General features: G+C 35.4%; 3 protein-coding genes across 3 annotated transcripts; 2 read left to right on the forward strand and 1 right to left on the reverse strand.

Annotated features, from left to right (window-relative positions):
* Nucleotides 1-2,577: 2,577 nt before the first annotated feature.
* On the forward strand, nucleotides 2,578-10,228 carry LOC123560637 (sarcoplasmic calcium-binding protein-like). The gene is made up of 4 exons (XM_045352806.2): nucleotides 2,578-2,648; nucleotides 5,899-5,933; nucleotides 8,627-8,724; nucleotides 9,549-10,228. Exons 1-4 carry the CDS (start codon nucleotides 2,594-2,596, stop codon nucleotides 9,985-9,987), a joined length of 627 nt encoding a protein of 208 aa, XP_045208741.2. The 5' UTR covers nucleotides 2,578-2,593; the 3' UTR covers nucleotides 9,988-10,228.
* Nucleotides 10,229-15,372: 5,144 nt separating this feature from the next.
* Nucleotides 15,373-48,307, forward strand: LOC123550540 (sarcoplasmic calcium-binding protein-like). The gene is made up of 4 exons (XM_053524849.1): nucleotides 15,373-15,437; nucleotides 16,704-16,738; nucleotides 46,064-46,161; nucleotides 47,248-48,307. Exons 1-4 carry the CDS (start codon nucleotides 15,389-15,391, stop codon nucleotides 47,642-47,644), a joined length of 579 nt encoding a protein of 192 aa, XP_053380824.1. The 5' UTR covers nucleotides 15,373-15,388; the 3' UTR covers nucleotides 47,645-48,307.
* On the reverse strand, nucleotides 22,873-28,859 carry LOC123550451 (uncharacterized). The gene is made up of 10 exons (XM_053524845.1): nucleotides 27,763-28,859; nucleotides 27,479-27,567; nucleotides 26,638-26,847; nucleotides 25,889-25,999; nucleotides 25,453-25,608; nucleotides 24,921-25,046; nucleotides 24,348-24,499; nucleotides 23,923-24,094; nucleotides 23,171-23,282; nucleotides 22,873-22,979 (listed from the first exon to the last, which is right to left on the reverse strand). The coding sequence occupies exons 1-9, from the start codon at nucleotides 27,779-27,781 to the stop codon at nucleotides 23,256-23,258; spliced, it is 1,062 nt and encodes a 353-aa protein (XP_053380820.1). The 5' UTR covers nucleotides 27,782-28,859; the 3' UTR covers nucleotides 22,873-22,979; nucleotides 23,171-23,255.
* Nucleotides 48,308-72,089: the final 23,782 nt, after the last annotated feature.

Raw genomic sequence — 72,089 nt, forward strand, 5'->3', positions numbered from 1 at the left:
TAGGGGGTTATGGACCGGACACGAAATTGCGGACGGACAGACAGACGTAATGACAGAATGCCGGACGGAAAAGCGCATTCCTATAGTCCCCGAAACTGGTTTTCAACCAGTAGGGACTAATAACTTCTAAGACATGCAGTAAGTTAGTACCAAGGCCGGTGGCATGCAATTAGTCAGTTAGAATACCTGGGCCGGTGAAATGCAATTAGTCAGTTAGAGTACCTGGGCCGATGGCATGCAATTAGTCAGTTAGAGTACTTGAGCCGATGCCAAGCAATTAGTCAGTTAAGAGTACCTGGGCCGTTGGGCCGGTGGCATGCCGTTAGTCAGTTTGAATACCAGGGCCGGTGGCATACAATTAGTCAGTTAGAGTACCTGGGCCGGTGGCATGCAATTAGTCAGTTAGAGTACTTGAGCCGATGCCAAGCAATTAGTCAGTTAAGAGTACCTGGGCCGTTGGGCCGGTGGCATGCAGTTTTCGGCATACAATTAGTCAGTTAGAATACCAGGGCCGGTGGCATACAATTAGTCAGTTAGAGTACCTGGGCCGGTGGCATGCAGTTAGTCATACCTGAGCCAGTGGCATGCTATTAGTCAGAGTACCTGGGCCGGTGGCATGCAATTAGTCAGTTAGAGTACCTGGGCCGGTGGCATGCAATTAGTCAGTTAGAGTACCTGAGCCGGTGGCATGCAATAAATTAGTTAGAAAACCGAGGCCAATGGCATGCAATTAGTCAGATAGAATACCTGGGCCGGTGGCATGCAATAAGTCAGTCAGAATACCTGGGCGGGTGGCATGCAATTAGTCAGAAAGAGTGCCTGGGCCGGTGACATGCAATTAGTCAGTTAGAGTACCTGGGCATGTGGCATGCAATTAGTCAGTTAGAGTACCTGGGCCGGTGGCATGCAATTAGTTATAGTACCTTTGCCGGTGGCATGCAATAAGTTAGTTAGAATACCGAGGCCGGTGTCATGCAATTAGTCAGTTAGAATACCTGGGGCGGTGGCATGCAATTAGACAGAGTACCTGGACCGGTGGCATGCAATTAGTCAGTTAGAATACCGAGCCCGATGTCATGTAATTAGCCATTTAGATTACCTGGGCTGGTGGCATGCAATAAGTTATAGTACCTCGGCCGGTGGCATGCAATAAGTTAGTTAGAATACCAAGGCCAGTGTCATGCATTCAGTCAGTTAGAGTACCTGGGCCGATGTCATGCAATTAGTTAGAATACCGAGACCGGTGTCATGCAAATAGTCGGTTAGAGTACCTGGGCCAGTGGCATGCAATTAATCAGTTAGAATACCTGGGGCGGTGGCATGCAATTAGTCAGTTAGAGTACCTGGGCCAGTGGCATGCAATTAGTCAGTTAGAACACCTGGGGCGGTGTCATGCAATTAGTCAGTTAGAATACCTGGGGCGGTGGCATGCAATTAGTCAGACTGCCTGGGCATGTGGCATGCAATTAGTTAAGAGTATCTGGGCCGGTGGCATGCAATTTATCAGTTAGAATACCGAGGCCGATGTCATGTAATTAGCCATTTAGATTACCTGGGCCGGTGGCATGCAATAAGTTATGGTACCTTGGCGGTGGCATGCAATAAATTAGTTAGAATACCGAGGCCAGTGTCATGCAATCAGTCAGTTAGGGTGCCTGGGCCGGAGTCATGCAATTAGTTAGTTTGAATACCGAGACCGGTGTCATGCAATTAGTCAGTTAGAGTACCTGGGCCAGTGGCATGCAATAAGTTAGTTAGAATACCGCGGCCGGTGGCATGCATTTAGACAGTTAGAGTATCGGAGCCAGTGGAAGTGTTATGAACTGTCAATTCGTTCCTTTATCCCAGGTTCAGTCTCTAGCCAAACGACAACATCTATATAGTCTTATTGATAAACCTAAAGCAAACTCTATAAACATGACTTCAGACTCTAAATAATGGTTACCCTTGGGCAATTTTACATACTTTTCCGTATCACACTGGCAGTATAGAAATACACTTGCATTGTAGAAAATTAGTTACATATATAAGTAAACTTAAAAGCAGTATGGTAATATTAATTTACTGAATACAAAACACGAAACACAATTTCGTTTTAATCGAAATAAACATCGCAGAATTGAAATTGAAAATTTATGAGAATGTTTTTATTTAATTAAAATCTGTATATACTCACGAACTGTTTAAGTTCGTAGCTCACCCAAGTCAAAAGCACAATATGTAAATTATGTCAATAATCTATTTTACACAGCTAGCTAACAAACTCTTAATTGATTGAATCTAATTATATTGTGTGTGTTCTCAGCAAGCGTATCATTTCGTATCATCAATATAGTTATAATGTTTTAATCCGTAGCCATCTTAAGTCAATTCTGTTATCCTAAGGGTACAGAGGTTTAAAAAGCCTTGTAAAAATAGTTCAATTACTTTCAACGTAAAAATTTGTAAGTGTAGCAGTTCTTCATAGTTTCATCTATAGGTGAGCGACTGTATTCCATTTAGGCCTCTTTTAATTAATTAACAGTTATATTTTCTGCCAGCAACGGATGCCACAGAATCTAAGTATATTCATTTACTATCAAACTTTCGCAAGATGAAAATGTATTTGGCATATCCTATATCACCGGTATTGGCTTTGTCGTACTACGGTAAGTGATATAAACGTCTTAATATTTAATATTATTATATATTAGATATAGATCTATATTGTTTATCAATTAATAAATACGTTTGTGTGGTTTATCGTCTGATATAACCGAGTTCAGATGCGCAGGATTTTAACACTGAGTGGTAATATCAAAGTATTTCGACGATGAACCGTAGGATATCAGAGGATGAACTTCAAGGTAACCTTGATCAGTTCTATATTAACAATATGCTCATCTTTTCTGAAGCTGACGTCATGTGGAAAAGTTAACGTCATAATGATGTCACAGTCATTGTTTTTTCCTTCAGTACACAGACATTTACTACAAGCAAATCGCATCTTGTTATAATTTTCTTTAAATGTGAATAACGCCGTAATTTTATTTTAAAAAATAAAACAACAGGTAAACAAATTTTAATTAAAAAGCAATCTTAATTTACTTAATTAACATTTTAATACAGAACCCGATTCATCGGGCAAATTCTCTAAAATTTGCAGTTTTGTGCGAGCGATCAACATCTTATCTCGTGCGCACGATATCTTATCTTGAGCGATCAACATCTTATCTCGTGCGATCAACATCTTATCTTGTGCGCACGACATCTTATCTTGAGCGATCAACATCTTATCTCGTGCGCACGACATCTTATCTTGAGCGATCAACATCCTGTCTCGAGCGATCAACATCTTATCTCGTGCGCACGACATCTTATCTTGAGCGATCAACATCTTATCTCGTGCGCACGACATCTTATCTTGAGCGATCAACATCTTATCTCGTGCGCACGATATCTTATCTCGAGCGATCAACATCTTATCTCGAGCGATCAACATCTTATCTCGTGCGCACGACATCTTAGGTCATCAGTAAAACATACGGACAAGTTGATAATTAGGGTCCCGCCTATTCCGACGTTATTTAAACTTCCCACAAGTTTATCACATCATTTTGGAGAGCAGTGCACATAATGGAAAACAAAGAAATTCTTTAATAAATGGACGAAGCTTATATACTTTCTTTTTTTGTCAAGGACTTAAATTTATTTCTTTGCGTCATCACTGAATTTTTGCTGCCTTTTTTTAATTAGTTTGCGTATTTAAATTATAAACCTGCAAACACGTGAAACGGTCATAAGTATAATCGAAACAAAAGCAAAAACCGGTGGCAGTCGTATGTTTTTACTGATGATCTGAATTCACACAAAGAGCCATAATATATATTGATAAGATGTCGTGCGCTCGAGATAAGATGTTGATCGCTCGAGATAAGATGTCGTGCGCACGAGATAAGATGTTTGCTCGAGATAAGATGTCGTGCTCACGAGATAAGATGTTGTTCGCTCGAGATAAAATGTCGATCGCTCGAAACAAGATGTCGTGCGCACGAGATAAGATGTTGATGGCTCGAGATAAGATGTCGTGCGCACGAGATAAGATGTTGATCGCTCGAGATAAGATGTCGTCGTGCGCACGAGATAAGATGTTGTTCGCATAAGATTAGATGTCGTGCGCTCGAGATAAGATGTAGTGCGCACGAGATAATTTAATTATAAAAAAATGCATGACCTAAACTTACCACCGTACATTTACGGTATCGTGCAAAATTATCACAATCTTTACCACGTATACAAATTGTAAATTTTGATTTTAAAACATTCTAGTTGTTACCATGGCATCTTAATTACCTGACCGCCCGTTATTTTATGCTATTAACATAGTTCGATTTGTTTGTCAGTTAGACATCTAAGGATGTAAATCAATGTACGTATATTTTGCATTCTAACATGATTTGATTTGTCGTCTTGCTAAACAAAATAGGAGAGCAATAGTGATTAAATCTGAATAAACAATGGTTGCCACACGGACCAGTGAGAGAGCATTACGAACGCTAATAATGACGTCAGAAGTTCGCATAACGCCCGATGGAGCCGTACTGTTCGTCGAACATGTTAGAATAAAAATATACACTGCATTGTTGCGGTTCATCGCATGATTTCGCTCAGATACTTGGATATTTAACTTCTTCACAACAGTGTATACATGACATGCACACATGCACCTTGGCTCGCACAAAATCATAGACAAAACAAAACAAAAAAGACAAACATCAAGTACGAACCGAACAATTAAAGGAACACAGTTGGCATGCCTCGGAACGGTCAGTGGCAAAATCAACGCTTAGGAGCTTAAACCGGATTGTGATTCGCTCCCAACCCCACTCTTCACCACCACCACCAGGCTTTGATTATCTGTTAGGTAAACGACTATGGTATGCGGACCGCATAACGTTCAATTTATTACTTCTCGGATGAATAAAATGCGGAATAAATTCAATTTGTTATTATTATTCAATGAAAATGAAAGAATGAAAATAAAGATGATTTTCATATGGGTATGTTTGGATATTTAACCACTCTGGCTAACGCCCTCGTGGTTCAGTTCCTGCGCATCTGAACGCTGAACTTTGGTTTATTGGCCAATTTATGCAAAAGTTATGGTTATCGGACTACTCACTCACCAGACAGTGTTGAACAAGACTGCAAAGTTTAAAAGCACAAAAGGAAACTGAAAACGTCGTCTCTTAATGCAAGTGGTCTCTAAATAGACGTGGTTTTTCCAGCAGGTTTTTCTACATTATTTGTTGAGTAAGAAGGCCGGGAACAACAGTCCTTGTATGCAGTTTGACAGCATTAAGACCCCTTTTGTACTTAGAAAATTTGAATGTCTTGGTTATTTAATGTTCATGTCCATTTTACTTAAATACACTTAAACTTTGTACACCTTGCCATTATCATAAAGTAAGTAAGTAAGTAGTATAAGAACCATAACACTGATTTGCATTTTGTCTGAACTGCAGTCATGTATGTACTTAGGAAAATAAAACTTTGTCCATGTCCTTTTTTTCTTGAATACTATAAGGGCTATAGCTTTGAAAATTGGTACACTTGTTTATTATCAATAGATTAGTAATTAGGTCAAGAACAACTGAATATCCCTTTCATGTTTTTCATGATTTCACTTAAAAAATAGCATTGCTTGATTACTTCTGTAGTTTATGTACACTATTCTTGAATACTACAGGCTTAAAACTTTATATATGTGTTCATCATCAATAGCGAGTAAGAAGGCCAGGAACCATAAATCCTTGTCAGGCACTTACAAGCATTTGCACCCACAAGCAGTGATCTTGTTTATAACATTACATTATATATAGTTATGAATATGCACATTATATCTTTTTTCATGTTCAGCTGCTGCATTGACTGTTCCAAGAGAGCTGACACAGGTATATCTATTTTTATTGTTTTCATTACCATCGTAAATTGATCAATTTAAGTTTTTTTCTTCATGACAACACATGATGTTCAAAAGGAAACAAAAGAAACAGCAAAAACGATAAGCTTATAAAATGATGTTGATAGTTTTGAGCAGAGGGGATTGACAGACACATTGAACTGTTGAGATGCCTTGATTTTAATATTAAATTTTGCGGATTCTGGAGTTGCGAGCATCATTCAAAATTTCATTACATGACTTGTGTTTGGAGCTTCTCTTTTATTATTGTACATGTTTGTAGTTTCTTTAAAAAAGAATGCATTTAAAATAAAATGGTATAGCGTGAGTAGAATTTATAAATTCCCCATTAATTTTATGATGTCAATTTAAACTGTAATAAATAGCTATTAATATAAGTAAGTTGGGATAAAACCTCTGCCATCTAGCCCATAAAATCTCTTCTTTGCATTTAAACTCGATGATCATATGAATTTATTTATTATACTCTTTACAATAAATAGTAACCCCAAAACGAAATCATAATGTGCGGCCGTGCATCACGGGCATTAATCATTATGGACCCGGGTAACAGGAACGTCCGCGCGTTCTAACGTAGACGTCATCCAGCAACGCAAATATAACAGCCAAGATGGTGCTAAATCGTTACAGAGATTGGCGGTACTGTAGTTTAAAAAAAAATTTATACATCCTAACTCTATCTTTTATAAAACAATAACAAGTACTGTTTAACGGTATACGAGACACATGAGTTTTTAAGGTATGTTTTATATCGCCATCTTTGGCAACGTCGGTTGTAAGGCATCTCCCAGATACACGTTGCGTATTGGCTTCAGTAGTAACTTAGTTTAAGATTGGATGATAATTTCGCTTAAATCTAAATATGTTACTGGCATGTATCTAAAATGTAATATGGACAAGCTGAGGTTGTACCCTTCGAGATATTTATCTTAGAACCGTCTCTGTAAATACATGTCTTGCTTTTTTAATGACCTGATCTGGATTGAACTTAATATCGTAACAAGATAAGTTCTCGCAAGTCAAAAATATCGCTAGTAACTTCATACTTAGCACTGTGTTTGCATGACTTCCAAGTTAAGAACTTCTTTCTTTTCTATTGAAGGTAAAGCCATGCCTTTTGCAGAATTCAGCAAAAAACAAAACACAATGTTTCTGTCCAATGCATTAGGTCTTACAGGTCGTTATACAATGTGTCCATTTTATGCCGTGTTATGCTTTACGTTGTACGACTTTGATTTCGGCGAGTAACTGTGTGAAGTACATAGCGACATAAATAGGTAGCGCTGGCTTTGAACGTCTTAGAGTCACAGTCTCTTTTAAACTGAGCAAATAAACGTTTATACTTTGTGGCAGCATTGTTTGCTGTCATATGCTCCTATATAGGCTTCATATAGTTCTTTTTAGCGTGTTTTACAAACCTATATCTTTCATAATTAGGGAATTATAAAATAATGTTGAAACAATAACAACTTGAGTTATTTTTGTTTTGTTTTCTCACTTATAATATGTTCACAAGAAGCCTCTACACGTCTGTCAGCATTGATGTCTAATTAACAAATAATCAAGGTCTTCGAGTTGTTTATCGTCTGATTTACCACGGTTCAGAGTTCAGATGCGTAGGAATTAAACCACGAGGGCGTTAGCCCGAGTGGTTAAATACTGAAGCATCTGAACGATGAACCGTGGTAAATTAGACGATAAATAACAAGAAGGCCTTGGTTGTTTTCATTCTGACATGCACATTGATATATTTTAATAGATATTATACTGGACTTAGTTTACGCGAGGAGTTATGTATCGAACATTATGCGGCAATATGACGTCATAATTGACGTCATAATGCTCTCTTACCGGTCCGCGCGTCAACCGTTGTTTATCGCAGAATATATAGAGCTTGATTTTCTTCTTTGTTTAACTGGAAATCAAATCGAGCCATGTTAGAATGCTCATTCAAAGATGTTTGCAATTTCTGGTCTGCAACAGCTCTGACTTAGGATGAATCCATGTTGAGTTGAGTTGGTGACTCGCTTGGCTGAATTCTCTTTATATTTACATCTTATTATAACCCTAATCACTCCAGCACACAAAACCGGTTTTATCTGAAAAAAAAAACCAAGAAAAAGGTACTGTGCTATACGATGTAACTACAAGTACCAGAAAGTATATGTCTGAGAAAAATATGAAAACTGAACGTTTCAAGATAAATAAGGCGAAGATATATAATTAAAATGTCAATAAACGGCGGTTTCGTGCATTCTTGCCATAATGGCACATTTTCTGCTATAATTTCCTTCGAGCTAAACGGGTAACACTAGATGTGTCAATATGGCAAGAAGTATGTTATCAACTTATTATGCAGAATATGTGAGAATTGCCGTTATTCGTTGTAAAGCTTTTTTTTGTAGTTTTTCATTTTTGAGTTCACGTGATCACTTTAATATTTGAAAACACTTACCGACTGGCCAACAGCAAGTATTTGAATGTAGGGCATTATGCTATATACCATTCAGCAAAGTGTGGAATAATGTTCGAAATACAACAAGGTGTAATTATTAACATGACTCTAGATGGATGATAAGTGCGAGTTTCTCTCTTGTTAAACATTACCCTTGATAATTATACAAACTGTTACAAATAATGAGATGTGGTTCTGTAATTTCACAGGCAAGCAGTTACCTGACTGGAAAATGGGAGGAGTGGTACATCGCAAATGACCTCAATCAAGATGGCGTGCTTTCGTTAGATGATCTTGAGACATTTGAGTGAGTATAATTGTTTGTAGGAGAATCTTATCATGAAAAAGGTCGTTTTGATTCATTTTTAATCAGACAATGCACTAAAAATGTTTTCTAAATAAAAGTATTTGACAGCTTTTCCATTGGCTATGTTAAAAGAAATTTGTTTCAGAGCAGTTTTGTTGTCAATAATGATTAGAATTTAGGCGTGTTGTGGAATTTTTAGAAATGTCTTTTTACAAAATGCTGCATTTGGAGTATGTGAAATATACAGAAAAGATAGCTACTGCGTGAGTCACGCAGCATATGGTGTTATTCGGAATAAATATGTTCCAGAAATACTCTTTGTCTTACGACTTTTAAATGTTTCATTGAATTTGTTGTATATAAATAAAAGTTTTGTTATTGTGGCGTTTTCTGGCTATATGTCCTTTTATTGATTAAAAAAAAGTCAGTTAAAAATGACGATAGGTCATCGTTTATAGTGTATTAGTAGAGCAGATGCACATTTATACTAGATGCTAACGGCAAAATAATTTGAATTACATGCAAATTATTAATATGCACACTGAACACTATCGTACTTTGATAGATAGATATTGGAACAACAATAAGGATTCGAAGAATCCTTTGGTCATTTTAAGACTTTATTAGAAAAGTGGACAAATAATAAGAATATCATCATATTATATTGTCTGAGTGAACACCTAAATACACATTTGGTGGCCATAAACAAGAACAGTCAAATGTTGTCAAACATTTAAAAGGTTTTAATAAATGTCGGTAAGAAACTGAAATTAATGTCATTTTATCTTTAACACTAATTGCAATAAATGTTTATTATTTTACAGAGAATTTTACACCAAAATTGATTTTCTTGAAGATGAGCAACGTAACCATACAATCGCGACAATAGACCGATTATGGAGAAACGCTCTCTTGGGTGGTCGGTCAGAAGTCTCAAAAGATGAATTTGTAGAAATGTTGAAAACAAGTTATGAATCAAACAAAACCAACTTCGTTGAAACAATGAGAGAATTAGACAGGGAATTTTTGGAAGTAATTGACTTGAACGGGGACAATTCCTTGTCGAAAGAGGAATACATGATGGATCTGATGGCAGCAAAACATATGGATACGTTTAAAGATGAAGAATTCTTCAATTCCCACAAACTTGTAAATGGCCTTATCCCTATTGAGGAGGCAGTAGATGTGTGGCTACGCTTCCAAACCGAGGATGATATGACAAAAACAGACATTTTAGAAAACGCTCTCAAATCTGGTCTCTAAGACTTGAACAGATCATTACGCACACTCCTAAATAGGTTAAGTGAGAATAATCGTGAAAGTATTAGACTCCTTGCATTAACTTATTTGATCTATAGTTTTTTTCACACTGCTAATCCTTGTAGTAATTATGCATGTTTTTTATGGCTAGAGGTAAAGTATGGTTTACATGAGGTACTAGGTCAATAGTCACGTAAGCCTGCAATAAAGTCTTAGCGGAAATGTCTCCATTTTTTCCAAATAATTTGCCCAGGAACTTTTTTTCAGGTCAAATAACCCATTTTCAGAAACTGATATCTTAACAATTTTTTCAGACTGTGTAATTTGGTGTAGTTAGCTACACATATATCTAAAATAGGTAGTGCCTACTTGAAGTTTGTATGTTTAGTTCCACTGCCAAGTTCACTGAGTATCTGTCTTCGATGTATCTCTTAAGAATAAAGTACTTGAATGTACGCTCTGTTTTTTTCTTTAGTGTACTACACGTGATACAAAATTTAAACTAAGGCGTCCTTGGACATTTATTTGGAATTAAGTCGAGTGGGATCACGTACCTCTGATCTCGTTTTGCGTGTTATTAATTTATTCAAGCGATGATTTTACAATGTTATGTTTTAAATATAGATTAACGTTGGTTCCTTCCGCAATTGATTATATGTACTATAAAAATGCCATTTCCTGAATATTTATGATACCAAAATGCTTTTAGTACTTATGTTTGCATGCATTTATTTGCCACCTCATTATTAAAAGAATTGTGGAATTGCTATGTTGTTAAATGTTGCCATTGTACATGTATTTATTTGTAACTTTTACAAAACAAGAGGGTCATAATGACCCTGAATCGCTCACCTGAGTAATATGAGCTACATGTATCAAATGTCAAACGGATGCTAAAATATTAAGAAAGTAGGTCAGTAGGTCATATTCATGGTCATTGAAAGTCAGTTTTAAGATCAATGTGCAAAACTGTACATGTCACCCAAATTCCAAGGCTGTGTCTTAAAAAACAAGAAAGTAGGTCGGGGCTGGCCTTTCTTTACCCCAGGGGCATAATTCAAACAATATTGTTAGAAATCAAGTAGGCAATGATACATACCAAATATCAAATGCCTAGGTCTTGAACTTTCAGACAAGAAGATTTTTTTCCCCTATATAAGTCTATGTAAAACTTGGGACATCCTGGGTAATAATTTGAACAATCTTGGTAGAGGATCATAAGGCAATGCTACATGCAAAATATCAAAGAGCTAGGTCTTGTGGTTTCAGACAAGAAGATTTTAAAGTTTTTTCCTATACAAGACTATTTAAACCATGTGACCCGGGCCTGGGCGGGGCAATATTTGACCCTAGGGGGATAAATTGAACAAACTTGGTAAAGGAGCAATAGATGATGCTACATACTAAATATCAAAGCCCTAGGCCGTGTGGTTTTGGACAAGAAGATTTTCAAAATTTTTCGTATATAAGTCTATGTAAACCTTATGACCCCCAGGGCAGGGCCATATTTGACTCTAGGGGGATAATTTGAACTAACTTGGTAGAGGACCATTAGATGATACCAAATATCAAAGCCCTAGCTACTATATAAACCATGTGAACACCGGGGCGGGCCATATTTAACCCTAGGGGATAATTTGAACAATCTCAGTAGAGGACCACTAGACGAAGTTACATAAAAAATATCAAAGCCCTAAGCCCTGTTGTTTTGGACAAGAAGATTTTCAGTTTTTTCTATATAAGTTTATGTAAACCATATGACCCCAGGGCGGGGCAATATTTGACCCTAGTGGGGATAATTTCGGTTGCCATGGCAACCAGTGTTCTGCATGGATTTCAATTCTTTTGCAGTTTTGATAGTGGGGACCCAAGGATCATTTCTGTGAAGTTTAGTGTAAATCTGCAAAGTGGATTTGTAGAAGAAGATTTTTGAAATTTACAATATAGCCATACAGGGAAAATAAGCCCCGCCCCCGGCGGCCATGTTTTTTACCGATTTGGAAACAGAATGGCTTCGGCAATTTTAGTAGAGTGACACCTAGAGATCATTTCTATATAATATTTTTGAAATCCGGCTAACAGTTTCTCAAAGTTTTTCCTTTCAGTTGCCATGGCAACCAGAGTTATAAATGGAATTAAATTCTTTGGGCAATTTTGAAAGGCGGCGACCGAAGGATCATTCCTATGAAGTTTGGTGTAAATCTGTCCAATGGTTCTGAAGGAATAGATTTTTTTTACAAATTGTTGACACACGACGCACGACGGACATCGAGCGGTCACAAAAGCTCACCTTGTTACTACTGTCAGTACGTGACAGGTGAGCTAAAATCCAGCGAATGATAATTTAAGAAATTTATCAGTTGTTTTTTTTTTTTTCTCATTATTTGAAACTCTAATGGTTCTTAGAGCATTTAATATACGCCGCGGAAACGCCGCACATACCGTCTCATTTAGCTGTAAATCAAAGAGATATGACTATTCATTATTCGCCATTTTTCTACCTCCGATACGTGACACGCCAAGAGATGCGTGACATTTAATCTGTTCGCCGTTACATAACTGAAGTGCTGTTGGAAACGGCGTTAAATCCAAAACAGACAAACAAATAATATTTACAATTCAGCGAAGTATTGACCGTAACAAGGTGGTGAGTGAGTGAGTGAGTGAGTGAGTTGGGTTTTACGGTGAATCGACACAAAATGGTCATATATCGCCGAGAAGAAGTCATATTGCAAACGCCAACTGTAAAGCATAAACATTGATGTAAAAATGTAAAGCATACCTAAAAACATCCATGTAAAAATGTAAAGAACACTATGAATAATGTAAAACATATCTAAAAGCATCCATGTAATAATGTAAAGCATATCTAAAAACAGTAATGTAAAAATGTATGTACGTGTGTGTAAAAATATCAGCTGCAAACATCATAATATTGCATATGTAAATAAAAATAAGAAGTGTTAGATCTTTTGATATATTCCTATCTGCTTTAAAAACGATAAACTATTTCCGACTGAAACGTTTTCAAATAACTCTTTCAAAGATTGAACGTCATAATATGCACTGCGTTGTGTAGCAAAGTCCACACAGTCGATTAAAATGTGTTGATCAGTGCATGGGATGCGTGGTCCTGTTTTCATGTACATTTCAAGTATTTGCCATAATTTCGATGGGTCTGGTACTGGTTACACAAACTTTGTGTGTAAAACACTTATTGACAGGAAAGTTGTTCATTATGTGATTTATTCCTTCAGGTAAGACATAGATTATGCCAGTTCAGTCTTTAGCCCTGCAAAATTTAGTTTTGAACTGTTCGATGGCACAAGCTAAGGAGTTAAAGGTCCGGCAATTTTTATATTAAATAGATCTAGTCATGTAAGAAATCATCATCATTCAAATGCGCATTGCGTTGCGCAGTGTGCATTTTCTGCCGTCCAGTATTAAAGGTCAAAGTCTGACACTTCTCACATCCTATTTAGATTATATCATTAACCTGATATATAATCAAATTATTGCAATGTTTTAACTAACACGTCAGTCAGTAGAGGTCGATTTCCTTTTTTGATGCATAACAATTGAAAATTACACATGTATCTATTCCTGAAAGCAATTTGGAAATTGCGTGTACGGGAAGTATTCCTTACACTTTAGTCAACAAACAATAATATACTATAATCTGTTGCCTAAGGTCCAAAGTTTACTATTGACCGACAAACTACATAGTAGTCCTGTAATAAAGACTCCAAGTATTAAACATGGAAAAGAAAAGCTTTCTTTCAACACATAGTAAGGGTAGAGGACCATTCTGCAATTTTGAAAGAATTATATATAGGTATAGGTCCACAACGTTTTTTGAGCCTAGGAACATATATGTAATACATAAAGCGGTATTGTGGAGGAAATGTAGGTAGGTTTTACTTCTGCCCCAAGATTATTTTTGAATGAAGTGAGCAAAATTTAAAACAGTACCACAGGACTCGACCATATTTTTTTAATGTTGGAGTTAGAATTCTCTCTCATTAAATTCGTTTACTTGAGGCACCCTAGAAAAATTATATTGGCAGTTTTATTTTGTGTTTTATTATTGTTTACCAATAGTTTGTTGTTTCTTTTATTAAAATTAATGGTAAATTGAAATCTCTGCAAACGTTTTGGACAGTGGCCATCACTTTGCAATTTGTCTCTACTTGAGTTTGAGAAAATACCATAAATTATACAAAATTTATATAAAAAACGGCCAAATAAAAGTTGTTTAAAATTTGCAAAACAATGTAAAACACAGTCAACTTTAAAAATATAACTAGCAAATACCTTTTTTAAACATTACTATTAGGGGTCCAATACCTTAAATAACACAAGAAAGTTATAAAATAACGACTTTTTCATGAAAACTTTTAATATTTCTGAATGCTTAAGTAAGACATTTTACCATACTACAAACTATACAAGCAAGTTATAAGAAGCAACTAAAGAGGAATATGGTTTTAATACCATAAACTTTCAATATGTTTTTAATAATTTCTGATGATGAAATTATATTCTTGACAATTTCTTACATTTTACAAGAATCATATGGACAACAATTATTTTTAAAATTAAGTATTCAACATGCTGTATCTTTAATGAACTGAATACAAAACACGAAACGTTTAATGATTGCGTTTTAATTGAAAATGGAAACATTGCAGATGTCTAAAATTTGATTCAAGTTGAAAATTTATGAAAATGTTTTTATTTAATTAAAACCAGTATATACACACGTAATGTTTCAGTTCGTAGCTCACCTAAGTCAAAAAGAGAATATTTTATACATCTCCTGGTTATTAGTTCCAGTTATAATGTTTTAAATCTCTAACCATCTTAGGTCAAAGTCTCATTGTTCCACATCTGCTATCCTTAGGGCTTCGCGTGTATCGGTGCTATACACCGGGCATGTTAAAGAACCAGACTGTCCATTCGCAAAGAGCTAGGCTAAGTTAGCCGGACATGTCTGTATGTAAAAAAAGATTTCTCTCTATCTGTTCTGGGGGCTTTCTCTCACTCTGTCCCTCTGGTCAGATCGCTCTGTGTCTGTACTAGTAGAGGATGAATTTCGCGCCCTGTGTGGCTGCGGTTGGTATATGTAAAGCGCCTTTGAACGTGTTTATCATGAAAAGGGCGCTATATAAATCTGGTATAATAATAAATAATAAGAGTACAGAGGTTTAGAAAGCTCTGTAAAAATAGTTCAGTTACTTTCAACGTAAAAGTTCTGAAGTGTAGTAGTTCTCTATAATTTCATCTAAAGGTGAGCGACTCTATTCTGTTAAGGCCTCTTTTAATTAATTAACAGTTATATTTTCTGCCAGCAACGGACGCCATAAAATCTACGTATATTCATTTATTATCAAACTTTCGCAAGATGAAGATGTTTTTGGCGTATCTTATATTACTGGCGTTGTCTTACTACGGTAAGTGAAATACACTTCTTAATATTTAATATTATATTAGATATATATTGTTTATCAATTAATAAAGACTTTTGTGTGGTTTATCGTCCGATATAACCGAGTTCAGATGCGTAGGATTTTCACACTGATTGGTAATATCAAAGTATCTTGACAATGAGCCATAGATTATCAGAGTTGGAACTTCAAGCTAGCTGATCAGTTTTATACTAACAATATGCTCATCTAGATTAATGCATTATTCTGAACCTGATGTCATGTGGGAAAGTTAACGTCATAATAGTCTCTAACCGGACTGCGCGTCAAAATCGTTGTTATAATTTTCCTTTAAGGTGACTAACGGCGTAATTTTATTTAAAAAAAAATAGGTAATCATATTTTAATTAAAAGCATTTTTTATATAATTAATTTAAAATTGATTAACATTTTAAATCATCGAGCAAAATCTCTAAAAGTTGCAGTTTCGTGCATTTACGATAAGGTGCAAATAATTGTAAATTCTGATTTTAAAACCGTTCAAGTTTTAACCATGGCATCTACATGACCGCCCGTTAATGTTATCTGAAATATATCATTCTGTTAAGATAGTTCGCATGCATGTAGGCGCGCACAGACACATGGACATAACCAAACAAAATCATCAAGGACGAAACGCAAAATTAAAGAAACACAACGGGCACCGCCACCGTACGGTCCGTAGCAAAACCACAGCTTGGGAGCTTAACCCGGATTGTAATGCACACCTTCCTCACTAAGCCTTGATGATCTTATAAACAACAATGGCACGCGGTCCGGTGAGAGAACATTATTAAGTCAATTATAACGTCAAATTACCGCGTAACGTTCATTTTATAACTTCTAGAAAGCATTAAACGCAGAATGAATTTTTACTATAATTATTTCAATGAACATGTACGAATGAAAATAAAAATGGTCTTTGTGTTACGACAAAGATGGTCTTCGTTTTAGGAAACTATGTCCAGGTCCATTCTTCTTGAATACTATAAGTGTTATAGCTTTGAAACTTGGTACACTTGTTTAATATCAATAGATTAGTAAGATAAGAAGGTTAAGACCAATTAATATCCCTTTCATTATTTCATGGTTTAACTTTTAAAAAAAAGCATTTCTTGGTTATTCTGTTTATCTCTGTGTGCCACATGTCAAATACTTACAGACAAGCGTTGGTACCCACAGGCAGTGATCTTGTTTATAACATTACATTATATATTGTTATAAATATGGATACTATATCTTTTTCATGTTCAGCTGCAGCATTGACTGATTCAAGAGAGCTGACACAGGTATATCTATTATTATTCTTTTAATTTCCATCGTAAATTGATCAATTTAAGTTTTTTCGTGATAAAACATGAAGTTCAAAAGGAAAACAAAAACAGCCAAAAACAAACAAGCTTATAAAAATAATGTTAATAGTTTTGAGTAGATGGACTGTTGAGATGCCTTAATTTTAATCTTAAATTTTGCAGATTTGCGAGCATCATTCAAAGTTTCATTACATGACTTATGTATTGAACTTTTCTTTTATTATGGTACATGTTTGTAGTTTGTTTAAAACAAAAAGAATACATTTAAATCAAAATGGTATAGCATGAGTGAAACTTTGATTTTTTTAGCATTTCATCTTTACCCAGGGTGCATGTACCACGTGACGTTTTCACTAATCTGGGGTGCCAAAAACATGGCGGATTCGTCGATAAAGGTAACATTTTCTTAAATATCTTTTCACCAACTTGTTCAAATAAAAAGAAACATTGATAAGTGCCGTCTCATATGAAAATCCAACACTCGGCTACAAGTTTTTGTTTCAAAGTCCGCTCGTTTTCTCTAAAAGTGCAACCGCGCATCTGAAGTGAACAAATTTGAGGATGTTAAGACGGGGGACATTTCGCAAATTCAATAGATAAACCCTATTAAAGGCCGTAAAAGACTACTTTGCGACAAGGATATTTGTAAGAGTATTTTCTGGATATATACACTTTAAGAAATTACAAATTAAGGGCCTTCAATAGCTTCCGAGTCCAGATTTATCAAATTGCTAAGCAGGGGTCCGTTTTTCTTGATGCTAAGACGGGGGAGTGATTAAAAGATATGTTATTGGAAGTCTTGTATTTCATTAACCTGCTTCATTTAAGTCATTTCCATGTTTATACTACTTACTGTAAGAAAAATCTAAATTTCAAATGGTTATGACAAATGAAAGCTTTTCGCCGACTGTAAACTGTGAAATTTTACCTAAGGTGACCTACTTAGTACTTCATTTGACTGATTTAATCGAAAATGCATCAACCTTCACTTTATGTACTACATTTCTAACGCGATTAAAGTGTCATGTCTAGATAATTTTGTAACCTTTGTAAAGAATACTGTTAAGTTTTTGAAAAAGCGTCAGTTTATATTCAATTCTGCTTCAGTCGCGTTAACTTTAATTTTTTTTTAGGCTGAATAAAATACATTTGCGCATCTGACATTAGTGTCAGTAAGTTCTCAAAAGAAATCGAAATGTATATGTTATTTCCAGATATCTTATTTTAAGACATTTTGTTCGGAAAGTCCTTTCTGGTTTAAAAAAATATGAATTATTAAAAAGTGGGCTATTTTACGCTGAAAATCTTCAGTGGGCTATTTTACGAGGAATTTGGGCTATTTTACGAATCCAAATGGGCTGTTTTGCGAGTAGCCTATACAGTAATTTCTAGGGTTATTTTGATGTTAAAAGCGTGATTACCAACCCCTAAATAGTAAAAAAAAGCAAAATTAGGGTACCTATGAGTGATAAAAAAAAATTATACCATGATGAAAATCGGTCAAAATTAAGCTATTGTCCCTATTTTGGATTTTTATATCTCGCGATCCTTTTAAGATACTGATTTGAAATTTTGAGTACTAATGATGATTATAGAATACATTGAGAAACTATTAACATGGTATTATAAGAGGATCAGGGATTAGACAGGGTGGTTTTCAATATAGGGTTCCGTCCTATTTCAGTGTCAAATTATGATGTTGGGCAAAGTTTGGGATGATGAATCACTTTAACTCTTAGATGTATTGACTGGGAATTTTAATTGTCTTTGAATAATATGGGACTCTTTCCATATATGTTTATTGTTGGATTATACTGGAATAAAGGGTCCAAAAAGACGGGTTCAAATACAGGGGGTCTTTCTACTTTATCTAGAATGAAAAAGATGTTATAATTGAGCTACTATCATTTGATAAGAAATTAAAATAGTCATTAAAATACATTTTATGCCAAATACGTCACGTACAATCGTTTCATTTATATCAGAAGTTCGAGAAAAACTACTATTTAAGTACCTGCGTAAAACAGCCCATTTTTTAGGGTGCCCACCCAACCCTAGTTTTCATAGAAAGGGTTAAAATATCCCTAAATGAATATCAGAATCGTGTTTAGAATGAAAGTTAACCCATAAAAACAAAGTTTAAAGGGTTTAAGAGAGAAAAAATATTTTTACCCGAATTCCGGCAAGGGTACCCCTTGCAAGAATTTTGGGTAAAAACACTTTTAGTCTTTAAAACATATCATACTTTGTTTCTAAAGGTTATTTTGGATGCTAAACACGAATTTAAAATCGTTTTATTGATATCTTATCTCCTTCTAACTGAAATTGGGTGGTGTGGGCTGATTTTAGGGTTCAAGTCGTGATTTGGCGAAGTTTGGGGAAGTGTTTCTCTAAAAGCATGTAAGGTACTGATATGAAATTTTCAGAACTTATCTATATGGTGGCTGTCTCTGAAAAACTGAGAGTACAAGGTTGGTTTAGAAACAGTTTAGGTTATAGGGGTAGGTGAACTTTGGGGTATATTATCATTTCACTAAAAATCACAAAATATTTTTTTCTTAAAATTACTTCATACTTTGTCTCTAAGGGCTATTTTGGACGCAAAACACAAATCTAAAATCCTTTTTACATTATCTCTTGTCCTCCTATCAGAATTAGGGTAGGGTGGGCTGTTTTATGGGTTCAATTAATATTTTGATAGCCCTGAAATCTATGGTCAACGCAGGTCCTCTAATTCGGTACCGTTGAAAAGTTCTCACCAAGATGCGACTGAGAGCACTGAATTTTCTGAATCATCGGACTTACTTTTTTCCAAGAGGTCGGAAAACCGTGCAAAAATTCTATTTCCAATATTTCACCTCCTTCTATCAGAACTTGGGTAGGTCGGACTGTTTTTAGTGATCAAGTTGTAATTTAGGCAAAGTTTGGGCAAGTGTTCCTCTAAAAGCTTATGATATACTGATTTGAAACTTTCAGAACTTATTTACAGGGTAGTTGTCTTTACAAAGCTGAGCTTGCGGGTTGCTTTCGAATCAGTAAAGGTACAGGGAAGACGGCTGAACTTAGGGGCTCGCATTATATCAACGTAAGCAGAAAAGTGGCAATAACTGAACTCCTATCCTCTAATATATATCAGAAAAATTGTCATTATGATGCGTTTATACCAAAAAGATAACATACAATCGGTTTCTGGAATAAAAACACGGAAAAACCACTACTTAAATACTGGGCGTAAAATAGCCCAATTTTTAGGGGTGCCCACCCCACCCTAGTTCTCATAGAAGGGGTCAATATATCCAAAAATGAATATCAGAATCGTGTTTAGAATGAAATATAACCCATAAAAACAAAATATGGAGGGTTTTTGAGGAAAAAAATATTCTACCCAAAATTTCAGGTTATATATATATATACCCTTACAAGAATTTTGGGTAAAAAACACTTTTTCTCTCGAAAATTGTTCATACTTTATTTATGGGTTATTTGGGATGGAGAGCACGAATCTGATACTCTTTCATCGTTATCTTGTCTCCTTCTTTGAAAACTTGGGTTGGGTGGGCTGTTATCAAGGTTCAATCGTAATTTTAGCAAAGTTTGGGGGAGTGTTTCTTTAAAAGCCTTTCAGATACGGATATGAAATTTTCTGAACTGATTTACAGGGTGGTTGTCTTCAAAAAGAATAAAGTATGGGGTTGGTTTCGACTCTGGTAGAGTACAGGGGCGGGTCTGAACCTTGGGGAATTTTAACTTTTCACCCAATTTTTCACAAAATCATTTTTTTTTTCTTCAAAATAGTTCATACTTTGTTTCTAGGGGTACTTTTATATGTTGAACACGAATCTGAAATCAGTTTATTGATATCTAGTCTCCTTTTATCATAACTATGGTGGGGTGGGCTGTCCTTAGGCTTCAATTGATAATTCTGATACTCCTGGCACCAATGGGGAGCACTGTGATTCTAAACCCTAAGGTGCAAGTGGTGATTTTGGCAAAGTGTTTCTCAGAAACTTTTTTAAGATACTGATTTAAAATTCTCAAGACGTATTGAGATCATGGTTGATTTTGAAAGCTGGTACTGCATTGTCGGTTTCGATTCGAATCTTTCAAGACACAGAAGGGGTCTGAACTCCATATCTCCATAATTTGACCCCTTCCATGAATACTAGGGTGTGTCAGTACGACTTCATTCTATAGTTGCTGCCTGTAGATTGATTAGGTGCTTATTCAATAAGGTACTTAATCGGTCGAGTTTGTATGGCTAATGTTTTTAAGTTCGACATTCAAGGGACAATAACTAAACAACCTTGTCGGATCATGACCAAAGTTTAATAAACATATAATATCTGCTATATGATATATATAAACTAAGTGTCTATCTTTTGCAATGTTCTCATGGCGACATTGATATATATAAACTAAGTGTCTGTCTTTTGCAATGTTCTCATGGCGACATTGATATATATAAACTAAGCGTCTGTCTTTTGCAACATTCAACACTTCAGTATTTCAGTAAAGTTTAATGAAAATATAATATCTGCTATATGATATATATAAACTAAGTGTCTCTCTTTTGCAATGTTCTCATGACGACATTGATATATATAAACTAAGTGTCTCTCTTTTGCAATGTTCTCATGGCGACATTGATATATATAAACTAAGCGTCTGTCTTTTGCAATGTTCACATGGCGACATTGATATATATAAACTAAGCGTCTGTCTTTTGCAACATTCCACACTTCAGTATTTCTTGATCAATCCTTAAACAGAAATAAACAAATTAATCAAAACTTTATAATATACCAAAATTAAGAAAGTATGTGTGAACAAAGTTAAGAAGTAGAATCTATGTGCAAAAAATTATCTAAATAATGAAAATCCTTAAACAGAAATAAACAAATTGAAAACAATTAAATCTGTAAAAAGATCCCTTAGAAGCAGTACTTTTGTTTAAGTCTATAAATGAACAGTCATTCCCATCTTACATGAAAGTAATATCTCAAAGTAAGAATCAAATCTCTCTCTTACTCTGGTTCGAAACAGAAACCTGCCAACTGAATTCAAAGGATTCAGTCTTTATTGTTGTTTTGAAGCCAAAATCCTGTCGTAATAAAAAAATTTAACAGAAATGAAATTGAGTAAATGGCCGCGAATGAAGGCTGCATTCATCCACCGATGTAAACATGTGCCAATATCACGTTACCGCAAGTTAGAGTTCAAGTTTAATCACCTTTCTTGGCGGCCTTCACGAGGTTCCTAACTTTCTCCCGCACTTGACAATTTGTAAATCTGCTCCACTTCCCTTCTCTCCAACTGACTTTTATATTCATTGGAACTGTCCTGAAATGGTGAAATGAAAACTGTTAATGTTTGGTGCCAATGTTTATTAATTCGCTTTTAAAAATAATCAAATATATTGTGATTGCATGTAAATGATTCAATATACCTAAATGTCCAGTAATCCAATTTGCTTATCGCTACGACTTTTCAGTCGATGTGTTAAGTCCTAGATAAGTTTGACTACACAGAAAGAATACACCTTACCTGGTCATCTTCTTTAAATCATTTACAAACTTTTCTTTCGCATGGGTTATTATAGTGCAATCGGACTATGGTTAAATCAATAAAAAAGGAAAACATATGTTATATAGTTTCATCATGCAAAACATATTAAGAATACGTCTTGTTGATACTTACACATTGTTTGCTACTGATTCTTTTATTGTGTTCTGAAAAATGATCTGCACCTCCTCTGTCTCTTCAACAGTCCAAAATACTTTCTGTTTCCTTATCTTCCACAAGCCACTTTGGCTTAATGTGGAAGATGAAGGGACCGGTGATGACGGCCTAGAGTCATTTAGGTCTTCCTCCTCCACCTGTCTCTTAGAATATTCGAAGTTATAGACAGCGCCCTGAAATCATAGAATATATGTTGACCTGTATGAATAAAGAGTAAAATATTGTGGAAAAAGACTAATTCTGTAGGGTAAACATTTTCAACGGACACTTTTTCACATACCTGTATCTCCTGGAATATTTGTTCAAAAAAGCACTTTATTCTTTACTAAAAATGTGAATGCAACCAGAGATTATCGAGATAAAAATTTACCTTGGCATTGGCGGTCTCTTCATCTATGTCTTGTATGTTGTAGTATTCCAGTTGGTGTTTCGTAAGCCTCTCTACTCTAACAAAGCACCGCTTTGTCATGTCCTGTGCCTGTAGAAGAGAGATATGTTCTTGTATCATAAAATTAAATCTACGTTTTCATGAATTACAGTGTGTTATTAGCATTCTCTGGTAACAGTTTTGACATAATTAAAGTATGTCTGTCCCAACAAAAAGAATTCTAAATTGCTTATATTTGAAAATGTCAGTGACACAGTCTATAGAAGTACAGTAATCTTTACCAGCTGATGTTGTTCTTTTCCCGAAGAAGCAATGAATTGGATTTCGGGTTCGTTTGCGGGTGTGTGTGTTTCTTCCTGATACAGGTTAGTATACGTATTCTGGCTTCGGTCTCTAAAAGAAACAAGTACATTATTTTGTCTTTTTCCCCCGCAAAATATTTATGCACCCATTCAACATGGTCACTACACATATAGGTAATCCAAACCTGAGGGTCTGCCACGGGATAAGAGGGCTCGAGGCTTTCCATACAAAGATGAGAGCTGGATATTTTATGCTGCTTTGTCTTTAGCGTATGTATATGTTTGTTTTGTACATTCGAAAAGATATATCGTGTATATAATACCCAAATATCAATTGTCACAGGATGCCAGGAGAGTGGTCGGATCGGCGAGAGGACGAATGATAAAGAAGATGGAAAACGTGGCATTCTAAAATAACTGACTGCTGATAGCAGGGAATAGATAACTTTGATGAGAGACTGCTTTCTGTTTCAGCCTGAAATTTAAGGTGTCAGGCTCGAACTAAACTATATCCTTGTCATCTCCGCGTCCTTTGAGTTAACAACTTGTTGTCAATAATTCTATGGAAAGAATGACGTACTCCAGGTTTATTTTGGAATTGATATTTGTAAAGTTGTGACGTCTTTTAAGAGTCCTTAAGACATAGGTGTGTAAGTCAATGATTTTAGTGTCCTGCCTGCTGAACTGCGGACATATTTTGTAACGGGAACAAATAAATTGTATAAACTTACACTTGCTCTATTAAATCGTAATGTCTGTCTGCTGTTGCCTTTTTGTGGCAGAGCATACTGGCGCAGTCTTCTGCCAGGTGTCGTTTGCGTCTTCTGACGTCTGTGGTTATTATTTTCCTGTTTTTTTGTCAAAGAAGGCACATAGTCGTGATAATACACGTCCATTTCAGCTCTGAAACATACGATGCAACTTTTTGAGTAATCTTATATTGAAAAAAAAATATTTAGTGATAAATTGTTCATGAGAATATTAGCGAACATGCTGCCTATAAAATCCAAGTAGACAATACATTGAATACATTACTTACCCTTTTCCAAGTAGAGGAGAAATTGAATGAATATACTACTTATTTTTCCCAATATATGTCTGAAAGAATATGATTTAATGATACTCTTTTGGAAAATTCAGGAAAATTCGTACTTACTTCTTCCACGCCCTCTTGAGCCACCTATCCACCATTGTATGTGCAATGGGGGATGTTTCATCTGGGTTGTCCGAGTTGAAAACAAACAACTCATCTGATGTGTTTCTTTCCCACATCATCTTTCTGCTTACTGTACAGAACTCTACCAGTTCCTATGAAGAAGCAAGAAAAATCATGGCATCGAAACATCATGACAGGTAAATGACTGAATGAATATCTATTTACGTAAGATTGTATGCCCATGGCAACCCCGAGAGTTCCCTTGGCATTCTGTGCCATATATGTTACTAAAGAGTGCGGACCCTAAGCTACGACATACCCCAGGTTCGATCTTTAACTCGAAACGTTGGTACGAAAAGACCCATAGAAAGTCATATATTACTTGAACAATAAAGATTTTTCATTTTGTCCTTGGCAACCCAAATAGTACTCCAGAAATACTGTGTCAGACAGGTGTATGAAATTATGAATGAATGAATACTTTTTTGAATGAGCAAAAATTCCATGAATGAATTAGTTATTTCAAAATTACTGCATTTAAGATACATTTTAAAAAGAGCAACACTGTTTTACCTTGTACACTTCTGATGTTAAATGAATAGTGGCCTCGTAAAAGGCGCTGGTTTTATGATCTTCAGTGACCAAGGTCCTCATATCTGGTTGGTTCTTGAAAGGCCTGGCTTTCTGGACATGTTTATACTAGAACATAAAACAAGTCAACATTTTTCAATCAGTGAGATGACAGACAGACAGACACACACACACACACACACACACACACACACACACACACACAAAATTGGTATCAACATATCGAAAATATATTAAGTCGAATTGTGTCACAGCGGAGATCTATTTTTGTCATCACCTCCACGAGACTGAGGACATGCATGCAGGCATAAGCATATATAGTGGAACAGAGAATGTCAACAATAGGAATATAATAATTATAATATATATAAGGAGATCCTTGGAAGCATAGAACGCAAGCAAGGAAACATAATAGCAGAATTGGTTTGACCGAGTGTGTTCATGTGAGGAAATTAAAAGTGCAACACCCCTCACACCCATAGCACATACTTAAGCGGAAGTCTTCATTACTTACTTTCAGGTTGCGAAATTCGCCGCAACGAGTTCCGTTTTTGGCGGCCAACTCCACCAGTAGAATGCCCCTCATCTCCTTCCAAACCATTGCGTTGCCATTCTTCCACTGCTGCCGGATGGCAACGCAATAGGTCGACTCTCTAAAGAACTTCAAAACCTGTTAATCAGAAAAAAATCTAGCTAAACTATTTAGCACAGTGAATAAATATATTATTAAAGTGTCGATATCCCTTTTGCTACGTTCTGATTTAATATTATCTTAGACAAGCTTATATGCATTAAATTTTGAGTTCTGCTCAAGTCGACGTTAGAGGGCGTGTACGGTACAATGCATTTCCACTTCAGTCCATGAACAGGCTCAATCAAACTGAGTCTGCAACACTCGAATTTTGACATGTTTTGCGACCTGCGAGATTCCACTTTGTTTTCTATTTTACCTCACTAGGGTCCTTTGGAAAAACTTCTGTTTCCTGTCTTCTAAGCTGCTTCCTCCTTCTTGTGTCTGCCTTCTTCGAAGCACATGAGAAGTTGGACATGGTTATCTTTGCCTGAAAGAAGTACAATTTTATGGATATTCATTATTATGCAGCGTCGTTTGTGCCATGTGGCGGCCGTAAAACGTCACCCCGTACAATCAATTAGGCCTGTTATATTTCGATCTTCTTAGATCGATCAGCAAATCTTTCATATCGTCTTATGCGTACTTTTTATTTTATTAGATTGAATATTTAGGTTTGTGTGTTTTCATTACTCCTGCTTTTATAACTTTGAGTACTGTTTAATCACTTCTTGAATATGGTGCCTGCTTTTTAACATTGTCTTTTTACAGCTTCTGTGATACGCAGGCTCCATAACCACATATCTGTTCTCTATATTCCAAGCGTATCATTAAAGGTTTCAAGTGCACCGCCGTCTAAAATCATCTCACATGATTCTAAATTCCTTCTGTAATTTTAGCATGTGTAAATGTAGAGTTATGCTTAAAACGGGGCTGGAGAGTCTGGACGGTAGCATGCATTCTACTGCCGTCCATAAACAGGCTAAATCAAACCAAGCCTGCAACATTTACATTTTTTGTCATGCTGGGCGATCTTTGGAGTTTTTTTTTCCATTTAATATGCAAGCAAGCCAAACAAACACTAACAGAAAATATATTCTTATTGAACATTCAAATGCATCGACTCACCGTTTTGTGGACGTCCGCTGTTATGGACTTATTATATAATAAAAAGTCAAAAAAGCTATTGATGGAGCAGTAGCTGCTCCTAACAGTCCCCGGCTCAAACGTTTTTATCATATAATTGTCATATGTCTCAATTCCCACATCCGACTCTAATAGGTGTGCCAGATCGTCCGTTTCTTCACGGTAATTAATGCAAGCTAGAAATCTGTTAATCTGTAAAAATATCGAAAAACATGGTGTTTTTATTTAATTAATTTATTTATTTATGTTTTTTTAAGGTTCTGATTTTTTTATATATATTTTTTTATTTTTTTTTTTATTTTTATGGGCTAAATTTCATTCTATACACGAATCTGACATTCATTTTTGGATATTTTAACCAATTCTTTGAGGACTTAGGTGGGGTAGGCACCCCATAAATTTGGGCTGTTTTACGCTCATTTCTGAAGTAGTGTTTTTTTCCCGAATTTTTGTTTTGTTTTTGAAAGGAGAGTATATGAAATAGGGTATTGAGAAGGTGTAAATGAGTCTTTGGGATCATGGAGTCCATTCAACATATGTGTAATAAAGTTCCGCTTAAGCCGGTGCTAGGGGGCGTGAGAGGTGTTGCACATTCATAACCTCTCATGAACAGACGCAATCAAACCGAGTCTGCTATTATTCTTCTTGGTTGCATTCTTTGCTTCCAAAGGATCTTTTTACAGATTTTATTTGGAATTCTGTGGGACTTCGAAAGCTAAAGTATGTTCAACATTAGTGCAATATCTGAAAAAAATTACACAAGCAGGAGCATAATTGTACTTTACAGATTATATTTGTATGTTTGGTGCAAGAAGCTACGTACCATCACCTTCCCCTTCTCCACCTGCTCACTATCCTTTCCACCACCCACCCTCCGCTGCCTCCAGTCTGACCATTCCACAACGCACTTGACTGCAAACGAAATATTTTGATGTAATCTAGAGTGTCTAGTAATAATGTCAAAGCAGCTTACTTTTTTATCAGAAATAACATTGTGATGAGGTTTAAACTCAGAAAGTGCACTGTGATGAGAAACTGGGATGGACATAAAATGTTCTGTTCTGTTATGATCATCTGTTATACTGTTTAACAATGAAATTAGCTTACAATCCCTCCTCCCCTTCATAACTCTGGCATTTTTGGCAAGTCCTAAGACATATGCTCGTGTTAGCCTGTATGCCTCTTCTTCTTCTCCTGCTTCCCCCAACTCATCTGTGGATGATCCACCATCTTCATCGTAATCTTCTCCCTCCTGTCTCGTTTCCAGTGCTGTCTTCACAAAGTCTCGTTCCAACTTCAAAAAACGTATAAAAGCAATAATAAGTAACCGACAGGTAGAGCTTCGTTCCAAAATTGCAGCCTCCCAAAAGACAAATAAACACACTACGAGCGCACATATAAACAGAGACACAGACAATAAACAAACACAAACAAGCACCCACGCAGACACACAAATCAAAGATATTGTTGGCGTACATAGAGTCTTAAATATTTCCTGGCATGCCAGCTACCGCACAGGATGTGAAAGAATATCACTTTAAAAGCATATATTATACAATTATTTTCTCTCGTAAACACTTCAAAATTTATTTTTATTTCTTTTTTTATTTTTTTTAAGGTCCTGATTTTTTTTCTTTTAAGGTTCTGATTTTTTTGACTTTTTTTATTTTTATGGGTTAACAATATTGCCTTCTTCCGGTGAATATCACAACATATTTAATGGCTCAAGAGTCAATAACTGTTTTATTATATGGATTCAGGTTTATGAATAAGCAATAAATATTTTTGCAACATATTTAATATTAATAATTATATACTACTTTTAAAAAGTGATGTTTCATGGGAAAAAACCCATTTACTATGAAACATGAAAAATATTTCGACAGATGATGCACGGTTTCGGCCAATGAAAGTTTGTTTATTTTTAGAACATATAATAAGAAAGTATATAGAGCACGCATATATATCACATGTTATTATTTTCCTTCTACTTTTTTTGAGTATGTAATGATTTCATACTTACTCTCTTGATAGCCTTAAGCTTTCTAAGAAACACTGTGGCATTAGGCGGAACACCCTCAAGCTCCGGGTGGAACTTTTTTGACTTGAGATGTTGCCTTTTCTTTACCACGACCTGCCCGCAGCTACACCGGAAAACACGCCGGTTTCCTTTTGATCTACATGATTTATTTCTCTCTAGGCTTGTCAAAGCCGACCATTTCCCCCGGTCTGCCGGCCTTTGGGGGTCGTTTATAATGTAAAATAACATAGCATTAAAACTGATGTTTTTAAATATATCGGTTAAAACTTTTATTTATTTTGTTTAACTATTCATTTATGCTTTCATTACCAAATGATTAGGACAAATACATGCTATACAGCACCAAGGATTTTCTTTTGACGATCAGTTTGGCACACTGGAGATATCTTTTTGTCTGTCGGTTTACCACACAGAAAATGTATGTTTGTCTGTCGGTTTAGCTCAACAAAAAGTATGCTTGTCCACCAGTAAGACGTAACTGACATATATATTTTTCATTTGGTGTTGAACACTGGATATATAGTTTTGATTTTCTGTTTTTTCTTACATAAGACTGAGTATTTCAGCTAACTTACCGACTGAAACGTGTTCGTAAAATTGTGGAGTCACCAGATCTCTTCAACCGCAAACAAATTCTGCATTTGTGCATCATTTTGACACTGAAAATTAAATCAGATACTGTATAAAGATTGTTTACCAAGGGAATAAGATATAAATCCGAACCCTTCTCAATGACCTTCGGTGAAATGCTGCCGGAATTTGGGTAAAAATATCTTTTCCCTCTTAAAACCTTCAAACTTTATTTTTATTTATTTATTTTTTTTAAAGGTTCTGATTTTTTTATTTATTTATTTTTTTATTTATTTATTTATTTTTTATTCATTTATTTATTTATTTTTTATTCATTTATTTTATTTTTTTATTTTTTTTTATTATTTTTTATATAGGGGCCTCCGTGGCCGAGTGGTTAGAGTAACCCTAACCATTTGCCCCTCATCGATGTGGGTTCGAAACCTCATTTGGGGTGTAGAATTCTTCACGTGAGGAAGTCATCCAGCTGGCTTATGGAAGGTCGGTGGTTCTACCCGGGTGCCCGCTCGTGATGAAATAGTGCAAAGAGGGGCACCTGGGGTCTTCCTCCACCATTAAAGCTGGAAAGTCGCCATATGACCTAACATTGTGTCGGTGCGACATTAAACCCAACAGAATAAATCAATAAAATTATTTTTTATGGGTTAACTTAATGCTGTGACCTATCGAGTCACCTCAGAGACTTGAATATAGTCTCAATCGATAGCCAGGACACATAGCTACACATTTATGTATCATATTGATAAAGATGTGGTATTTGGGGCTCAGAGCAGGTTGTAATCCTCTTAAAATATGGTGTAAATTTGATTTGTTCTAAATAGGAACACTTTTCCTTTTTTAGGTTCTGATTTTCTTTATTATTATTATTATTATTATTATTATTATGGGTTAACTTTCATTCTATACACGAATCTGACATTCATTAATGGATATCTTAACCCATTCTTTGAGAATTTAGGTGGGGTAGGCACCCCATAAAATTGGGCTGTTTTACGCTCGTTTCTGAAGTAGTGTTTTTTCCTGAATTTTTTTTCCAAAAAACGATTATACATGATGTTTTTGGCATAAAATGCATCATACAGACTATTTAACTATATATGTTATTGGATATTATATCCGAAATCTACTCAATGACCTTCGGTGAAATGCTGTGACCTGTCGACCTAAGTTCACCTACCCCTACAACCTAAACTGTTTCTAAACCAACCTTGTACTCTCAGCTTTTCAGAGACAGCCACCATATAGATAAGTTCTGAAAATTTCAGTTCAGTACCTTACATGCTTTTAGAGAAACACTTCCCTAAACTTTGCTAAAATTACGATTGAACCTTGATAACAGCCCAAAAATGTTTCTCACGTCTATGCCCACCCAACCATAGTAATGATAAAAGTAGACAAGATATCAATAAACTGATTTCAGATTCGTGTTCAGCATACAAAAGTGCCCCTAGAAACAAAGTATGGACTATTTTGAAGAAAAAAAATGATTTTGTGAAAAATTGGGTGAAATGTTAAAATTCCCCAAGGTTCAGACCCACCCCTGTACTCTACCAGAGTCGAAACCAACCCCATAATTTATTCTTTTTGAAGACAACCACCCTGTTAATCAGTTCAGAAAATTTCATATCCGTATCTGAAAGGCTTTTAAAGAAACAATCCCCCAAACTTTGCTAAAATTACGATTGAACCTTGATAACAGCCCACCCAACCCAAGTTTTCAAAGAAGGAGCAAGATAGCGATAAAAGAGTATCAGATTCGTCCCTCTCCATCCAAATAACTCTAAAAATAAAGTATGAACAATTTTCGAGAGAAAAAGTGTTTTTTACCCAAAATTCTTGTAAGGGTTGAAATTTTGGGTAGAATATTTTTTGCCTCAAAATCCCTCCATATTTTGTTTTTAGTGGTAAACTTTCATTCTAAACACGATTCTGATATTCATTTTTTGATAAATTGAACCCTTCTATGAGAACTAGGGTGGGGTGGGCACCCCTAAAAATTGGGCTGTTTTACGCCCAGTATTTAAGTAGTGGTTTTTCCGTATTTTTATTCCGAAAAACGATTGTATGTGATCTTTTTAGTATAAACGCATCATAATGACAATTTTGCTTATATATTAGAGGATAGGAGTTCAGTTATTGCCACTTTTCTGCTTACGTTGATATAATGCGAGCCCCTAAGTTCAGCCGTCTCCCCTGTACCTTAACTGATTCGAAACCAACCCTTAGAAACTACAAGTACGGGATTGTATCTGAACCAGACATGGTACAAGGCGAGTTTGATCATAGGGTTTCGTGCCACTTCACCCTTTATGTTCTAAATCCGAACCCCTTTTTTTTTCCTTCTTTTTTTAGGTTCTGATTTTTTTTATTATTATTATTATTTTTATGGGTTAACTTTCATTCTATACACGAATCTGACATTCATTTTTGGATATTTTAACCCATTCCTTGAGAACTTAGGTGGGGTAGGCACCCCATAAAACTGGGCTGTTTTACGCTGATTTCTGAAGAAGTGATTTTTCCGAATTTTTGTTCCAAAAAACGATTGTACATGATGTTTTTGGCATAAAATGCATCATACAGACTATTTAACTATATATGTTATTGGATATTATATCCGAAATCTACTCAATGACCTTCGGTGAAATGCTGTGACCTATCGAGTCACCTCAGAAACTTGAATTTAGTCTGAATCGATAGCCATGTCCCACAGCTACACATTTATTTATCATATCGGTATAGGTGTGGTATTTTGTGCTCAGAGTAGGTTGAAGTCCTCTTAAAATATGGCGAAATCTGATATGTTCTTAATCCGAACCCTACTCATTGACCTTCGGCGACATACTGCGACCTATGGAGTCATCTCAGAAACTTAAATTTAGTCTGGATCTATCACCAGGACCCACAGCTACACATTTATGTATCATATCGGTATAGGTGGGGGCTTTGTGGCTCATAGCAGGTTGAAATCCTCTTAAAATGTGGTCAAAATTTGATATGTTCTAATTCCTAACCCTACTCAATTAGCCTTCTGTTAATGCCGTGACCTATGGAGTCACCTCGAGACTTGAATTTTAGTCCTGGATCGATAGCCAGACCCACAGCTACACAATTTTATGTATCATATCGGTATAGGTGTGGTATTTTGGATTCAGAGCAGGTTAAAATCCTCCTACAATATTGTAAAAATTTGATATTTTCTCAATCCGAACCCTACTCATTGAACTTCGGCGACATGTTTCGACCTATGGCGCCATTTCAGAAACTTGAATATAGTCTGAATCGATAGTCAGGACCCACAACTACACATTTATGTATCATATCGGTATAGGTGTGGTATTTCTGGGCTTAGAGCAGGTTGAAATCCTGTTAAAATATGGTCAAAATGTGATATCTTCTAAATCCGAACCCTGCTCATTGACCTTCGGCGACATACTACGACCTATGGAGTCACCTCAGAAACTTGAATATAGTCTGAAGCGATAGCCAGGACCCACAACTACACATTTATGTATCATATCGGTAAAGATGTGGTATTTGGGGCTCAGAGCAGGTTGTATTCCTTTTAAAATATTGTGTAAAATTGATATGCTCTAAATCCGAACCCTATTCACTGACCTTCGGCGAGATGCTTTGACCTATGGAGTCACCTCAGAAACTTGAATTTAGTCTGAATCAATAGCCATGTCCACAGCTTTCACATGTATTTATCATATCGGTTATAGGTGTGGTATTTTTTGTGCTCATGGTTTGGGTTTAAGTCTTCTTAAAATATGGCCGAAATCTGATATGTTCTTAATCCGAACCCTACTCATTGACCTTCGGCGACATACTGTGACCTATGGAGTCATTTCAGAAACTTAAATTTATCTGGATCTATCACCAGGACCCACAGCACACATTTATTTTATCATAAACGGTTAGGTGGGGGCTTTGTGGCTCATAGCAGGTTGAAATCCTCTTAAAATGTGGTCAAATTTGAATGTTCTATTCCTAACCAAACTAATAGCCTTCTGTTAAAAGCCGTGACCTATGGAGTCACCTCAGAGACTTGAATTTAGTCTGGATCGATAGCCAGGACCCACAGCTACACATTTATGTATCATATCGGTATAGGTGTAGTATTTTGGATTCAGAGCAGGTTAAAATCCTCCTACAATATTGTAAAAATTTGATATTTTCTCAATCCGAACCCTACTCATTGAAATTCGGCGACATGTTTCGACCTATGGCACCATTTCAGAAACTTGAATATAGTCTGAATCGATAGCCAGGACCCACAACTACACATTTATGTATCATATCGGTATAGGTGTGGTATTTTTGGGCTCAGAGCAGGTAGAAATCCTCTTGAAATATGGTCAATATTTGATAACTTCTAAATCCGAACCCTACTCATTGACCTTCGGCGACATGCATTGCCTGGAGTCACCTCAGAAACTTAATATATCTGAATCGATAGCCAGGGCCCACAACTACACATTTATATATCAATCGTATAGGTGTGGTATTTTTGGGCTCAGAGTAGGTTGAAATCCTGTTAAAATATGGTCAAAATTTGATATCTTCTAAATCCGAACCCTGCTCATTGACCTTCGGCGACATGCTTTGACCTATGGAGTCACCTCAAAAACTTGATTATAGTCTGAATCGATAGCCAGGACCCATAGCTACACATTTATATATCATATCGGTATAGGTGTGGTATTTTGGGCTCAAAGCAGGTTGAAATCCTCTTAAAATATGGCCAAAATTTTTTTTGTTCTAACTCTGAACCTACTCATTGACTTTCGGGACATGCTTCGACCCATGGGGTCATCTCAAAACTTGAATATAGTCTGAATCGATAGCCAGGACCCAAAGCTACACATTTTTTGTATCATATCGGGATAGGGGTGGTATTTCTGGGCTCAGAGCAGGTTGAAATCCTGTTAAAATATGGTCAAAATTGATTCTTCTAAATCCGACCTGCTCATTGACCTTCGGCGACATACTGCGGGCCTATGGAGTCACCTCAGAAACTTGATTTAGTCTGAAGCGATAGCCCGGACCCACAACTAAAATTTATGTATCTATCGGTAAAGGGTGTGGTATTTTTGGGGTCAAGCAGGTTGTATTCCTTTTTAAAATATTGGTTAATTGATATGCTCTAAATCCGAAACCCATTTACTGACCTTCGCGAGATGCTTGACCTATGAGTCACCTCAGAAACTTTAATTTAGTCTAATCAATAGCCAGTCCCACACTACACATGTATTTTTCATATCGGTATAGGTGTGTATTTTGTGCTATGGTAGGTTGAGTCTTCTTAAAATATGGCGAAATTTGATATGTTTTAATCCGAACCTACTCTTGACCTTCGGCGACATACTGTGCCTATGGATCATTTCGGAAACTTAATTAGTTGGATCTATCACAGGACCACAGCTACACTTATGTATCATATCGGTAAAGGTGGGGCTTGTGGTCTAGAGTTGAAATCCTCTTAAATGGGTCATTTGATTTTGTTTATTCCTCCAAAAACCAATAGCCTTTCTGTTAAAATGCCGGACCTATGGAGTCACCTCGAGACTTGAATTTAGTCTGGGTCGATAAACCAGGACCACAGTAACAATTATGTATCATTTTTCGGTATAGGAGTAATTTTGGATTTAGAGCAGGTTTAAAAACCTCTACAAAATGTAAAATTACATTTATATACATATCGTATAGGTGTGGTATTTTGGTCAAAGCGGTGAAATCCTCCTTAAAATATGGCCAAAATTTTTATGTTCTAACTCGAACCCTGCTCTTTGACCTTGGGACATGCTTTGACCTATGGAGTCACCTCAGAAACTTGATTATAGTTCTGAAAACGTTTGCCAGGACCCAAGCGAACATGTATTATCATATCGGTTTTAGGGTGGGCTTTAGGGCGGAAACAGTTTGAAATCCTCTTAAAATTGGTAAAATTTGATTGTTCTAATTCGGAACCAACTCAAAGACCTTCGATTTATGCTGTGACCTATAAGTCATCTCTGAGACCTGATTAGTCTCAATTAAATTTGCCAGAACTATAGCTACACATTTATGATCATATCAGTTAATGTAGTATATGGGGCCCAGTGCAGGTTGAAACCTCTTAAAATGGGTCAAAATTGGGAAAACTACGGGATTTTATTGTTTGCCTTGGTACCCCCGTGGTGCCCGGCAAATTTGTCATACATTGCCTGTATGGGAAAACCCCAAGGTACAAAATTAGTATGTTTCATCATAAAACCCCCGGGGTCATTGTCGAGTTAACCCGGGGCATCAAATAAATAAAATAACTTTTTTCCTTTTGTATTTCTTCATTTAAACTCCATTCGAAATTATGCTATTTAGACTAACATTCATTACACACATTTTTAAAACCCCTTCGTGAAAATTTTTGTAACAACATCATTGAAACCCTAAAATAATCAGCGAAATCACTAAATAGAGGAAGGGCGTTATAAACTTACGAATATTTACGTGATTTATTGTGTGTATTTTTCAAATTTCAACCGCCAAAGTAATCAACCGGGTTGTTGTTGTCGATGTTTTCCGTCTAAACCCGTCCATACGTTCCGTTACGGATTGGGTGTTAAACCTATAACCTTATCAAAATCTTATATTTTGTTTATAGAAGTTATTTCAAAGCTTTAGCGGGATCTGAAATCCATTTGCGTTATCTTAATGCTTTATGGGTTCGTATTGAATAGGGTTGGTGATTGGGGACTGAAAATAGGGTAAAACGCCCAATTTTAAGGGGTGCCCGACCCACCTAGTTCTCATAGAGGGTTTAAATATCAAAATGAAAAATCAGAATTGTTTTTTAGAATGAAAGATAACCCTAATAATGAACTGTAGGGAATTTAAGGGTTTTTCTACCCCCTTTCCCGGGAAAAAGGTACCCTTGGGTATTTTTTTTCTTCTTTAAAATACTTATTCTTTGTTTCTACGAGTTATTTTGTTTGCTGAACACGAAAACTGAAATGCTTTTTAGATATCTCTCTCCTTCGTCAGAACTTGGTGGGTGGGGGTATTTTTTAGTAAAAATAGGTGCAAAAACTGAACTCCAGTTGAATGATATGTAATCAAGGTAGCCTTATAGAACATTTAGGCGAAATACATACGGACATCGTTTATGGAACAAAATTCGGAAAAACCACTACTTAAATACTTGGCTAAAATACCCCATTTTTAGGGGTGCCCACCCACCTAGTTTTTCAAGAAGGGGTCAAAATACCTTTTTAATGGATATCAGAATCGGTTTAGATGAAAGTTAACCCCTAAAACAAAGTTTAAGGGTTTAAAGAGAAAAATATTTTTACCCAAATTCGGCCTAGGTGTACCCTTGCAAGAATTTTGGGTAAAAAAACTTTTTTTCTCGAAAATTGTTTTCATACTTGCCTTTTAGGGGTTTTATTGGATGGAAAACCCCGAATCTGAAATCCTTTTATCGCTATCTTGTCTCTTTTTTCGAGAACTTTTGGTCGGGGTGGGCTGTTTTTAGGTTCAATCGTAATTTAGCAAAAATTTGGGAAGTTTTCTTTAAAAGCCTTTCAGGTACAGATAGAAATTTTTTTGAACTGATTCTTGTTTTTCGAAAAGACTAAAGTAAAGGGTTGGTTTCGATCTGGTAGAGTACAGGGGTGGTTAACTTGGGAGTTTTAAAAATTTCACCCATTTTCACAAAATCATTTTTTTTTCTTTAGATAAATCATACTTTGTTTCTGGGGTGTTTTGTATGTGAACAAGAATCTGATATCAGTTATTTATATCTTGTCTCCAAACTAAACATAACTATGTGGGGTGGGCTGTCTTAGGCTTCAAATTGATATTTTTTATTTCCCCTGCACCAATATAGAGAGCATGTGACTTTTTGGTAAACCGTTGGAAAGGTTTGACTTTAAAATGCGCTGATGGCGCATAGTTACTGGTATCAACCTTTAGTTTGATGAAAGGGACTGGAAAAACCGTCCCAAAGGGAGCCAAAAATGCAGTTTTGGCAAAGAAAAATGCCACTGGGCTCAATTCCCGATCTTGTAGACGGTCAGTCGGGGTTAACGATATGAAAGTTGAAAACAAGACCGAATCAATATTATATATCTAATCTATTCTCAAAGGAAGTATTTCTAATATTTTTTACCAATCCACATAATGCCAATTTTTGCACATTTTTGCTTTTTCTTGGCATAGAATTTTGTATCAAAATCCTCATTTCTGCTTCAATTCCACTGAAATTGCAAGTATTTATAATTTACCCACATCTATATACAATTCAGTTATGAAATTTTAAAAATATATGGGCAGAAAAGCAGACAGAATGGGCCCAAGTACACTGAAAATGATGAAAAAATTCAGATTTGTGATTTTTCTTTAGATATTTTGGTAACTGAAACAAGTCTATATTTGTTATTTAGTTGTCCAATAGCTATGAAACTTGGCGTAAGTAAGTGAGGGTTACTTTCTTTCAGAATCGATGTATCATATTTGATCAATTCAAAGGAAGTATTTTCTAAAAATTTTTTACCTATCAACATATGCCATTTTTTTGCACATTTTGCTTTTTCTGGCATAGAATTTTGTATCAATATCCATTATTTCTGCTTCAATTCCACTGTAATTGCATATAGTGATGTTTTGTCTATATCTTTATACAAATCAGTTATGAATTCAAAGATATATGGGCAGAAAAGCAGAACAGTATGGCCTAAGTACACTGAAAATGATGAAAAAAATCAGATTTGTGATTTTTCTCAGATATTTTGGTAACTGAAACAAGTCTATCTTTGTTATTAGTTGTTCAATAGCTATGAAACTTGGCAGAAAATAAGTGAGATAACTGTTCTACAGAATCAATGTATCATAATTAATCTACTCTGAAAGGAAGTATTTTCTAAGATTTTTTACCTATCAACATATGCCAATTTTGTGTACATTTTCTTTTTCTGGCATAGAATTTTGTATCAATATCCATTATTTCTGCTTCAATTCCACTGAAATTTCATATATTGATAATTTGTCTATATCTATATACAAATCAGTTATGAATTCAAAGATATATGTGCAGAAAAGCAGAACAGAATGGCCTAAGTACACTGAAAATGATGAAAAAAATCAGATTTTTGATTTTTCTCAGATATTTTGGTAATTGAAACCAGTGTATCTTTGCTATTAGTTGTCCAATAGCTATGAAACTTGGCAGAAAGTAAGTGAGATTACTGTTCTACAGAAACAATGTATTATATTTAATCTGTTTTGAAAGGAAGTATTTTCTAAGATTATTTACCTATCAACATATGCCAAATTTTTGCACATTTTGCTTTTTCTAGCATAGAATTTTGTTTCAAAATACATCATTTCTGCTTTAATTCCACTGAAATTGCATATATTGAAAATTTCAAGTCAATACCTTACATGCTTTTAGAGAAACACTTCCCCAAACTTCGCCAAAATCACGACTTTAACGAACAAAACAGAAAATCAGCATATCAGAGCGAAAAAAAGCCACCTTTGGCTAACTTGAATGACCACTGGGTTCGAACATTAAATCGGAGACGGCTTATCATGGTGTCATTTGAAAGAATTTTTAATCATCCGTGTTCTGGCATTGCATTTTCTATGTTATCGACCTTAATTTGGCCAAGAAAACCTGACAAAAACGGGAAAAAAATCAGCCTAAGAGACCAAAAAATGCCATTTTTGGCTCACTTGATCGACCACCGGGTTTGAACAGTAAATCTAAGACGGCCTGTTATGGTACCGTTGGAAAGGATTTTTAATTACCAGTCTGATGACATCGCATTTCCTGGGTCATCCACCTTAATTTCGGCAAGGGGAACTGAAATTGATCAAAGGTGCAAAAACGGAAAAATACGGTTATTTTGACTGGCTGCTGAGCTCGAACCGGAAGTCGGAGCCGAAAAATCTCGGTACCGTTAGAAAGGTGTCGTCGAGACGCGTCTATTGAAATCAAAAATTCCGGTCTCTTGGCCAAACTTTTGGTTTTGGTCATTTATAGTCCATGGCTATTTTACGTTTTGCAATTTTGAAATGTTCCAATTTTAAAAATGGTCAAAGGAGAACGTTAAAGGTGCAAAAATGTTAAGCCTTAGGGAATTATCTCTCGATCGCACCCCTGAGACACAGCTTGTGCTAATTGTCAAAACCATAGGAAGCTCGGACCCGATGGCGGTTTTAGCCTACCACAACTGCCTCTTGGGTTGGGTTCGCACCCCTCGGCTTAAGTAATTCTATTGACCCAACAAATACAAAGCCATTAGACGTGTCTTGAAAAGACCTTTGCAACGGTACCTCGACAGACTGTCTCAGAGACATGGTTCGAGCCCTGTGTGCATTCAAATGCGTCAAAAATGGTATTTTAAACTCTCTTGTGGCAGTTTTCCGCCCCAACTTGGTCAAAGTAAGGCCGATGACCAAGAAAATGTGATGCCATCAGACGTGTCATGATATAATCTTGTCAATGGTAACATGAGTAGCCATTTCTAGGTCACGGTTCGAGCCCGAGAGTCGTTGTAAATGCCTCAAATGTCATTTTCGACTATCGTGGACCTGTTTTTCGTCGGTCCTCTACGGGGAAGGTAAGTCCAATGACCTAAAACTGATTTCAGATTCGTGTTCAGCATACAAAAGTACCCCTAGAAACAAAGTATGAACTATTTTGAAGAAAAAAATGATTTTGTGAAAAATTGGGTGAAATGTTAAAATTCCCAAAGGTTCAGACCCACCCCTCTACTCTACCAGAGTCGAAACCAACACCATACTTTATTCTTTTCGAAGACAACCACCCTGTTAATCAGTTCATAAAATTTCATATCCGTACCTGAAAGGCTTTTAAAATATCACTTCCCCAAACTTGGCTTAAATTACGATTGAACCTTGATAACAGCCCACCCAACCCAAGTTCTCAAAGAAGGAGACAAGATAACGATAAAAGAGTATCAGATTCGTGCCCTCCATCCCAAATAACCCCTAAAAATAAAGTATGAACAATTTTCGAGAGAAAAAGTGTTTTTACCCAAAATTCTTGTAAGAGTATATATAACCTTGCTGAAATTTTAGGTAGATATTTTTTTCCTCAAAAACCCTCCATATTTTGTTTATATTTCATTCTAAACACGATTCTAATATTCATTTTTGGATATATTGACTCCTTCTATGAGAACTAGGGTAGGGTGGGCACCCCTAAAAATTTGGCTATTTTACGCCCAGTATTTAAGTAGTGGTTTTTTCCATATTTTGTTCCAGAAAACGATTGTATGTTATCTTTTTAGTATAAATGCATCATAATGATAATTTTGCTTATATATATTAGAGGATCGGAGTTCAGTTATTGCCACTTTTCTACTTACGTTGATATAATGCGAGCCCCTAAGTTCAGCCATCTTCCCTGTACGTTAAGTGATTCGAAACCAACCCGCAAGCTCAGCTTTGTAAAGACAACTACCCTGTAAATAAGTTCTGAAAGTTTCATATCAGTATATCATAAGCTTTTAGAGGAACGCTTGCCCAAACTTTGCCTAAATGACTACCCCCTTGCCGGAATTTGGGTAAAAATATTTTTTCTCCCTTAAACCCTTTAAACTTTGTTTTTATGGGTTAACTTTCATTCTAAACACGAATCTGATATTCATTTTCGGATTTTTTAAACCATTCTATGAGAACTTAGGTGGGGTAGGCACCCCTTAAAATTGGGCTGTTTTACGCTCATTGCTGAAGTAGTGTTTATTCTCAATTTTTGTTCTAAAAACGATTGAACGTGATGTATTTGGCATAAAATGCATCACACTAACAATTTTAATTATATATATTTTAGGATAGGAATTTATTTATTCAACCTGTTTTGCTTATGGTCATATAATGCGAGCCCCTATGTTCAACCCACTCCCTTGTACCTTCCCTCATTCAAATATGATCCCGCACTTGCAGTTACTCAAAGTATATGTGTTGTCTCTGGGGCTAAGACTAGCTGGAATACTGATAAAACAATCGTCCAAACTGTGCTAAATTCAAAGTTCTGACCATACCCGGAGACATTTAGTGAGGTCTGGTGATCCCTAGGGCAAATTCTGTGCCTTGAATGTTTCCTTTATCAATAGCCATGACTCATACCTACAAATCAGTGTATCATAAAGGTATATGTGTAGTCCTATGAGCTTTGAGTATGTTCAAAACCGACAGAAATATGGTCAAAATCTTTACATAAAATCACTACTTACACCGATTATCTGCCCCTTTTGGCCTTCTAGTGGTCTTGTTTTGGCTAAAAGTGCATTTATTTCCGTAATAGTAGATTTTCTTTGTATTTTAAAATTGTACTAGTACCTCATTATGTAACGACATGCAAGGAAAATAAATTAAAAAACGGTTATATGAGTGATGCGTAAAACAGCCCTCATACTATACAAAAAAAGAACCCATGTTTGCCCCTATATTTCTGAAAATACCTACAATAGCATCTTTATGTGTTGCGGGGTTATTAGATAGTATCAGTTTTTATTTTCATTTAAAGTTTCAGCATTCAAACTAGAGCCATGAGATTTAGGGTTAAAAAAGTGGGTTAAAATTGAGCTATTTTACGAGCAAACCCGTGAAACCCCGGTTTATGGGGTCCGAAGCACCCTAAACCTAATCCAGGGCCTTGGCTACTATATTAACTTAGTTCCTATAACGATTTCCTACTCGGAAATGTATATTCTTAGTTGGTTTTTAATACAAACTTAAAATAAGGGAAGCATGAAAATCTTCTAAGAGAAAAAGCTCTGTCATAACTATACCCCAGATGGGTGGATTACGGGACCTCCAAGATACCCAAGAATTAGGATGGGTGGGTTAGTGTTAACTTTTTTATGAACGATGGTGACCCTTAAACTTGCCTTTCCGCATTAAAAATTTCCGATTGGGTTGAATATATAGGGGCTATTTTACGATTTTAAGTTTAACCTTGCAGTGACCTTGACCTTTCTGTACCAGGAAGAAACCGGGTGGTGCATTTGACAGATAGGTCCCTATAGATGAACTATTGTAAGTTTCAACGATATCACTCTAGTACTTTTAAAAAAAGAGCATTTCAAAAATCAGCTTAGTAAAATAGCACAATGTACTATAATTATCATTGTAGTACTAAAGCGCATTTACATTTCAGACATCGGCGCCACGAAAGGGCCACAGAAATTTTGGACCTTACGTGTATAACCGCGGCGAGCGGTCTTTTCCGGTGAGACTAATAACATTATTATATTACGACCTCACATTGGCATATTTTAAGCATTGCACATTTTGTCCATCTCTTCTTACTTCTAGAAATTGTTTTGACTATAATGTGGATTACTTTACATCTTTCACAGTTGATATGCCGTGGTTTGCAGGAGATCGTAATGGCTAGATATTTTGATCCTGTGTTTCAATGACCCTTAATCATTTCCTATACAGTATGCTTTGGTGTCCAACTTCTCATTCAAAAGTAAATTTGAAAATCATTTCGAATTTCAAAATATGGTTATTTCTGATTTAATTTTGGTCGGAAAGGTAGCGCTTTTCCCCTTTATTTTTATTAATTATTGTTCTTCATTAATTTCAAGTGAAGTGCATTTAGTAGATCTACATTAATAAATGGGTTCAAAAGGAAATTGTGTGACAAAGATGCATTTAAGAAAAATTCTTGTTGAAAAGAGTTCTTTCATTTTGAATGTGAATTGAGGCATTACAACCTGGAATGATTGTACTCGACTGCCTTGATTGTAACCAAATGTTTGAAATTATTGTTACCAAAAATGTTAGTTTGTTGCTAGGCACGTTTTTGTTTCGATGATATTTTTGGTAAAAATATATTTTTTTGTATCGAACAGCCTATACAGCCCACAGAATATCATTTTACTGAGCCTGTAAATGTCCCAAGTCGTTTAAATGAAAAATCGGTCTGTGTTGTGTACGTTTGAAACCGATTCTGTAGATCGAAAGGGACTGAAATTGGCTTAAATTCTTTTTCAGTGCCATTTGCTTTGCAACAACTTACTAAGAAACTTGATAGTGTCAACGTTTTTGCATGCATTCATAAATGAACTTACCTTCAACTTATTTGTCTTTATTTATATTTCATTTTATGAAATCTAATGCCAGTTGTATTGTGATCAGTTTATCGAACCATCGTTCCTTGGAAGAACCGGCACCATATTCAGATCTTCTTAAAGAAAATGTCCACTTTCTTTCATAAGAGACATGGTCGGTTTCGGGCTTCGAATCACGGTCGTCTGTGAGAGAGATCTTACAACTCGACCTCTTTATAGTATGATTAAGTATCAAAATGATCACTGCGTCTACTAAACCTGCAGTGTGTTTTATGATAAATATTTGCTCTGAATTATGTTTTCATTTGTGGTAATTCAATGGTTTAAAAATAGTTCTTTAAACTTTAACCTTCGAACATTTACTATGATTTTACAACACATGTGAAGAAATTACCGGCACATACTCTGATAATTCAATACATGTTTGTAAATAACATTATTAAGGCTTTGAAAGTATGATAATTTGTTTCATTTCAAACTGCAGTTTAGATATATATTCCAACAAAAGCGGTAAAAACAGCACACAATTAAGATCTAAAAGGACAAATTTTGAGATTAACATTGCTGTGCAGATTCTAAACCATTTTCAGAAGCAAAGCAAAAGCAAGAACGGTTCACATTTTAATAATTAGGGACCTGTTTCAGCTAGAGTTATCGAAAGTTAAACCATAGAAACCAACTAACTTAAACAATGAAGACAAAACCAATGCGATAAAAACAGACTTACTATTTTTCCAAAGCCGACCTGGAAATGTAGTAATACTGTTAAGAAGCGTCAACTTGCCACATAGGGTGTCACCCAGGTATTGAAGTACTTCCGGGTCGTTGTATCCTAGGAAGCAGTTCTTTGAAATTTGAAGTTCCCAATTTGAAGCCTTCTCTACTTTGACTTGTTAAACATCTTGTGTAATTTCTGATGTCTTTAACAGTTGTTTTGTTCGTGTTTTTTTTTCAGGACTACATTTCTGTGCGGAAAACTATTCCAGACTGGCGGCCATGACAGATGTGGGTGGGAAATCATAAAGAGTGACTGAATACTTTGATATGTAGCAAAGAAGTTCGTTGTTGATGATAGTGTTTCTTTATGATTTATTGAATACGACATTAAATAATCTTCAGAAATACAAAGCTCTCAATACTGTAAATTTGTTTTGAAATTCGCCGCTGAATCCATTTCCAAAAGTGTTTGTTTTACTATACAGCAAAGAAGGAGAAATTGTACCGGGCCGACACCACATAGTGTTTCATTAAATCAGTCAAATTAAGTATTTCACCTTCGGTAAAATATGCTGTTTAAAGTCGGTAGAAAGCTTTCATTTGTCATGACCATTTTAATTTTAACATACATATAACGGGATTATTCTATAATGAGCAGTATCAACATTGAAAAACTTCAATGAAGCGGGTAAATGAAATACCAAGGACTTCCATTACCAAATCGGTGAATTATGCCCCCGTCTTAGCATTAACAAAACTGAACGCCTACTTAGCAATTTCATAAATCAGGCCCGAAAGCTATTTAAGGCTCTTATTTTGTAATTTCTTAAGGTGCATATGTCGAGAGAATATTCATACAAATATATGTGTCGCAAAGTAGTCTTTTCGGTCTTTTAAAAGGTTAATTTATTGAATTTACGAAAATGGACCCGTCTTAACATCTTCAACTTTGTTCACTTCAGTTGCGCGGGTTACACTTTAAGAGAAAACGAACGGTCTTTGAAACAAAATACTTGTACCCGAGTGTTGGAGTTTTATGTAAGACGGCACTCATCTATGTTTCCCTTTATTTGAATTGGTTTGTTGAAAGCTATTTAAGAAAATGTCACTTTTATCGAGGAATCCGCCATGTTTTTGGCACCCCAGATTAGCGAAAAAGTCACGTGGTACATGCATCCTGTTTATCCCTACTTGGTAGAATTTATAAGTTCCCTATTGATTTTATGATGTCAGTTTAAACTGTATAATAAATAGCTATTAATATAAATAAATTGGGATAAAAGCTCTGCCACTTAGTCTTTAAAAGCTCTTCTTTGCATTTAAACCCGATTACTATACGAATTTATTTATTATATTCTTTGCAATAAATAATAAACCAAAACGAAATCATAATGTGCGGCCGTACATCACGGGCATAAATCATTATAGCTCCGGTACGATGTAATGCGGAGTACCAGAAAGTATGAGTCTGAGAAAAATAAGAAACACCTGAACGTATCAAGATAAATGAGGCAAGGATATATAGTTAAAAAGTCAATAAACGGCTGTTGGGTGCCTTCTTGCCATAATGGCACATTTTCTGCTATAATTTCCTTCGAGCTAAACGGGTAACACTTGATGTGTCAATATGGCAAGATATGTTATCAATGGTTAATGCAAAATATGTGAGAATTGCCGTTATTCATTGTAAAGCTTTTTTTGTAGTTTTTCATCTTTGAGTTCGGGTGATCACTTTAATATTTAAAAACGCTTACTGCTTGGTCAACATCAAGTATTTGAATATACATTGTATATACGTTCAGCAAAGTGTGGAAAAATGATATTCGAAGTTTGAAATACAACAAGATATAATTATCAACATGACTCTAGATGGATGGTAAATGCGAGTTTCTCCCTTGTCAAACACAACCCTTGATAATTATACAAACTGTTACATATGATGACATTTGTCTCTGTAATTTCACAGGCAAGCAGTTACCTGACTGGAAAATGGGAGATGTGGTACATCGCAAATGACCTAAATCAAGATGGCGTGCTGTCGTTAGATGATGTTAAAGTATTTGAGTGAGTATACTTGCTTGTAGGAGAATCTTATCCTGAAAATAGTCGTTTCTATTCATCTCTGAAAGATATACAATAATACACTAAAATGCGTTCTAAATAAGAGTATTTGACAGCTTTTATATTGATTAGGTTAAAGAAAATTGTTTAAGGTCAGTTTTGTTGTATCATGTAATTGTATATAAAATTAGAATTTAGGCGAGTTGTGGAAATTTTAGAAAAGACAATTTACAAAATGTTGCATTTGAAGTATGTGAAATAAGCAGAAAAGGTAGGTACTGCTTGAGGTACACAGCGAATGAGCAATGGTGTTGTTCGGAAAAAACATGCTCCAGAAATACTGATTCAAATAATTATATTGTCTTGAGGCCTTTAAATATATTATTGTGTAAATAAATATTTTATTATTGAGGCGTTTTCCTGGGAATGTGTCAATTAAAAAGAAAAATAAAACAGTGAAAACTGATGATAGGTTATCGAGTATTCTGTATAAGTAGAACAGATACGCATTTTTGCAAGATGCTTACTATAAAATAATTTGAATCATAACATCATCGTGGAGTAAAGTATGTTGAAGGATTTACCTCTTAGAACAATAAGGATCCGATGGTCAATTTTAGACTTCATTAGAAAAGGAAAAGAGGACAAACTAATATTATATTTTCTGATCTGAGTGGGTTCCTAACCACATTTGTTGGCCAAGCATTAACAAAAACAGTCAAATGTTGTCAAACTATTTCGAAGTAAGAAATTGAAATTCTAACACTTTTTAGATTTTCTTTTCTATAAACAAAGAAGGATTTTACCGTGTATTGTCTTGTCGATTTGAACACGTTTTGCAAACTGACCTACTTTTGGCTATTCCGCTTTACTCCGTCCATTTACACATAAAAAAGGATTCCATATTAGTATCCATTCCTGGTGTAATTCGTACGTGTTAGAATGGAAATATATTTTGCGGGCTTTGTCGGCAAATTAAACACGGCTTTGAGTTCAGATGCTTAGTAATCTAATCACGAAGGTAGAAAAATCTATTTCCCAATTCATCTCATTTTCCCTTTATCACAATATGTGTTTATTATTTTACAGAGTGTTTTACGCCAAAATTGATTTTCCTGAAGATGAGCAACGTCACCCTACATTCTCGACAATAGAACGGTTATGGAGAACCGCTCTCTTAGGTGGTCGGTCAGAAGTCTCGAAAAATGAATTTGTAGAAATATTGAAAACTAGTTATGAATCAAACAAAACCAACTTCGTTGAAACAATGAGAGAATTTGACAGGGCATTTTTTGAAGTAATTGACTTGAACGGGGATAACTTCTTGTCGAAAGAGGAATGCATGTTGGACCTGATGGCAACAAATCATATGGACACGTTTAAAGATGAAGAGTTTTTCAATGCCCACAAGCTTGTCAATGGACTTATACCTTTTGAGGAGGAGATAGATGTGTGGCTACGCTTCCAAACTGAGGATGATACGTAAAAAACAGACATTTTGGCAAACGTTCTCAAATCTGGTCTCTAAGACTAAAACATACAATTACGCACTCTCCTAAATAGGTTAAGTGAAAATAATCGTAAAGGTATTAGACTCGTAATGGCAGTCGGTAATTCCCGTCCTTTTCCGTATTCTTGTTTGGCGTTTCGGCATTCTTCGAACAATAGTTAGCTCATATGAGCTCTTGGCAATCCGTTCATACCGAAGAATGCCGAAATCGTATAAGAAGAATTTGTAATGGAACGGATGTTTCCGTTTATCATAACAGGTCCACTACCTACATTTGACATACTTTGCTCATATAATAAAGCTTTATTTTGCCCCAATATATGTTTCCGTTTGTCATAACAGGTCCACTACCTAAATTTGACATACTTTGCGCATATAATGTAGCTTTCTTTTGCCCCAATATATGTTTCCGTTTGTCATAACAGGTCCACTACCTAAATTTGTCATACTTTGCTCATATAATAAAGCTTTCGTTTGCCCCAATACATGTTTCCGTTTGTCATAACAGGTCCACTACCTACATTTGACATACTTTGCTCATATAATGAAGCTTTCTTTTGCCCCAATATATGTTTCCGTTTGTCATAACAGGTCCACTACTTAAATTTGTCGTACTTTGCTCATATAATGAAGCTTTCTTTTGTCCCAATATATGTTTCCGTTTGTCATAACAGGTCCACTGCCTAAATTTATCATACTTTGCTCATATAATAAAGCTTTCTTTTGCCCCAATATATCTTGTGTTTCACATATTTTTCTTTCTTTTGCCCCAATATATCTTGCAGTTGATATGTGTAATACCTACCTTCTCTGTAACATAACATCTATTTTAGGCGGGACGAAGAAGAGTGGATGTTACCTATACTGGTTAAATATTAATAATGTTTAGACTATAAACACATCTTTGAAAAAGAAAACATAGCTACGTATTTTAAATGCACAGTTAATGGGTTTAGCATGGCATCATTTAGTTGCACATTTAATTTGCCCTATTGGTCTATTGACGTTGTTGTTATTTTTAACGCCCACTCATATAATTAGGGTCAGCATCGTTGATGCCCTGAAAACTGTAAACATTTAGATTGCATAAAACACCAGGAAACCGATACGAATAGTTCAGCTGTATGAGTGAAGAAATTACTTCCCCTTCTAAAGAAGAATGACTTGGTGTAGGTTTAATCAATAAATTGATCTACCACAGTGTCCGATGTTTATAGCTATGACTGCACTAATACGCGGCTACTAAACCCTACCTCTATCACAAACAAGTTTGATAAGGAAAGGAGATGTCGACATTTCCATGGTGCAGTTGACTGGCACCAGTCGTTAGATTCCTGCAAAACAAACATATCGTCCATAAAATCCTCTTAAATGGCACTTTCTGAAGAAAAAAACAAACAATATATCTGTGGGTATCTGGGAGCTTGGGTAAGCTGAATATACAACACGTTGTGTTCGCTCTAAAATCTATTTCTCAACTGAATATTACATCACGTCAATACATAACAAAGGAAGTGACGTAACTGACGTAAACACTACTAATGCCGTTAAAAGACGTTATACAAAACTGCTTAACGCGGCAAATAATTAACATTCTGGGGGCCGCAAAATGATTCTTTTGTTAACTAAATAGAAATTCTGCTAACATCATACGTCTACAAAGTTGAAAGCTGACGAATAACTAAAGAAGACATCACATTAACACAAGTCCTGAATATCACATTGACACATGTCCTGAGCATCACATTTACACAAGTCCTGAATATCACATTAACACAAGTCCTGAATATCACATTAACACAAGTCCTGAAAGTTATTAAACAATTTCTCTTTCGTTTGCCACTTCCAATGGATTAAGTTTTTAAACTGGTCTATTGGTATGTCCACTGCTCGTCCTAAGTTTTACCGCACGTTAAATTCCATCGTTTCCAGTCATTAGCTCCTCCACGACACCTAATTTCCACTCGACACGTGGTCTATCGTCATAATTTTTTACGACGTCACCGATGTCGAGCGACTGAGTTTCACTTCCGGTTGGCATATGATGTTCCCTCAGAGCCGCCAGGAACTGTTCAATAATGTGAGCTTTAGACTTAGCTCTTTTGTTAATTGTGGCTTTGTCGGATGCCGGGTACAGCTCGGCTTTTTCCAGGGCTTCGGTGTAGGACAGCGTCTTAATCCTCGGGCCATACAAGAGATGTGCTGGTGTAAAAGGTTCCAAGTCGTCTGAGTTAACGGACGGTCATTTATCGTAGCCTATATCTGCAGTGCTTCCATGTTCAGACGATTTCTTCCTAAAATTTTCTTCAGCGTAGGTTTGATCATCCCAATTAGCCGTTGTCTGATATCATAATTCTAGGTATTAGTTTACGACTGGAAAATCTCCGGAATGCGTTCAGGAATGCCTCTTCTGTCAAGTTCGGAACGATTTCCAAGTGTATAGCCCTAGTCGTAGCGCAGGTGAATAAGCAAATGTAAGCTTTTAATTCTGCTCCTGATTTTCCTTTAAGATAAAGTGCTCCATTAAAATCTACCCCAGTTATGGTGAAGGGCGGGTTGTCTTCAACGCTTACTTTTGGTAATGGTGGTAGGGCCTGTGTACGGTATGGTCTGCTACATATCTTCAAACAGTTCACACATTTTCTCAGCGTTGATCTAACATTTTGTCTTATGGCTGGAATCTAGAATTTTTGCCTTAAGTGGGTATTGTTGTATTAACTCCAGCGTGTGACATGTTATGTTGAGCTTGCAATACTATGAGTTTTGTTAACGGGTGTTTCCTAGGTAACAGGAACGGGAATTTTGTCATGTTATCAAGAGGGGCATCCATAACGAACGTATCCATGTTCTTCCAGGAACAAGCGTAGTTGTTTAACAATTGGCCGTCGGTTTCCTTTTGATCTCATGTTTGTTATTTCTAATGAGTAGGTTGTAGACTGGCAACATTTAATCCAAATCATTTCTGGTCAGAGACCACCAATTCAAAAATGTACAGGGAACTTACTGGGAATGAGGTAAGTGTATACCTGGGAATAAGGTAACGTCTGTGCGTTCTGATTGGTCAGTCATGTAAACAAACCCAGGAAGTGATTATTTTTTCAAAACTGATATTTTTTCACTGCATTTACAGTATTTTATTATACATTTTGACAAAATTTGCTATATTTTATGTGTATTGAAAAAAAGTTTTATCAAACGAATTTCTCCCGCCATGTCAATGATGTAAACAGGGGGTCATCTCATTCACACGAAAATTACTTAAATAAAGTATCACTATTCATATGTTTTTCGTGCGATATTTTGGTAGAACTAAGATAGTTCTTGAAAAACTTGTAATTAGATATACATGTTTCGATGTATGGAAGGCCGTACACGCCATAATGTTACAATGAAAGTCTATGGGAAAACAATTGGTGGTCTCTAACCTTCTGCCTCATGAAGTTCTTTTTACAGTTGGATGAATCTGAAGTCTGCATACGTGAGTAACTCTACAGTTTCTAATAAATTTTCGAACGTAGACTGTAACGCGAAGCAATTGACTGTATTTGTTATATCTGGTAACATCTATGAGCCTGTGTATGCCGTATTCTATTTCGAGATGCACGTCTAGTGCTGTGGTAGTAAGTCTGTTCTCGGGTTTTGTAGTTCCAGTTTCTTGTAAGATATAACTGTTACCTAGTGCAGTAGGTCTCCTCTCTGGCGTTATATGTCTCCTTGCAGGCAAATCAGGTATACGTGTCTCTACTCTTTGGGGCAGTATGCCTCTTTTGGGTAGTAGGATTCTCTGGGACAGTATGTCTCTCTGCCATGAGTTCAAGTTCGGGAAGGGAAAGAGGTTTAACAGGGGTTACTCGTTTTTTTTTTTGCCATAATAAAAGCCGATTCATTTTCTTGACATAAGTACACTAATTTAATGACCTCATCAAAACTTTTTAAAATGTCACAAAATACACAAAAGAAATGGAATTGATCTGCAAGCGATATACGTATTAATACAGCAAATACGAACAAAGAAAGTACTTCTTAAACTTTGGTATCTTAGAAACAAATTTAAATTGGATTTTATATTTGATCATATGTCTGTGGCAATCTCGGACTGTATCCTTAAAAGGGAATATTTGTTTGGTTAATTGGAACAAAATATACATGTGTATTAATGTGATTTTTCAAAAGTTGATACAAGTCATAAAATAGACCAATCTATAGCATACCAAAAAGCTGACCAAATGTACGATTTTCAACAGATTTCATTGTTCTTCGCCGGCACAAAATGAATCAATTGCTAAAACTTATATCATTAAGTATCTCATAAAAACTACTCCAACGATGACCTAAGGTGACGAAATCTTGACTCGAGTCTATCGTTTCGGCGCAGAATATAGCAGTCTCAGCACCAAAACAGGTTCCAATTTTGTAATGCGACCTCTTGCATATATGCTGTTGACATTCTTAATATTCCGTCTGCAGTGTAATATATGCAATTATCAGTACATATATACCAGCCATATATTAACATGGTTTAATGCCAGAAAGCTGTGATTTACAACACTAACATGGATTCGAGTTCATTTTCGGACACCTGAGAAATGACAAAAATTACGATTTTTGGCAGATTTCACCATTCCCTTCCTCGGTACATAATGCATAAATTGCTAAAACACTTCATTTCATATCTCATTAATACTCCAACGATGACGTAAGGTGACCAAATGTTGTCTCGAGTCCATCATTTTGGTCGTCCAGAATACAGCAATATCTAAGAAAAATGAAAGCAGTAACAAGGATTCGAGCCCAATGCAATACACCAAATTATGCTCAATTGTCGTAAGTGAGGGCTTCTTTGAAGGTATGCCGTCCAGAATACCCGTCAGCGTTGGTACATCTACTATTTTATAACACTAAAACTAGCAATACTAGTTCAATCGTTCAATGCATCCTCGAGCCCTCATGCACGTTGTGAATGACAGCAGTAATAGGGATTCGAGCCAAATTCTGACACATAAAAGACAAAAATATTTTACGACTAACCATTTTGACGGCAGATACTGCATAACTTAAACGATTGATATTGTTACGTCATTTCTAACTCCATTGTAAGTGCATACTGCACAGTACAGCGATTGTTGTTATGCTATAACTACACGCAACAGCAGTATACTGCGATGCACTAATGTTATAGCTATGCAGCATACTGCTATGCTCGCCGGTTGCATATAGTAATTTTTTACTACAGCAGCGGTTGGCAAGTCGAAAATATATATTCGATAATGAACCCCACTGACATACATGTAAATAACTCATCTTTTACTTTGTTGAAAAAAAGTGCTAACTTACTATGATCTACTCATTCACAGTTAGACAGAACCTTTTTACATTCATTTACAGTAAGCAGATGACAACTTTCTGTAGAATGTCATTGGAGAAGGGGACTCAGTCCAACGATCACAAAAGTACACCTCATGATTCCATGACAGCTCCGTGTTTTAGAGCCAGTAATGCTTGGCGCTTTAAGTAGGCTTCCGGATTACATTTCAGTTGTCGTAGGGTATCTTATGGAATAAACTGATAAAATTCGGGGTAAGGGGAAATATTTTAAAAGATATAAAATCTATGTACAATACGATTGGTCAGACCAAACGAATGCCAGCCCCCTTTCCTTTTAAGCATGTACCTAAATGATATTCAGGAGGTGTTTTTAATGAAGGGCATTGAAGGCATTGACACAGGAACTTTAATTGGTATTGGTATTTAGAATTTATTTTTATTCCATCTAATTATATTTAATTCTCCAGACACCTAAACATCATGTAAAAACGGACTGCATTTTGGAACTTGAAAGAGATACTTTCTCATGGTCTAAATGTGCACCAACACTCAAATCCAGCGCTGATTCACTAAATATAAGTGTTTTAGTCACCTACCGGTGGAACAACGGAGATGACTATAGCAATGCCCTCCGGCCGCCTGTCCGTCCGTCTGCAAATCTGGATCTAGCAATTACTCAAAAGTATTAAAGCTAGGTTCATAAAACTTGGTCTGTGAATAGGAGGTCGTATGTAGATTATGCATGTACATGACTTATGCTTGTAAATCAAAGGTCAAGGTAACTATTGAAGGTCAAGTAAAAATTGTTTCCGCTCCATAACGTTAATATGCATTGATGGATTATCTTAATGCTACACATAAACGTTCCCCATGATGAGACAATATATCAACGCATGATCTATGCTTGTCAGTTAAAGGTCAATGTCACTTTTTAAGGTCAAGTAAACATTTGTTTCCACTCCATAACTTTTATACGCATTGAAGGACATTTTTATGACTACGAAGAAATGTTCGCCATGATTGACTATGTCACGCACATGACCCATGATGAGACAATATATCAACGCATGATCTATGCTTGCCAGTTAAAGGTCAATGTCACTTTTTAAGGTCAAGTTAACATTTGTTTCTGTTCCATAACTTTTATGTGCATTGATGGAATGTCTTAGTACTGCACAAAATCTTCCACATGACGAGACAATGAGTCGCGTACATGATCTAAGCTTGTTGGTCAAGGTCACTATTGAAATTTGAATAAAAATAGTGTGTGTTTCTTAACTTCTAAATGCCTTGAATCATGTTTAGTCCTAACACTGTTGCCAACATCCACAAGAGACGAACACTGTCAACAAAGTTTTCCTCCGGTAGGGGACTTCTGTATTGCCACTGCAATTCTCGATCATTTGTTAATGGATGTAACGCAAGTTATCACGATCATCATCTTTAGTAATCGACTCGAAGAGAGTGCATAGATCTACTCGAAATTTCTCCTGGATGCATAGCTGTAATGGACGTCTGAAGATGAACTACATTTGAACCACTTGTCATGACAACTCCATGACTACAAATGTAATATAAAAGTTATGTGAAATAATTTTAAGTAGGTTCATTTTACATTATGTATGTAACTTACCTTAGTTTCCATAAAAACAAGATTACATTCAATAAAAATATTTTTTTCTAAAATGTAATTTTGTCTTTTTTGTCATTTTTTTTTCACACAGGAAAAATACATTTTAGCTATAAAATTGACATTTTTTATGATATCTTTAAAATTCAAAACCCTTGGAGACCTTTAGGATGATGTATAGTTTATATCTAAATCTGCAATTCAAGAATAACCCTGTTTACGTGATTATGTGGATGAAACAGTGAGACAAGGACTACTGTTATGTCATTCAGTATGATGTCATTTGTGATGGCACTATAAAAACAAGGATGAATATCCAACAGGGAAAGTCACTTTCTAAACACGCAGACTCACCAAACGTAAAAACAAGGATGAATATCCAAAAGGGAAAGTCACTTTAACACGCAGCTCACAAGTAAACAGGTGAATATCAAAAAGCAGCCCGTATAAACCGAAGCTCAAAACACCAAACCCACACGCGGATGCGCTCACACACATACACACACACATGCGCACACACACAAAGTAAACACAGAAGGACAAAACAAAAAAATAAAGGAACACAATGGGGCACCGCCTTTGAACGGTCAGTGGCAAAACCACCATTTGGGAGCTTAATCCGGTTTATGGTGTACCTAACCTCACTCTTACCCCAACCATGTCCCACAGTCACAGGACAGTGTAAATAAAAAATTATCCCTGCCAGGTGAAACCCTAACATACGCAAAAAAAACAAGGATGAATATCCAACAGGGTAAGTCACGTTCTAAAAACGCAGCATCCCCAAACGTAAAGCCAGCACGCGGACGCGCACACGACCAACACACACAAACACAAAGTAAACACACAAGTACAATACAAACAAATATAGGAGCACAGTGAGGCACCGCCTTGGAACGGAATCCGATCTTAATGTACTAAAATGCCCTTGATTTCCAATGTGAAAGCCTGGAAAACCACTCATTTGACAAGAAACGAGAAACATTTCCTATAAAAATATTCATATAAAACTTTTCCAAGAATTAATAGTTATATACAGTAACCCTAGTATTTAAAGGAACTATTTCAATGTCATTGAACATTTGTAATCTGTATCTCGTTTGAAATAAGTCTACCCTATATCCTTGAAGACTTTTAAAGATAGATTATAATTGGAAGTAGTTTATGTACTTGAAGAGTTTAAAGGAATTGAAAAACAATTACATGTATGCTGTTAAGACATAATTGTTCATTTTATCATTTGCCTTATGACGTTTTTCACTAATGTTTGGAGGGAAATAATGAAAAGGCGAACGTTCATAGTAATTTTATTTTTCATACAAATATACATTTACATGTACTGTTGAAGGAAAAATAGAACAGTTCATAGGGTTCCGTTAAATTCAGCAATAATGGGCGCAAGGTATGTTGTGCTTTCATTACTTCTAACGAACAACTCGATAAAACTAGTATGTTATAGTTTTGCTTGGTTGCGTTCTATCATTTTGAAATATTTCATATCAATTCCTCAAAATTCAAAGACGCTAAAAGTTGCCACGTTCCCTGATGATACGTTTTTGTCATATACGTCATTCAGTTCTTTTTACTGAATTCCTGCTGTACATGCAACTAGCTTTTAATGTTTACACTACGCAAGGAAATTTCTGTTGTTTTGCCAATGTCGACTGGTCAATCGGTATATCATTTGATTTCTTTTATAACGAGGACAACTAAAGAATTTCGCCATAAGACGTTTAGTCAGTATACGAAACAAGCACATGTAATAGATAAAAAGATGCATGTATCTTACTGTATGGATTAGTCTGACAATAGTCAAATTTATAATGACAGAAACAGAAACAGTTTCTGATGCCATGGAATATCACTACAGTCTAACTTCATACGTTAAAAAAAACCTTGGGTAAGGATTTGTTGAGGTAATTAGCCCAAATATCAAAACCACAAGTTGTATTTTTTCTCGGTATTTTAAGTACACGGTTGCCTTTGAGATATAATGTTTGGGCGGTACATCGATTCATTACTTTATATTAAGTTATTTAAGTTCGACTGTGATGAAAGTTTCAAGATTATCTTGAAAGATTATTGGGACCATTCTCCAGTCCGCCTCCTGAAAACAAAACAGTTCTGGTGCCATTTGAGATGTGATCATGTGGTCGTAGTGGTCGACATCTAAACTACCTGATCAAACTGCCGTCATTTGCAGAAATATAACGGTCTGGAAGGCGGTTTTTCAGGTTTTGTTGTCTAAGTGTCTGTTGATGGAAGAATAGACACAATTAAGTGTGACTGCCATCGTATCCATTTATTTATCAGAAACCGTCGCAGTCACTGTATCCTTAACAACTGTAGTTCTCATCCCTAAAGCAAAGTATATGTATGTGTCTGCCTAAAAATATTGAACTCTTTACCTGTCTTCTGTTGGTCTGTCAACAACATCAACACTACAATATTGTACAATCAACATTCTTCTTAGGTCTTCAGTATTTGACGTTCCTCAAAACGAACGCTGATACATACAGTGACAGTCATTCAGAGAGAACACCCATTCATCTATACGCCTTTGCCTACGTAGAAATCCTCTTTTGACATTAAGCCTGACATGTACTTCTGTTTCTAAAGTCCTCATATAAGAGATCATTGGGATTCTGATCTCTTTCCCAATTTTGTTTTCCTTAGTTCCTGAACTATAGAGGCATCTCGTTACAGAATGTTTTGTGTAAAATATATTGTGGAATTCTTGTCTCGAGGTTAAATTTTTATGTACAAATGTATCATAAGATTTCGGAAAATCAAGCCGGATTTAAAACAGGTTATTCAACTGTTGATAATGCCTTTATTTTAAAGTCTGTTATAGATCGCATTTTTAAAAAAAAGAGACAGAAACTGTATGTTGCTTTTGTGGATTTTCAAAAATGTTTTGACACTATAAATAGGCAGATTCTATGGAATATTTTAAAGGAAAATGGTATAAAAGGTAATTTGTTTAAAAGTTTTCAAAGTATGTATCATAATGTTAAGGCATGCGTTAGATGTAATGGTTCAAGAAGTGAATATATACAAAGTACGATCGGCTTAAAACAGGGCTGTTTAGCCAGTCCTATCTTGTTTTGTTTCTTTATAGATGAACTAGAACGATGTCTTTCAAATAATAACGTAGGTGGTATACAATTGCACCCAGATACTATTAAGTTATTTCTTTTAATGTTCGCAGATGATGTTGCATTATTAGCAGACACAGTGTATGGCCTTCAAAGGCAACTGAATATTTTGTCAGATTTTTGTGATACATTTAAATTAAAAGTAAATGAAGGCAAAACTAAAATTGTAGTCTTTAAAAATGGCGGCGTACTTGCGAGGAATGAAAAATGGAAATATAAAGATACTGAGATTGAAGTTGTAAATAAATTTGGTTATGTTGGATTGACATTTACTAGACAGTTATCTATGAATTGTATGGTTCATGACCTATGTGTTAAAGGGAAAAGAGTATTAATCTCTATTCTAAATTCACTATACAACTGTGGTCAATTGTCAAAATCTGTATTTTTTAAAATTTTTGATTGTAAAGTTTGTCCTCAATTGCTATACGGTTCTGAAATATGGGGCATATATAAGTTTGATGAACTAGAACGTGCTCAGTATTACGCCTGTAAAAGGTTTATGTGTGCTAAACAGAAAACATCTAATGTTGCAATTTTAGGAGACTGTGGTAGATACCCATTATACATAACAACATACAAAAGGTCAATTAAGTACTGGATGAAAATTCTGAAAATGCCCAATGATAGGTTTGTGAAGAAATGCTATAATATGATGCTAAATGATGATACGAATGGGCATGTAAACTGGGTAACTGCTGTTAAAAATTGTTTGATGAGTCATGGTTTTGGTCATGTATGGTTAAGTCAAAATGTGCAGTATGAGTCGGGCTTTTTAAAAATGTTTGAAAATAGGTTAAAGGATATTTATAAACAAGATTGGAATGTAAATTTAAACCTAAATGCTAAACTTGTGCATTATAAAGAATTTAAAAATGAGTTTGAATTTGAGCTATACCTGCATGTACTTAATTTGAGAAAGTTCAGATACGTTTATGTTAATTTTAGATTAGGTAGTATGGATTTAGAAATTGAGAAAGGAAGGTATACTAATACCGCAAGAGAAAATAGAAAATGTAAACTATGCGATACCAATTCTGTTGAGGACGAGTACCATTTCCTGTTGCGCTGTGGATGTTATAGAGATCTCCGTGTACTACATATACCAAGCAAATATTATACTCGCCCAGATGTTAATAAATTTAATATTCTTATGTCTACAAGAAATGAAGAACTGATAAAATCAACAGCGGTATTTCTTTATTATGCATTTGAAAAAAGAAAGAAACTTTTACAAACTTTATTAGCGCAAGATATTTAGATGTTAGATTGATGGAGGTAAATACTTATGAAACAAATACCCATATTGCAACACTGTTATATTATATGTTTATATCTATATACGCACACTATACAGATTTTGAAAGCTTGTATATGTATATTGTATATACCTTGCATGGGCCGGAGGCCTTGAAGCAAATAAAGTATTGTCATTGTCATTGTCATAGTTGTCCCCGTCAGTTTCACACGTATAGGTTTGTCTTTATTTCTACCGGGTACTACCACATCTAGGTACAATTTTCTTGCATGTTCAGGAGGCTTTCCAATCAGTATGAAGTTCATCAAGAGATCTTCTGTTCCGTCATTGTACCTATATTCGGATCCTATCCAAAATTTGGCATCTGTGTTTAAAACAGATTCAATCGACACGGTTGACTTCTTTCTGAATACAGTTTCTTTCAAAACTGTTGTTTTATGTTTAGGGATAGGCGTATCACTGATAGCCGCTGTTTTGCACACGTTGTTTACTTAATCAAACATTATTTTGTTCATATCAACCTCTTGTCTCGGTCGCTTACAAAAACATTTCCTTCTCCTCTCGCTAGTGCTTTCATCTGAAATCATTTGATTGAACACCTTTTCAAAATTGTTATCCGGCTTCAGTGGTACATGTATGGATGTTAGGAGGGAACCAGCGGCAATATCTGGCTCGTTATCGTACCTTTTCTGTGATCTTCTGCTCTTGTAATGCGGAACATATCGAACTTTATCCAGACTTAATTCTCTAGGCATCGGAGGAGTTCTTCCTGAATCGACTATCAAGTTTATGGCTGTACGCAGTTTTCGCAAAATCGGAGACGATCGCCTTGTGTCTTGTGCAACAGTCTGTAAGGATGGATTTCTGAGAACACGAAATGATTGTCTACCGAAATCTACTTCAATTTCACAATTATTCATCTCCATCTGTATGTCCTCATTGAAGAACGGTGGTCTTCAATGTGAATCGTAGTCACCTTTTCAGTAAGGTGGAATACATATAAAATGTGATAATTAAACAATGCCCTTAACGTAAAAATATGATAATGAAAAAGCTTTCATCGGATAAAGATATGATAATATGATGTCCGCAAAAACTTAATGTGAACTATATCACATCTTAAATTTATAAAATAATGTATTAGTTATACGTCTTCGTGGTTTTTTAGTAATATATCGAAAAATTGTTCTGATAATTGTTATTGATTTTTCGATTCTAGAAAGTCTTGTGCACAGAAAATTAGATGAGATATGGATACACTATTTCTTCTTACATACAAAACTAATAGATCGACCTGACATCAGTTTGACCGTGCTGTAATGATATTTTAACATGACAAAGAGGTAAAACGTCCCTCGGAATTATTTAGGAGTGCGTAGCCGTCTTTTAAATAAGTGTAACATCGTTCTGTTAAATCATTTCAATTCTGAAATTCAAACAATGGATCAAATATAGTATCACTATTTCAACGTTCCTGTTTTGTTTCCTTCTAAAAGTACATTTATAATACATATAGACCGTAACTCAATGGAAGTATAGAATTCACTGTCAGTCTTTATCAAAGAATCTTCAAGTACATGTATCTGTACAGTGTAAATAAGTTTTAAGGGTGCAGGAGTTTGTCTGAATGTCATGACATTAAACAATGATGTTTGCAACATTTTTGCTGTTGTTGTTTACAGCTTGTAACTTACATGTATGATGTTGTAAATTTCACAGGTTATTTTTAAGCCTAATTGTAATGCGACCAAATCTGAATGTTTATTATTGTTATTATTATTATCAAATGCACTTATATGGTTCGGTTTAGAGATCAGCGATGTTTTTGTTCTTAATAATGGAACGGTCCGTTATTTAGCTAATTTTTACAAATCAGTAATATTCAATGGAATAAAAAATTGATGTTAGCTAAACAAAAATGTACTGCCTTAAAAAAGTGATAATATATTTTTTTTTCAATATTATGCGGGTGTGGGATCGATATCCGTAAAAGTCGCAATTTGTTTTAGTATTTCATTTTACAAATTTTCATCTTTAACATAGCGTTATATTTGAAACTATATCTTCTGATGAGATATAAAGTGAAGCGATAATTATTGAAGTCTGTTGTGTATTGTATTTTTTTTTCAAAATAGTATAATAATTTAATGGGAAACACTATCAATAAGCTGTATATAGCTTCCGTGGTGTAGTCGAAAGAAGTCCATGATAAATAGATCCTTATTTTCCCAGTTTTTGCGCAAATTCGTGTAGAACGAGTGCTGTAATCAATTTTTTCTCACTGCTAGAATATATTCTGCACGAAATGAGACGGTTTTCATGTTTACACACCCCACATGGCAAGTTTTGCAGATCGAAACCGAAAGTAGGTGTTTATTGTGCGTACAAGAGCAAATATGCGCCCGCTTTTGGGTAGCAGACCACAACTGACTAGCATTTCACTAGGAACTATTCAACCCCCTATTTTCTTTTCATTTTTTTCGTTAATTTATGATAGAACTTTCATGAAAAATAGGTGTAAGAAAAAGTGATGTTCTATAAAGATACGTAAAGACGACCTGAAGTTGTCGTTTTTTATATGAAACAAAGAAGGATTTGAATTACTGACCTTCAACCTATAAAAGCTGAAATCAGACTGTTCTCGGAATACATCACAATTAGTCTTAGTAGTCATAAATTGGTTGTATATGTTATAAAAGGGAGTTTCCAATGCAAAATAAGCAAGAAATTTGAAAAAAAAAATTGAATTTTGACCATATTTTGCATAGATGCGTCTATTTCTGCAGCGATGTCTTGGATAAAAAGGCGGATTGTTTTACATTGAAACGACCATAGGGCCTAAATTTAGCCCAGGAAATGGGTAGTGAGTGGCTGCAATTAAATGTCTATATTTCTCTATAATCTTGAATTTTCACAATGAAACTTGGTAATATGTTTGGTATTACATCTTTCTTGAAAATAGAAATGAAAATGTTATGAAATTTGATAATAAACATTTCTAATTGAAAAAGATACATTTGTAATTACAAAAAGAAAATGTAACATTAAACGACTGAAATGAATATAATTAGAACTGAAATATATTCACTGACCATGAAAAGTGTCGTCGGAGAATTGAACACCAACCACATAAGTGACAAGTCACCATGAAACAACTACACCATTCTAAGTACTTATAACTGATAGTGGTTCTTATATAAATAAGGAAAAGCAAATCATACTGACTATCCTAATTGGCAGACGACTTTCAATACCATATTAGCTATGATAGAAGAGATCTTTTACCTCTTTGTTCTGGTTTTCTTATTTATTATTCTCTTTTACAAGCTGTTTTACAAGCTGTTCCTACTTAAGAAACGTTACATAGTTTTTAAGTTGCTGTATATATTTTGAAAGCTGTTCTAAGTATTTTGAAAGCTGTTCTATGCAATCAGACAGGTGGTTTGTGCATTTAAGTTTTTTTATAGATTTATTTTAGCTGGATTGTGATGAAAGCTTAAAGTTTATTTGAACCACACTCGAGTCAGCTTCCTGGAAAAACTAGTACTGGTGTCATGAGAAGTTAAGGTAATGACCCCAGTGGGGCTCGAACTCACGAACCGCAAGTCGAGCTACCGACACCTTATTTAACCACTAAATCTTCTTTGCGAATTTTGCAAGTTGCAATGTGCATTATTCATGCTGTTCTGTACATTAAGTCAAAATTTCTAAAAATATTTTGCAGCAGTATCAGAAACTGACCAAAATTGTACACGTTATCAATGGTAAAATTTAAGTCTGTTTTAGACATACAATTCTTACTGAGATTTATCCATTTTAAAAATACACGTTATAAATAAAATACACGTTTTAAAAATACACCCCCCCCCCCCCCCCCCCCCCCCCCCCACCACCACCACCACCTTAAACTCATCCCGCAGCGGTGAATGGCAAGTGAATTTAAGTCCGAGACTTGAACCACTTGCCCACGGAGGCCTTCTTTGCAGGAGAAAGTGAGAGTGAAAAATGAAGCAACACTGAACCTGTTTGCATTTCGATTCATTACGTAATTCCCTTTGGTGATAGGTGATTTTTATTTAGTACGTCAAGTGACAAGATCGCAGTAGCCTATGTGAATGAAAGAAGACTCAGATCAATAAATTCAGAACGCTTCAATATATATGTTCAAACTTCATAAGATGATTGTGTTAGGTGATGATTCATATTTGGGTCTGTAGGTCTAGCGACAAAGTCACAATGACCTTTTGAGTAACATCAGTTAAGTTTTGGCATTTAATTTTAAAGGATGGTACACTAGTAATGTGGTTCGAAGTTATTTCAAACTCAAAGTCGTAGTATTATTATCATTATTATTTACCAGATTTTTATAGTGCTCTTTTCATCTATAAAATAAACGTTCAAAAGCGCTGTACAAACTACATATCACAGAATGATATGGACATACAATACAACACAAAAAAATATATCAACAATAAAAGGTATTTAGCCTGAATCAGGTTTTACTCTACATTTTAATTGTACTAGATATTTTAAAGAACAATAAACAATAGGAAATAATTTCCATTGCAAAGCTTGTTTTTCAGTGCAAAGTGAGTTTCAATAGACCTTGAAGAAAAAGTAGTATAATAAAATGGATTTCATTCAGTAACTACAGCGGTCAAACATCACAGAATGAAATTCTAAAATGCTTGAACTTGGTACAGAAGCTCGCATCCTAACGATTTATTTAACTCATTCAATGAACCCATTACCAATACTAAGATAATTTGACATTCTGTATATAATAGGAAGTGAATTATAATTTAATTAACACAAAACTATAATAAGATTGTAACTACTTGTTTTAAGAACTTAACACAAAACTATAATAAGATTGTAACTACTTGTTTTAAGAAGATTCACAACTTAAACTGTACAATTCAGCAAGGTTTTCATTTAAATGATTTACAACTTAACCTTTGCAAATTTATCAATGTTGTCACATATTAAACTTTACAAATTTATCAAGGTTATTATCTAAACTTTACATTACAAATGTACTATCAAGGATTTCATTCTAAGGATTCACAACTTAAATTTTACAAATATCAGTGTGTTCAGAAAACTTAAACTTAACAAATGTATCGCGGTTTTGTTTAAGCTTTCCAAAACTATCAAGTTTTTTATTCATAGCTAGGATTTGCAATTTTCGTCTCTTTAGAAACATGTCTGTTTAGACCAGTTACTGATGACTGGATGGAGATTAAGAGCAAGATCTGGTGCACATCACTGACCGGTAGGGTTTTTGTTTTGCCATTGATTGTTCCAGTGCGGCTCACGCACTGTGTTCCTTTATTTGTTTTGTGTCTGTTGTATACTTAAAAAATAATATATCCATAACAGTGGTTTATTCGTTTAAAGCAATCATTGTTTGGAGTTAAGATGTGAAGGAATAATATCACGAAGGCGCAGCCTGGGTGTTACAATAATTCGCATCTAAACGACAAACGATGATTTTATTCAAGAGCAAATAACTAGAATCTATTTGAGATATTTTTTTTATTTTAACACGTTATCAAGGATTATCGTGTACATCCGTGATGTCATCTATCAAATATTTGCCTGTTTTCTGTTGGTTTCTTTTCCACGTTTGACGATATTACGTAATAACTTATTAAAGAAAAATGAATTGTTGCATAATAGCGCACAAGAAAACAATTGATGTCGTGTTAAAATATAGGATTTACTTCATCTACAGTTTGTACCTTTGTGAAAATTTGTAGAGCAGTGTGTAACTGCACGTGTTTGAAATGCCAGTATCGTACGTGCTAATTCAACTTGTTAACACATTTACATCTACATATATAAAAAAAAAAACACAAAAAAAACGTCACTGTTAACAGTTTGTGTCTGCTAATGTAAGATTTCTTTAAATGTCGGTAAGGGATTGTCATCAGGCAAAGAAACAATTGATTTCGTATGAATCATAATATGCTGTATTGATATTACAGCGCACCACAGAATGATAGCACCCATATCTCAAGTGCCGGCCTGCGAATACATTAAGTAACAATCTACCAGACGAGATCCATCTGTAATCAGGAAAAAGGTAACAACGACAAAGATCTAGTTGAAATGGCAGCGTTAAAAGAACGATTCCCACACAGACGAAAACCCAACATATATGAGTGGGTTTGTTACGTGCCAAACACAAATTGTGAACTCTTGAATGATTCAGACGTTTCACTGACGTCAGTTGTAATCTTCATGAAACAATAGCTCAAATATTTTATCGAAATTGCATATAAAACTTAATTCAATGGTATTATGTAGCAAAATGACTGGACACTATGCTTCCCTCGACGGAAGAGCGGGAGGACTCGATAATAAGCAGTTTTTAAATCCCACAAGGACTGAATTGTTTCGATATCTGTCTTCTGGCCTGTTTCGTCGGGCCCTTAAGGGTGTTTCTCTTGTTGCTCTGTCTTCTGCAAAGGTATTGAGTACAAACGTTTTTGGTTCTTAAGGTTTGCTTTCTTTAATATATCTATAAAGGAGCATTTTTGTGTTTTACATGCCTTTTTGTTTCCATTACGTGTGTTAGAGATTCACCTTACACTGCCCCGTGTCTTTGAAACATGGTGAGGGTAAGAGTGAGGTTAGGTGCACACCATAAACCGGTTTAAGCTCCCCAGTGTTTTTATGCCACTGACCATTCCAAGGCGGTGCCCCACTGTGTTCCTTTATTTGTTCGTTTTGTCCTCGTGTGTTTGCTTTGTATGTGTGTGTGCGTGCGTGTGTCTGTGTGTAGTGTGCACGTATGCGTGTCGTGGATTTTGTTTTGGGGAGGCTGCGTTTTTGGAACATGGAATTCCCTGTTTGATATTTGTCCCTTGTTTTGAATATCATTCTAATGTGAAGACAAAAGTATCTATTGTACACAGAAATGATTGTTACAATTGCATGTAAGTGAACTGAAAATTGTTTTATTAACTTAACATTTCACACGTTACTATGTTACAGTACTTCCTTCCAAAATACCACCAGCTTTAACAGAATGTCTATCACAAATAATAACCACGTTCAAATCAATTTAATACGGACATCTTGTATCACCGTCTTGCAATAGGTAACATATGCATGGGACCTCATGCTAATTCAATTTATCTTAAGTTCTGTCCTTTTTTGCCTCCTTTTCTCTTTTAATAGCTTTTGGAATAACATTTATACTGTAGCAAAATGTACGACCGTTTTGTAGTATGGAAAAATAATGCGGGGAAACAATAACAATTTCCAAACAATTCTTTAATGTATGGTCATTCTGTATTTGACAAACTAGGTTTTATTTTCGAGAGAACAGTTGACCGTCAAGCAACATACTGACCGCAAAAATCAAAGATCGAACTAACTTCAGACATTTAAAAAAGTAAAACACCGTCAAAGCTTATAGCTGAACAAATAGTTTATTTCTGGTAACTTATAACGATATGGAGATAGTTATTCCTGATATTTCGGTCAAATGTGGTCAAAGCATATACTTTTAAACTTGCTAATGTGTTCAAACTGTTCAATTTCTTTTTCGGCTCATCCTTATTAAGCTCGTTTTCATGACCTATGCCACGTGACTAAGTTTACAGGTCAGATTGTCAGATAACATATCATAAGTATTCTTATATATACGAAAGATGTATGCAACCGTCTTGCTAACTGGATGGAAGTGTTCATTTTTTTCACTCTGTGTTTTAACAACGCTGAGTGAAATGACAAAGCGTTCTGAAAAATACTGTTTACAGTTTTAAAGGTTTGTGTCGGTCAGCATATTTACCAAGTAAATTGGTATGTTTAAATATGTCTAATAATACAACGAAAATTTTATAACTGGGGTATTTTTTTTATTTAAAAACATTAATTTATAAATCACTTGTGTTTTTCATATTACATTACACTTGAAGAACTTCACGTGTAAAATTTTTAAAAAAAAATCAATCAACCGTGAAGTCAGCAGTCCCACAATAGCCGTTTTGCACGAAATTCAGGTGCACCTGTAATTAACAATGTTCTTTGTGAAATTTTATTGTCATTGAAAATATTGATAATTGGCTAACTCGAAAAACAGCATAAAGTTTTAAAAATATTGTTGGTTGCACCGCACGACTGAATCAAATTTAGCGCGAGCGCCCAATTGGGATGTTACAATGCAACTGACGCGCAGGAGATATAGCCTTTCAAACGGCTATTGTGGGACTATTGACTTCACGGTTGATTGATTTTAAAAAAAAATATCACGTAAAGATATTCAAGTGTAATTTTGGTATGAAGAAACAATTCAAATTTGACAAATTATTTTTTTTTATTTCAAAATATACCAGTTATACATCTGGATAGTTTCTTTTGCTGTTCAGTATATTTACCCATGTGGCACATGTGATCTGCCTGTGACCTGGGATGATAGAGGAATAGTATGTGAAACTTGTGATCAGTGTGGATTAGTAGTGTGGAGGATCTTTGGAACTTGTTTAAATCTAAACTTGAAAGTTGTGCCGACAAACATATACCCCATAAAAATGCAAAGCAGAAAGAAAATCTTCCTTGGATTAGTTATGAGCTAAAAAAATAATCAGAAAACGTGACAGGTATTACAAAAAAATGAAAAAAGTGCAGATCAATCATTCAAAAATAAGTATAAAGACCTTAAGAGACTGGTTCAGAGGCAGCTCGGGAGAGCATACTGGGAATATATTGAGGATGTAGTAACTCCGCAAAAAATTGACAATGATTATTCGGGGAAAAAACGTTTTTTGACCTACATAAAACATAAGAAGTCAGACAGCGGTGGAGTGTTTCCTTTGAAAAGTAATGGAATCTTTTACCCAGATCCACTGGATAAGGCCACTATTCTGAACAACCAATTTAAATCGGCATTTTCTAATAGTGAAGCCTTAACAGACAGTGAATTTAAAGCAAGATGTAACATGACTGGATCACACCCGAAAATTAACGAACTTGTAATAACATCGAAGAGAATTGAAAAACTCCTTAAAGACTTGAATGAATTTAAGGCACCAGGCCCAGACAATATTAAACCAAGGTTGCTAAAAGAACTTTCTACTGAAATTGCACCTATTCTAGTGTTAATTTTCAGTCTTTCCCTTGAAACTGGAGACATTCCTACCGACTGGAAGAAAGCCCATGTGACACCAGTTTTTAAGAAGGGGCAAAATATAAAGCTGAGAACTATAGACCAGTCTCATAACGTGCGTGTGTTGTAAACTTTTAGAACACTGCGTTACAAGTCACATCATGGGACATGCAGATAAAAATAACACTTTGTATCCTTTGCAACATGGTTTGAGGCGGGGGCGCTCTTGTGAAACGCAACTCATTGAATTTATTGACGACGTAACAAAAAATATGGATTCTGGTAAACAAACTGATGGCCTAGTTATGGACTTTTCGAAGGCATTCGACAAAGTTAGCCACAGCCTACTGATTAAAAAAACTGGAACATTATGGTATTGATGGCAAGGTTAATCGTTGGATACAAAGTTTCCTTAGCGGCAGGTCACAATCCGTGGTCGTAAAAGGGGTAACATTTGAAAGTATCAGTGTTGAATCTGGCGTCCCTCAGGGCTCGGTCCTGGGACCAAGCTTATTTCTATACTATATAAACGACATGCCCCAGGGTATAACATCCAAAGTCCGTTTGTTTGCTGACGATACAATAGCATATCTAACAGTGTCATCAAAATCAGATGCCCATACTCTACAGAAAGATCTTGATACTCTCGCTATCTGGGAAAATCGATGGAAAATGTCATTTCATCTGGAAAAATGCAATGTGATAACAATTTCGCGTAAACATCATCCAATTAAGTACAACTACAAATTACATGGTCACACCTTGGAATCAGTGCAAGTTGTTAAGTATCTCGGAGTCTATATCACATCTGAGCTTAAATGGATTGAGCATATCGCAAAAATCTGTGCTAAAGCTAATGGAACTCTTGGATTTTTAAAGAGAAATTTAAACATCTCATCTACAAAAGTGAAAGAGCAAGCATAGAAAAGTTTGGTTCGTTCGAATATCGAATATGCCGCAACAGTATGGGGTCCCTTCTTTCAGCAAGATATATCTAAACTAGAACAAGTTCAGAGGAAGGCGGCAAGATACGTATTGCATAGACACGGAAATCGATCTAGTGTGACCGAAATGTTAGACCACCTTGATTGGCAATCACTACAAGACCACAGACAGGAGTCAAGACTTAATATGATGTACAAAATTGTAAATGATATTGTAACCATCGATAAAAGTAATCGTTTAATTCCACCAACTCGACAAACAAGAGGAATCAAATCCTACACTGTAACAATTATTATCGTAAAGAATCCTACTTCCCAAGGACGATCAGGGAATGGAATGGGTTACCACCGGATATAGTGTCAGTGGGGACCCTGGAAACTTTCAAGTTCCAGGTGTCCAAGTACTTTGCCTAATCTCTGTAAGTTATTCTTGTTTTTAACTTTCCTCTGTATATAGTATATCTTTTAACTCTGAACTTTTTCTGCGCATACTCCCAAAACGTCAGTATAATCAATATGTTGATTGTGGACGCGAAACGGCAGAAGCAGAAGTATTATTGCTGCTGATATGCAATTTGTTATTGCCATGCTGTGTTCAACATTTGATACCAAAATCTCTCTCTCTCTCTCTCTCTCTCTCTCTCTCTCTCTACCTTGCCCTGCCCTGACCTGACCTGACCTGACCTAACCTAACCTACCTACAGACATGGTGAACCCGTATATTATTGCTCTTTATTATTGCTGATATGCATTTTGTTATTGCTATGCTGTGCTCAACGTTTGATACCAAATTCTATCTATCTATTTATCTATCTAACATGACACTGAGAAAAGCAATTGACAAAAAAAAATGGGAAAATCTCTAAGCTGAAGAGCAAATCAATTTAACATCTAAAAATTAATAAAACTAAAAGTGATAAAAATATATAAATGACCTGACCTGACCTGACCTACCTAACCAACATAACCTAACCTAACCTAGGTTAGCTAACCTAACCTAACCTACCCTACCTATAGACATGGTGAATTTCTTAACTACATGACATTGAGAAAAGCAATTGACAAAAAAATGGGAAAATCTCTCTAAGTTGAAGAGCAAATCTGAAGAGCAAATCAATTTAACATAAAAAAATTAATTAAACTAAAAGTGATAAAAAATGTTGTATGAATTACAAATTAAACAAAACCCCACCAGCAACAAAAATCTAAAGAAATGGGTTCTAGAATTATTAAGGGAACAATTTGGTGAAACATGTTATACAATACAAACAAAGTGTACTGTCGATACAAAGACCTGACCTAACCTAACCTACCTACAGACATGGTGAACCCGTATATTATTGCTCTTTATTATTGCTGATATGCATTTTGTTATTGCTATGCTGTGCTCAACGTTTGATACCAAATTCTATCTATCTATTTATCTATCTAACATGACACTGAGAAAAGCAATTGACAAAAAAAATGGGAAAATCTCTAAGCTGAAGAGCAAATCTGAAGTGCAAATCAATTTAACATCTAAAAATTAATAAAACTAAAAGTGATAAAAATATATAAATGACCTGACCTGACCTGACCTACCTAACCAACATAACCTAACCTAACCTAGGTTAGCTAACCTAACCTAGGTTAGCTAACCTAACCTAACCTACCCTACCTATAGACATGGTGAATTTCTTAACTACATGACATTGAGAAAAGCAATTGACAAAAAAATGGGAAAATCTCTCTAAGTTGAAGAGCAAATCTGAAGAGCAAATCAATTTAACATAAAAAAATTAATTAAACTAAAAGTGATAAAAAATGTTGTATGAATTACAAATTAAACAAAACCCCACCAGCAACAAAAATCTAAAGAAATGGGTTCTAGAATTATTAAGGGAACAATTTGGTGAAACATGTTATACAATACAAACAAAGTGTACTATCGATACAAAGCTAAGAGAATGTCAGTATAAATATTTCTTGCCCACCGGACTGGTGTTTTCGGTTATTTTACCCATGCCAGCAAAATCCATCTTGCATCCCCATGCCAGATTACTCTCGTGCTATTAATGACAACTGACGATTCATGCACTGATTATATATTGTTTATGTAAAATAAAAAAAAACAGGTACCTTGATAGTTCCTCTCCGTTCCTTATGGTATATTTCTCGATTCAAAATATATTTTGTGCGTTATTTTACGGTGAGAACATACAGTTACGCTACAAAGGATAAAACTAAAGTGGAACTTTGTTATTGTGCGTCACTGAAACGTCATGACATTTTCCGCGCTTTGTGTACATACTCTACTATAAGAGAATACTACAAAGAAAGCTTTATTTATTTTATTATTTGTAAAATACGGTATGCAAGTAAAATAATCTGTCAGAATAAAAAGCTTGTATGTAAACGATATGCAAGAAAAAATATCAGTCATATATTTACGAATCGGATATAAGTATCCGTCCCTCGGCCACCTGCGCATGAGCTGTAACTCGGCAAGTCTCGTTATCGCCCAATGCGCAGGTACCCTCCAGACGAATATTTCTATCCGATTCGTAAACATATGACAGACATTATTATTGATGAGAATAACACAAAATGCCACACAATACCACACTTTTGGGTTAACCTACAAAGATTTTATAGAATATGTATCAGGATCATTAGGCTCAGTAAAAAAAAAGGATATGAGCAAAAGAGTTATAATTTAATTCACTTCGTAAAGGCAAGTAAAACCAAAATATACCCGAAATTGAATCTTTCAAACTTTATCTATCACGGCGTATCGCTTTTGAAAGAGAGACAAATAGATAAAATAGATAAATCAAATACAAACTAGAATGAATTGATAACTTGAACGTATACTTTATATACATCTGTATATGTTACATTGTTTCTTAAAACTGTAGTGCGATCAAGGAGAGGTATACTATTTCATCTGACTGGCGGCCAGTTGCGATTTCACATGGATATTGATAATTTTAGGTAACTAATAGCTTT

The sequence above is a fragment of the Mercenaria mercenaria genome, chromosome 15 (assembly GCF_021730395.1).
Source record: "Mercenaria mercenaria strain notata chromosome 15, MADL_Memer_1, whole genome shotgun sequence".
Lineage (NCBI taxonomy): Eukaryota > Metazoa > Mollusca > Bivalvia > Venerida > Veneridae > Mercenaria > Mercenaria mercenaria.

Excerpts from the sequence above, each read along its gene's own strand:
- LOC123550540 (XM_053524849.1), top strand. The coding sequence starts at position 15,389 with ATGAAGATGTTTTTGGCGTATCTTATATTACTGGCGTTGTCTTACTAC. Across the intron at positions 15,438-16,703 it reads ACTGGCGTTGTCTTACTACG|CTGCAGCATTGACTGATTCA; the intron begins GTAAGTGAAATA and ends TTTCATGTTCAG. Across the intron at positions 16,739-46,063 it reads ATTCAAGAGAGCTGACACAG|GCAAGCAGTTACCTGACTGG; the intron begins GTATATCTATTA and ends GTAATTTCACAG.
- LOC123560637 (XM_045352806.2), top strand. The coding sequence starts at position 2,594 with ATGAAAATGTATTTGGCATATCCTATATCACCGGTATTGGCTTTGTCG. Across the intron at positions 2,649-5,898 it reads ATTGGCTTTGTCGTACTACG|CTGCTGCATTGACTGTTCCA; the intron begins GTAAGTGATATA and ends TTTCATGTTCAG. Across the intron at positions 5,934-8,626 it reads TTCCAAGAGAGCTGACACAG|GCAAGCAGTTACCTGACTGG; the intron begins GTATATCTATTT and ends GTAATTTCACAG.
- LOC123550451 (XM_053524845.1), bottom strand. Across the intron at positions 25,609-25,888 it reads TTCCAAAGGACCCTAGTGAG|GTTTTGAAGTTCTTTAGAGA; the intron begins GTAAAATAGAAA and ends TCTGATTAACAG. Across the intron at positions 23,283-23,922 it reads TACGATTTAATAGAGCAAGT|AGACCGAAGCCAGAATACGT; the intron begins GTAAGTTTATAC and ends TGTTTCTTTTAG.